We start from the raw sequence: 71632 nt of genomic DNA, 5'->3' as shown, positions 1-71632 counted from the left end.
TTGGAGTTGAAAGGACACTTGCCTATTCCAGAAGAAACAGAGACTCAAGGCTGCGTAAAAGCCTCAAGTGGGGCTTCCTGTGCTCACCCCCAAGCTCCTCCTCCCACTTTTGCTTGGGGCTGTCTGTTCCCACCCGCCGCGATCGTTGTCCCAAGGCCGGCCGCACACGCTGCAGCCGGCTCCGGACCGCTCCTGCCTTGGGTCTCCCCACAAGGCGTTCCTTGTGCAGGAAAAGTTCTCTCCTTGCGCAGCCACTTCGCCCGCAGAGTCCTCTCCGGGGCCAGCTTGGGGCCTCGCCCCGTCGGGCACACGTGACCGCCCCGCCCCCGTCCTGGCTGGTTTCCTCCACCCCCCCCAACTCCACCCCCCACCCGGTGTCTCTTGCCTTCTCGAGCCCGGTCCGCCGGGCAGCGCAGTTGTTTCGCCACAGCTTGCGGGATGCATTCCTCCCCCACGCCCCGGGCGCCATGGAAACCGCCCGGTTAACCCCCACCCCTTGCACTGTCCCTCAAATTCATTTGCCACCCGCTGTCAGTGGACCCTGCAAGAATATCCGCCTTTCCGAGGTAATCCCCAAAATAGAGTGTGCCCAGTGCCTGTCCGCATGCCCTGCGCGCGTGCACCAAAGCCCGGGGCCACTTAAGTGTCCTGGGAAATTCCAGAGAGATTCCCCAACTTTCTTCCCCTTGGCTTAGGCTCCCAGTCCCTTGCTGAACTAAAGAGAGATTTGTAGATTCCCGGGCTGGTTGCGCTTCTGGGTTAAAGGGGAGTTGCAGAAAACTCACTTTACTCGCTTCTTTCCCTGCGGACGTGGTTTTGTCTTGGGGAGGTTACATTTGAACCTGTTACGTGGGGCTATTATTTCCTGATGGATTCTGGGCGAAGACCCTAGGGGCGGGGAGGGAAAGGGGAGTTTGAAGAAGCTATCCGCAGTTGTGTGATGGAACGCGTAGCGCAGAGCTGGCTCCGGGCTTGGTCCTGGAAGCGGTCTTTGACCTCAAGCAGCGCTAGTCTGCCACCTGCCGGTCCCAGCCCATTTCAAAGGGCAAACCCTCGACTCGCTGCACTGATCCTATTCTTGGCGAGGGATCCTGGTAAGGAGCCCAAATTCTCCCTGAATTCAAACAGCAGCTTAGCTACAACAAGGTGTCACTGTAGATCAACGAACTCCACCTCTCTGTGCTTCAGTTTCTTCATCTGTAAATGGGAATGATGAAATAATAGTACCGACCTCACCGTGTTGTTTTGAGACTTGAATGAGTTAATACATGAACGCACTTAGAAAATTCCTGCCACATAGTAAGCATTCCGTGAGTGCTGGCTATCCTAGCAAAAAGCTAACATTTGTTTTACAGTGCTAAACAAATTGAATGCACTATCTCATTTATGCATCACAAGAATTCTGTGATAAAGTTGCTATTGCTGGCCTGCATTTTATAGATAAGAAAAGCGAGACTCCAAGAAGTGAAATAACTTCTTCCTGAAGGTCCCAGCTGGTGAGAAGAGCCATAATTCTCATTCAAGTCTGTAATCATTCAAGCTGTAGCCTAGCTATTCAGGCACAGTCTGTGGATAGCAGTGTGGGCACCCTGTGGGAGCTTTTTAGAAGGGCAGAATCCCCTCCAGTGCTAAGGTCTTAAAAAACAAAACAACAACAACAAAAGAACCAAGAAGGATGCCAGGCCCAACCTAGACCCACTGAATTGAAAGCTGCATTTTAACAAGACGCCCAGGAGATTCATTTGTTTGCACATTGAATTTTGAGGGCTACTGGGCATCACTGCTTCCTTTTTCTTTTTTTCTTTATTAAACTTCAGACCAGAAAATGAATAACTTGAAGCTCTGGGAGGTGGCTGTGCATTTTGTCTGCACATTAGAATCACATGAAGAAACTCTTAATATTCCAAGTGTTCAGGCAACACCCCTGATAGAGATCTCCGAGGGTGGACCTGAACATCTGCATGTCCCAAGCGCCACTGACCCGAACATCTGCATGTCCCAAGCGCCACTGACCCGAACATCTGCGTGTCCCAAGTGCCACTGACCTGAACATCTGCGTGTCTCAAGCTCCACTGACCTGAACATCTGCGTGTCCCAAGCTCCACTGACCTGAACATCTGCGTGTCCCAAGCGCCACTGACCTGAACATCTGCATGTCCCAAGCGCCACTGACCTGAACATCTGCATGTCTCAAGCGCCACTGACCTGAACATCTGCATGTCCCAAGCGCCACTGACCTGAACATCTGCATGACTCAAGCGCCACTGACCCGAACATCTGCATGTCTCAAGCTCCACTGACCCGAACATCTGCATGTCTCAAGCTCCACTGACCTGAACATCTGCATGTCTCAAGCTCCACTGACCTGAACATCTGCATGTCCCAAGCGCCACTGACCCGAACATCTGCATGTCTGAAGCTCCACTGACCCGAACATCTGCATGTCTGAAGCTCCACTGACCCGAACATCTGCATGTCTCAAGCGCCACTGACCCGAACATCTGCATGTCTCAAGCTCCACTGACCCGAACATCTGCATGTCTCAAGCTCCACTGACCCGAACATCTGCATGTCTCAAGCTCCACTGACCCGAACATCTGCATGTCTCAAGCTCCACTGACCCGAACATCTGCATGTCTCAAGCTCCACTGACCCGAACATCTGCATGTCTCAAGCTCCACTGACCCGAACATCTGCATGTCTCAAGCGCCACTGACCTGAACATCTGCATGTCTCAAGCGCCACTGACCTGAACATCTGCATGTCTCAAGCGCCACTGACCTGAACATTTGCATGTCTCAAGCGCCACTGACCTGAACATCTGCATGTCTCAAGCTCTGCTGGTCATCCCAACGTGCAGCCAAGTTAGAACCACTGATTCCCAGGAGAGAACTAGATTCAAACGATCACTCCCTGCTTGAAGGCACCTACTTTTTGGTAGAAACTATATAGTCTTGGATTATAATGGAATATTTGAAGAGGAGTTCAGACTCATCTAAGAATTTCTACAGTAATTTAACATCTCGTGTTGTCACTATTCCTCCTGTGTTTCCCATCATTCTCTAGGGAGCACAGAACTCTGTTCTCTTAGAAGGCCTTCTGAGACCTCTCACTGCTTCTTTTCCCTCGGTCATCATGGGCCTCTGCCAAAACTCTTCAGAATATATTCTTAATTTCATTTTACAGATAAGGAAACTGAGGCCTGGAGAGGCAGGTGTGTTACTCAGCGTCCTATAGCGAAATAGCATCAGAACAAGCAGCAATAAAATGGGTGCTCCTTCCACATGGCCTTTCCCATGAGCTCTTCTGGGGCAGCCCTTCGGCTTAGTGAGAGATTTGAAGGGGTCTAACCTGGAATTCAAGTGAGATTTGGAACTGCTTTTGTGGTGGAACGAGCTGGACCTGTTGTGAGCTCTGGGTTGGGTCTGCTTAGACTTGAAGCTCTGTTTTGTCATTCTTACCTTTGGGATCTTGAGCAAGTCACTTGACCTCTCTATTCTTCAGTTTCTGAATCTAACAAATAAGGATTAAAAATACCTGCCTCCAGTCAGGCACGGTGGCTCACACTTGTAATCCCAGCACTTTGGGATGCCGAGGTGGGTGGATCACTTGAGGTCAGGAGTTCAAGACCACCCTGGCCAACATGGTGAAACCCTGTCTCTACTAAAAATGCAAAAATTAACCAGGCGTGGTGGCATACGCCTGTAATCTCAGCTACTTGGGAGGCTGAGGCAGGAGAATCGCTTGAACCTAGGAGGCAGAGGTTGCAGTGAGCCTAGATGGCACCACTGCATTTCAGCCTGAAAGACAGAGCGAAACTCTGTCTCAAAAACAGAACAAAACAAAACAAATCTGCCTCAGAATTGCTATGAGAATTAAACAAGCTAATATGCATAAACTGTTTTCAATAGTAATAATGATACACTGAGAGCCACCAGTTGAGGGATGACTCTTGGCTGATTCCTAATGTGGGGGATGGGGTGTTGGGGTCAGCTCTATTGAGTAGATACTACATAGAAATATTCCGTATTCTTTCCATTGAAAAAACATGTATTGAGCAGCTTACCATGTAGCATATCTATCTTTTTGATGTTCTATCTATCAGTACATATAGGTACACCTTGAAGGGTAAGGAGAAATACATTTTAGGGATTGCTTCCTGAAAGGGGGATCTGGTTTCTGGTTCCTGGCTCTATTCCAACTGACACCTTAGGAAGCTTGAGGGAACGAACCTCAGGTATTGAACTCAAGCTTGTGCGGCCTCCTGCAGAATGGTGGTTAAGTCAACCCACTGGAGGCTATCAGCAACTCCTGGATTCAGAGTCAAAACATCACCCTCTTATTGATAGCTTACTACTAGCCAAACAGAGCTATAGACGTAAGAGGCAAGGAGTTTGTTGAGTGCATGGGAAGGCCAAATTTCTAACAGAATGAATCAGGTTAGGAGCCTGCATTATTCTTTCTTAAAAATATCAACACTTGGAATCTGTGAAAACGTTGCCCTTGCAAGTCTTATATGCATAATTTATATGTGTAATACTACATGCTCATCAATATTCTGTTTGCCTTATCTCCCACACTTCCCTCAGATTTCTAGCTGTCTCAGGACTTGTGGATATCTTTGTATATCTTGGAGTGTATAGTGAGATAAACTATGTAACACACGCTCTCAATACATGTCTATAGAGTTGTACTGCACATCACCATGGAATTTTACAAAACTGGAGACAAAGAGGAGATCCAATAGGATTTTAGAGATTTTTAAAAAGCAGAAAAAGTTAAAAAAAGAAAAAAAAACCAAGTGCAAATTGTCAACACATTTGTCTCAAGCCTGGAAACTGGAAATCGATGGAACAATGCCTTCTGAAGGAAAACCATTTCTTACCCAGAATGCTATATCCAAACTACCAAAAAATCAGTCTGAGAAAAGAATGAAACAAAAAATGATACTGCCTTATCTTCTGTCTCAGGAAGCTGCTGAAGGATGTGCTCCACCAAAACAAGGAAGGAAACCTAGAGAGGGTGAGATGTTAAGGCTGAGGAAACCAGGAACCCACCATGAGAGGCAAGCAATGGGAATCACCCAGCTAAAGGAAACTCCTGGGTAGACAGCTATCTACCAGGCATAGAAAGCAGTGTACTCAGCCGGGTGCAGTGGCTCACACCTGTAATCCCAGCACTTTGGGATGCCGAGGCAGGTGGAACACCTGAGGGCAGGAGTTCTAGATGGGCCTGGCCAACATGGTGAAACCCCATCTCTACTAAAAATACAAAAATGTGCCAGGCATGGTGGCAGGCACCTGTAATCCCAGCTACTCGGTGGGCTGAGGCAGGAGAATCGCTTGAACCTGGGAGGCAGAGGTTGCAGTGAGCCAAGATCGCACCATTGCACTCCAGCCTGGGGGACAAGAGCGAGACTTTGTCCCCCCACCCCCCAAAAAAGAAGAAAGCAGCATACTCAGGTTGAAGCTGCTTCGAAGACTCCAAGAAAGAGTTCTTCAAGAAGGTCACACTGAAAGAATCATGTTTGAAAATACTGAGAAGTTTACACAATTGGGGCAAGATTAGGGGTTGGGCTAATGATAAGTACCATAAATATAACTAATTAAATGGGGGAAAGGAAGCATTATTAACTCCAGTGGAATAAACAAAACTATGGAGGAACAGGAAAAAATAATCATGATATACCGATATACCTTAAGTGATTTGATTTGCATAGCATGAACACAATCCTAATAAAGTGAACACTGGAGGTCAATGTATCCAAAGCTATGATATAACTCTGTTAGCAGGATGGGGGAGTGGGAAGTGGGCACCTGTGCAGGGTTGAGATGTGGGTGGGGTAAACAGTCAAACAAGGAGAATGGGGCCGGGCACGGTGGCTCACACCTGTAATCCCAGCCCTTTGGGATGCCGAGGCTGGTGGATTGCTTGAGCTCAGGAGTTCGAGACCAGGCTGGGGAACATAGCTAGACCCTGTCTCTATCAAAAGTGGAAACAAAAACCAAAAACTGAAAACAAGGAGAGCTGGTCTTCTTCCCTGGGGTTTTGGCAGAAGCGCATTCCCGGGAGCACTTTCCCTTCAAGGACAAACTTGGAAAATCTCTAAGCAGACCCCGGAAGGGAGGGAATCCAGACTCCCATAGTGTGATACTTGTCTGCCATGTTGAAAAGCCATGGCATGTAAATGCTTATCACAGAAAAAGTCTGGAAGTGTCAATATACCCATTGCACTTACAGCTATGGTGGTAAGTACCAAAAGAATTGAGAAGAGTTGGAAGTAGTTGCCTTCAGAGCCAGGAAAGTGGGGTAGACAACTGATTTGTTTTATACGTGGTTACGTTATTGTTTGAAGTCTGTATAACTAATTTTTTTTCTTTTCTTTTTTTTTTTTTTTTGAGACGGAGTCTTGCTCTGTCGCCTAGGCTGGAGTGCAGTGGCGCGATCTCGGCTCATTGCAACCTCCGCCTCCCAGGTTCAAGCGATTCTCCTGCCTCAGCCTCCCGAGTAACTGAGACTACAGGACTACAGGTGTGTGCTACCATGCCCGGCTAATATTTTTGTATTTCGTTGTAAAGACGGGATTTCACTGTATTAGCCAGGATGGTCTCCACCTCCTGACCTTTTGGGAGCCTGCCTCAGCCTCCCAAAGTGCTGGGATTACAGGCGTGAGCCACAGCGCCCGGCCAACTATTTTTTTGAACTTAAAAAAAATCCTAAAATTAAACAATGGAATCAAATTTAACAGAGCTCCAGCTGCTTCACAGGGGCCCATAGACAATGTCTCAAAGTGTGGTCAACTTGTCCTAGAGTTTATACTGTTGGTGCTATGATGGACACCCAAGACTTCAACCCTGGAACCTCAGGGATGCCTCTTCAGCCGAGCTATGTCCTCCAAAGTCCATTAGGGTGTCACCTCAGAGAAATTGTGTGTGTGGTCAGAGGACCTATTCCCCACACCCTAGTCTTGTTCGACCATTCCCTGGCCGCCTTTTTGTGCCTAACATCTCTCATACTTGTAGAGTCTGTGGGGTCTTATCCCTACAACTTACAACTCAACTTCCGTCCCATCATCCAAAGACCTGTGCCAAGGTCTACTTCTCTGGAGTTCTGTCGATGAAGCACACCACTAGCTCCCAGGGAGCCAAGCCTGAAGACTGAGGATTCCCCAGGTCTCCCTTCACTCACTCGCAGTGTCACAGATGCTTCTTTCCTTACAGTCTTCCCTCCTGTCCTTTCTCACTGCCACCACCCTGCTGTAGTCTCTCCTGGCTTCTCCCTTCCATCCCACAGCTGCCTCCTCATTGTTCTCGCTCCTTCCAGTTCAGCTGGATGTTGCCTCACAGGGTTTTCCAGTTCTCTTCAGGTCACTCTCTGCCTTGAACCCTCCAGTGGTCACCAAAACAAGGAAGGAAACCTAGAGAGGGTAAGAGGTTAAGGCTGAGGAAACCGGGGATCTGCCATGAGAGGCAAGCACCCTTGGAAGGCTCACACTCCTCAGCTCTGCGCATGAGGTCTTTGTGACGTCCTTCTGGCCACATCTCCCACCACTGTCCACTCCCCACCTTTTGCTCCAGACAGGTGGAGCCACCTGCAGCTCCCCACAAGCATGCTTCACAATGCAGGGCAAGCGTCCCCTCTTCCAGGAAGCCTTCCCCCATGCCCGAAGTGTGATTCAGAGGTTTCTTTCCTTCCCTGAGTGTGCAGCTTTGTGGTAGCTCCTGTCACACAGCTTCATACATGTTTGTTTAGCTCTTCAAGTTAACCACTCAGTGTGCGCTCCTCAAGCTTAGGAATGATGGCCTGTTCATCTTCAAATCCCAACCTCCAGTGTTGCATCTGGCCCACAGAAGGAAAATGAAGGCCTGACTGCATTGACTTTTTGGTTGCATTTCCTAGATGAGTCCTACTCTTAGGTGGCCTCACAAGAAATAAAAACATGTCCAGCTTGTTCCGGATGCTCGTGTCTCCTTGGTTGATCGTGTCTTCCTTTCTCTTTTCTGGAATGTGTCCCCTGTGGTGTTTGGACCCCACTGCCACACCTCCGAGCCCGTGGGTGGGAAAGTTGGGAGGGCGTTCCTGTGCCATGGGGGAGTCTAGAGTTCTTCCCCTCCAGGGCCTTCCCAGCTCAGAGTCTCCAAGTCTGTCCTAGAACGGAATGTGCTCAGGGGCTGCTGACGATTCAAAGAAGAAGATCCATTTTTCTCAGGCGAGAGTCTAGAAGAAAGGCCTCCTCGCTGGACATGTAGATGCTGGGTTGTGTCTGGGACACACGGTTTGAAATAGACTTTTCAGTTCGCTGGAAGTACGTGAGTACATCTGGAAAGGTCTCAGATGGTATCAGTCCTCCTCTAAAGACAAGGTCCCTGTACGTGGGTCACCTTTTGTATCCTCAGCTGCACGTCCTTGGGTGTGATCATGGGTGACCACTGTGTTGTTCTTCATACCTGTTCTATATTTTACATGCTTCTTAATAATTAGAAAACCAAAAAAAAAAGTTGCCCCATAAATATGAGAAAGAGCTAACTAAAAAACATGAGTCAAAGAGGAAGGAGACATTAAAATGGCTTTGCTTTTTGCATAATCTATAGAAAGCCCAGAGGTGTGAGGCTCCCTTTGCATAATGGAATAGAGAAACGGTGGTAGCAGCAAGATTTGTTGATTGCCACCGCAACAGTTAAAGGCACATGGCATGACAAAGCAGAGGGGTGCTGGCTGGGCAGGGTTATGCAATGCTGGAGCCGCAATGTCAGAGAAAGGAAACACAAAGTCATCTCAGCCAGCTCCTTGAGGTACAGGGTATAAAACCCAGGCCCAGGGGACTGTCTGTTTAACAGAGTCATTCATTTACCCACCATTGATCTCCTGCAGGCCAAGCACTGTGCTGGGTGTAAAGGAAACAAATGCAACAAAGATGAGGTTCTTGCCCTCCAAGAATCCACAAAATCGTGGTGAAACAGTTATGTGAGCAGATTATTGCCAGGTGGTACGATAACTGTGTGGTCCACAAAACTTAGAGTCACGGGGGCTTCTCAGAGAGATGTTAGGTCGGGATATTGAGGGATAGGTAAGACTTAGCCAGGCCCTGTGGCAGGTGCTGAGGATCCTAGGGGTGAGCAAAACAAACGTGGTCCCTCCCTACCTTCATGGAGCTCACAGTGTCCTTGAGAGGACAAACGTCAATCAAACACATACACACATAAGTAAAATTGTAAGTGTTGTGAGGGGGCTATTTGTAAGAATTTATAAAGATGGAACAGATTAGTGGGATCTTAAGCAATATATATTCTTTAAAAGTTAGAATTACGGCTCATGCTTGTAATCCCAGGACTTTGGGAGGCCGAGGGGGTGGATCACCTGAGGCTGGGAGTTCGAGACCAGCCTGGTCAACAAGGTGAAACTCTGTCACTACTACAAATAACAAAAAAAAAAAATTAGCTGTGCATGGTGACAGGTGCCTGTAGCCCCAGCGACTTGGGAGGCTGAGGCAGGAGGATCACTTGAACCTGGGAGGCAGAGGTTGCAGTGAGCCAAGAGCGTGCCACTGCACTCCAGCCTGGGTGACAGAGTGAGACTCCATCTCAAAAAATAAAAATAAAATAAAAGTGAGACTCAACTTGGTGAAAGAGAGGGGAAGGGCTTTCCAGGAAGAAGGAACAGAATGTGCAAAGGCCCTGAACCAGGAGGGAGCAAGGCCCTTTTAAGCCACAAAGCCAGTGTGGCTGGAGCAGAGCGAGGGTGAGAAGCAAAGCCAACATGGTTGGAGAGAGGCAGCAGCCAGATTGCGTGGGCCTTATTGAGGGCTTTCCTGTTTTTGTTTGTTAACTTTATCCTGGGAGCAAAGGGGAGCCACTGGGAGGTTTTAAGCAGATGAGGGTCACTGTCAGATTTGTGTTCTGGAGAGACTGCTCCAGCTGGGCTTGTGGCAAATCCAGTCTGGGTGGGGATGGACCTCTTAGGAGGCTGCTATGGTCACTCAGGTGAGAATGGAATTTGTGAACTGAATGAGGGCAATGGCAAGACAATGGAGAGAAGTGGGCAGGGATAGATGGGGGTGGACTAGACTGGAATTGCAGGAGGATGGAGAGGGAGGGGTCAGGAGAATGCCCTGCCTGGGTTTTAGATGCGACTAGCTGGGCAGATGGAGCTGCCATCTGGAGGGAGAATCCCAGCTTCCTCCTTGAGATCTTCCACAGAGGGAAGTGAGGCTGTCAAGGACAGGTGACTGTGTACCCACACCTCCTGCTCTTCTCTTTCTCTCCATTCCTTTATTCTTCCTTCCACCCCTTCCCTACAGTGACCTCTGCCACTGCAAGAGCAAGAGGCCAGAGAACCTACTTCCAATTCAGAGTGTGAATTCCCATGAAAATCAAATCATCAAATTCTATGGAAAGTAAGGTGTCCCGAGTTCCTCACCTCATCTTTCACTCCTTGGCATGGTGCCTCCTCAAGGCTACAGGCAGGACACTTGGCTCGGGTTCCCCTGAATTCTGTGAACAGAAGAATTAGAAATAAACAAACAATTCCAAAATAAAACCCAGCTAGTTATGGGTTCCCTTTAAGCTTAAGTCAGTAGTGGTGTGAAGTCCCCCTGAGGCCATCAGCCTCCCTGGGCCCCAAGTAGTCCCTGAAAGTGTGTTCTAGTGTCTCAGATGAGAAAACCGAAAGTGCTGACGGTACCCCCAGGTTTTTTTTTTCAATAACCTTTCTTTTTCACTGCTGAGTTGATTGCAAATGACAGACGCCCAACTTTCACCAGCCTAAGCTCAGAGACAGTGTGTTTGAAGACCACCGGCGGCTAGGGGAGGTGGGGTTCTCAGAGACCTCAAGAGGAGTTGGCGGCCAAGCAGCAGAAGAGCAGAGAGAACCAAGCACTGGAACATGTTCAGGTTGCTTGGCTTCTCCGACGTTCCCTGCAGGCCAGCTTGCATTTTCTCTCTTCCTCAAGGCTAGTTTCTCCACTTGTCAGAAAACACGGCAGCCAGCAGCCCTGGCATTACACTTCCCGACAGCTTCAGCTGCCCGAGAGAAGCTGCCCTTTGTGTCTTAAATACAAACTCCCAGTTGCCCATTCCCAGCCTCATCAACCATGACCGTGGAGGCAAAGGCCGCATAAAAACAGGGCAGCTCCCCAAGGGGAACCATACTGGAGTGAAGGAGAGGCAGTTCCCGGAAGGAGAGGGGCAACTAACCAGGCAGATAAACAATCAATGCCTTCCTCTGCCCCACGTGCCTTTAGAAACAAAGAACCTAACTCCTAACCTCTCAGTGCCTGAAAGCTCCATCCACCTGAATAAGGCCCACCTGAATAAGGCCCACCTGAATAAAGCCCACCTGAATAAAGCCCCATCCACCTCAATAAGGCCCATCCCGTCGGCCAGAGCCGTGACTCAGGAGCACCACCACCTTCGAGGGCTTCCTGTGTCCATTCAATTTCTTGTGCACAATAATCTATGTGATTTTGTAGATGACTCTAAAATCCAAAACCCAGCATTGTGTCTTCACTGTTATTTCTTGCTTTAACAGATCTCTGTATGACAGTTTACCTTTCTGGTCTTCCTTGAGTTTTTTTCATTCCTTAACATGCTTCTTAGTTACCACGGCTCCTAGGAATGCTATCTCCCCAGTAGGATAGTATAATATGTTTTTGTCTTTCTGACCCCCGAAGTCCTGGGTGCACTGATGTTCCTTGCTTTAGAGCAGGAATGTATACATAGATGGCTTCAGGTGGCATATGAATGACAGAGATGCTGCTCAGCAGAGACCAATATACTCACTGTCCAGTCCCCAGCCAGCCCTGCCTGGGGTGGTGGGAACCCAACTGGCACCCACTCTCTGCCTCACTCCCTTTCCCTCCAAGCCTGTTTCTGGCTCACACAGTGCGGTCCCTCCTCGACGCCCTCACCAGAGTCTTCATTTTGTCACGGGCCTGCCCCCAGCCCTGCTTCCCTTCACTCTTTTTTTTTTTCTCTTGTTGAGACAGAATCTTGCTCTGCCTCCCAGGCTGGTAGTTAGTCATCCAGGCTCACTGTAGCCTCGGCCTCTCAGACTCAAGCAATCCTCCCAGCTCAGCATCCCAAGTAGTTGGGATGACAGGCGCCTGTCAACACACCAGGCTAATTTTTGTAATATTTTTTGTAGAGATGGGGTGTCACTCTGCTCCCCAGGCTGGTCTTGAACTCCTGGGCTCAAGGGATCTTCCCGCCTTGGCCTCCCAAAGTGCTTCACTCTTTAGGGCCCTCTTCTGTGCTGTGGCTCTCGCTGTACTCAACTCCTCAGTGCTCCTTCCCTAAACTGCATCCCACTTTTGTTCCCTCACACCTCCTCTGGTTCCCCTGGCTCTGCCCTGAGGCTCTGCCCTCTGTCTCAGTCACATCCTCGCCTCACCTGAACCCCACACGCACCAAAAGCACGTCACGATTAGCTCCCTCACCCCACTCTCCACTCCCACTCTCCCCAGGCCTGGAAGTCCCATGAGATTCCCAGGGTCCCAGGACCTCACCTACTCCCCCTTCCTCCTTCCCTCTGCTCAGCCCCTTGGGACCTGGACTCCCTCACCCAGAGGGTGGCTCCTGCCTTCCTCTCCCTTCAGGCCTCTGCCTTCGACCTCTGCATGCAGCCCTTTGTTGGGGGCCAGGTTTGTCCTGCTTGTCACATCTGTCTGTTGGTCTTCCTTAGCTCCTAGTTTCCTTTTAAAATGCAGGTATTCAAGTCATAAAAATGAGTCCATTTTCAAAGCTGAGTAAAGAACAGTACAGATCGTTTATGGATGCAGCAGAAGCAGTGGTGGTAGCCTGCGGGTGGTGAGCTGAGCTGGAGGAGTGGGTATAACCTCAGACAGAAAACAGCCACGGAGCTCACGCGATGGCAACGGCTGTGTGTCACCTAATTTCATCTGTTGGTATGGCTCAGCTCTGCCTGTGAATCAGATAACCACAACACACACAAAAGTACTCACATAACCTGTTTCCATCTCTCCACAGTCTTGGTAGCACACAAGCCGGGACTCAGCGTCACCTCTGTGCCTGGGTCCCAGTACCAAGCAAGGTGTTTCCTTGTGTGTCCCAGACACACACATCCTTTGGAAGCTGACATGTTCCCACCATCTCTATGGCTATTAAAAGGCTGCTTCCTACTGCAGGAAAAATATAGGCAGAAGGAAGGAAGGAAGGAAGAAAGAGAAAGAGAGAGAGAAAGGAAGGGAAGAAGGAAGGAAGGAAGGAAGGAAGGAAGGAAGGAAGGAAGGAAGGAAGGAAGGAAGGAAGGAAGGAAGGGAAGGGAAAGAAGGAAGGAAAATCTGCTCCTGACCAGTGTGTTGGGAAAGTTTGGGGGCACCAGAAAGAATTATGGGGTCTTGACATCATGCATTCCCTCTGTCCCCTTTGCTAAAGTTAGTGAGGGATGAGGAGGAGGCAGAGATGGGGGTGGGGTGGTGCTGGGGGTGATGACACCCATTCATTAATTGATTCACTAAACAGGTTGTTTATTAGCCAGGCATGGTGGCGCGTGCCTGTGGTCCTGGCTACTTGGGAGCCTGAGATAGGAGGATCACTTGAGCCTGGAAAGTCGAGGCTGCAGTGAGCCATGATCACATCATTGCACTCCAGCCTAAGCAAAAGAGCAAGACCCTGTCTCAAAAATAAACACATAAATGTTAATAAAAACATATTGTTGAGCCCTGTGTGAAAGTGCTGCTCTAAGCACAGGGGATATAACGGTGAAATTTGGCAAGGTCCTGAACCTCTTGAAGTTTATAATCCTGTGGAGAAGATAGTCTATGGAAAAACAAGTGTCATAATACCATGTAAGGTAGCACAATGAAGAGTGAGACGGTGGTTAGGGAAGAAACATTTGAGCAGAAGGGAGGAAATGGCTCTCTGGGGCAAGAGTGTCCCAGACACAGGGAATGGCACGTGCAAAGGCCCTGAGGTAGGAATGTGCTTGGTGTGGTCAGACACAGCAGGGAGGCCAGTGTGGTTGGAGTGGAGAGACAGGGCCAGGGGCTGGTGGGAGGAGGGGTCAGACAGGTAAGTGGGGGTCAGATCTTGTAGGGTCTTGTGGGCTCTGGTGAGGATGTGGACACTGAGTGAATCCAGAAGTCCTGCAGGAGTTTTAAGCAGAGGAGTGATGTGGTGGACTTGCGCTAGAAAGGAATCTCTCTGGCTGCTGTGTGGAGTAGACAAGGAGGCAGTTAGGAGGCTGCTGTGGTTTCCTGGCAAAGGCTGGAGGAAAGGCCTGGGGGTGCTGGCAAGTAGGTGGGTAGGGCTGTGCCAGATGATTGCAGTGTGACCAGTTGTGAAAAATGGGGGATCACTCCGTGAAGTAGGACACAGCACCGGAACTTTTGGAGGTGGTGACGTTAAGAAGAGGTAGGACCACCTTTCTAGTTACTTGGGGACCTCACTAGGCTCCTCAGGCCAGGAGATAGAACCTCCATGCTTCATGCGGGCCACCCGGGCACATGCTTTTCCCTCTGCCTGGAATGCTCTTCCCCACCTTCCTCATCTGCTTCACTCCACTCCTCCTCCAGGCTCAGTTGAAATGTCACTTTCTTCCTGAAATCAGTCAGGTGCTCTGGGTGTATGCGCTCCTGATGCTTCTTTTTCATGGCACTTACCACAACTGTCATTACTTCATTAGAATAATTAGCCAGGGCGCAGTGGTTCACACCTGTAATCCCAGCACTTTGGGAGGCAAAGGCGGGTGGATCACTTGAGGTCAGGAGTTCAAGACCAGCCTGGCTAAAATGGTGAAACCCTGTCTTTACTAAAAATACAACAATTAGCCGAACATGGTGGTGCGCGTCTGTAATACTAGCTACTCGGGAGGCTGAGGCAGGAGAATTGCTTTAACCCAAGAGGCGGAGGTTGCAGTGAGCCAAGATGGCACCACTGCACTTCAGCCTGGTGACGGAGTGAGACTCTGTTACAACAAATTAAAAAACAAAAATAGAATAATTCGTTCTTTGGTGTTTGTTTCCCCTGGTAGACTGTAGGCTCCATGAGGGCAGGTGCTGGGTCTGCTTTCCTCTTCCCCGCTTGGTTACTCCCTAGCACAGTGTCTCACACAAGTGAGTGCTCAATACATTTTGTTGAATGAATGAATCAATAAGCAAATGGAATGGACAGCAGGTGCCAGAGAAGCGTCAGGGCAGGCAAGCTGATTCCTAAGAGCTGCAAAGGAATAGGGCTCATTTCAACTTAGAATCCAAACCAAGGCACTCACAAGCACCTGGTGGGTGATAAATACCTTACATCATAGGAACAAAGTTCTAAGAATAGGATTTCAGTCATCAGTCAAAGTATAAAAGAGGTTATTTGTTTTGGGAAAGCAGGCAGAAGGGTTCATATGCCCTGGGATCATATTCCCTGGCCGCCAGTCATCTCACACAGGTTTGCCTAATCCTGCATTTGCAGCCCTCAGAGAGCGCTTGACATGGCTACTGTAGCATGAGAGCATTTATTAAAGAGACATTTTTGTTTATTTGTTTGTTGTTGAAGTGTTTAAAGCATTTATTAAAGAGGCAGGATCTTGCTGTCACCTGTGCTGGGGTGCAGTGGTATCATCGTAGCTCACTGCAGCCTCGAACTCCTGGGCTCAAGCGATCCTCCCAACTTATCCTCCTGAGTAGCTAGGACTATAGGAATGCACCACATACAGCTAATTTTTTTAACTTTCTTTTTGTAAAGACGGAGCCTCGCTATGTTGCCCAGGCTGGTTTTCAATTCCTGGACTGAAGCGATCCACCCACCTTGGCTTCCCAAAGTGTTAGGATTATAGGTGTGAGCAACTGCACCCAGCCCAAAGGGACATCTTTAGAGTATATCATTTAGAAAAATCTATTAAGCTTTCAACCTTTTAAAAAATGTTATCAAGTAACGTACATAACATAAATCATTGTCCGGTTCCTGAACCTCATTGTATCCTTCATCTCCACTCCTTCCTGCTCACACTGATGACACATTGTGTCAGAGTGGATGGATGGAAATGGCCCCTGAGTCAAAGATTCTGCCTCTCGTGTAGGAGGCTTTCTCCTGGGAGTGTGAGGCCCTCTTGGCTCACCACACTCTGGCGACCCAGGAGCTTCTGCGCGCCAATCCAATGCTGATGTCCTGGGCCATGCTTGCTACCAGCAGCTCTGTTTCTTGAGTCTTGGGTGACTGCTGTGTTGACTGATGAAGAGTTTTTATCTAAGGGTCTGTGAATGGGTTTCAGGATCCTGTAGACCCCTGAAATCATGTCATCCAAATTGACTAATACACATGTGTTTTGGCTGGGCGTGGTGGCTCACGCCTGTAATCCCAGCACTTTGGGAGGCCGAAGGGGGTGGATCACCTGAGGTCAAGAGTTTGAGACCAGCCTGACCAACGTGGGGAAACCCTGTTTCTACTAAAAATACAAATTAAATTAGCCAGGCGTGGTGGCACACGCCTGTAATCCCAGCTACTTGGGAAGCTGAAGCAGGAGAATCACTTGAACCTAGGAGGCGGAGGTTGCAGTGGGCTGAGATCATGCTATTGTGCTCCAGCCTGGGCAATAAGAGTGAAAGTCTGTCTAAAAATAATAATAATAATAATAATAATAATAAACAAACGTGTTTTATAAAGGCTGGGGAGTCCTGTTTCATCAGATTGTCAAAGCAGTCCGATGACCCCCCAAATGAAAGAAATCATGGTTTAGATGGATAAGCTACACATTTCAGATTTTAAAATTTACTTCGAGCTTGTCACCTAGTATCTGCCTTGATTATATATGCCGTGCTAGGTGCAGAGCAGACTGTTGTGTTTATTTCATCACTATGAGTAACTAAAGTGGATTTCCTGACAAATTATGCAGCACTAGACAGAGATGTTACCAGGTTAATTGTGGGCACAGTGAGGCACGTATTTGGTGAGACCACCTTGCCTTCTAGAGGTGACCCTTTATTTTCCATTTGCAACAAGATTCTGAGAGCCGGGTCTGAATGAAAAAATGTAACCCCTGGCTTCCATACTCCAGGTGATCCTGGGCTTAGGAGAAGAGAGAAGTTGCTGAAGGAGGCGTGGAAAGCTCAGGGAGTGGGAATGGCTTTGCTTATCTGCCCATCGATCATGTCTGTGCTTCGGCTGAGACTGAAATCACTTGGCAGTCACACGTTTAGGCTGAGGTAACTCCCTACTGCCATAAAGGTCAAGAAAGCCACTGTGCTAACACAGGCCCTCCCCTGACAGCCTGTTCCACAGCGACCCTTGAGTCATCACGTCTGGATGACTAGGCTGACAAAAACAAGGTTTCACAGGGTGAGTTTAATTGTGGGGGAGCGGGGCACAGCACAGGGCAGCGGAGTAGGAAGGGCACTGCACTTGGAGTCTGAAGATCAGGGCTGAGGGCCCTGCTCAGTGAGCTTGGGTCACGTGTGTTGGTGTTTGGGCTTCAGATGAAATTAGACACTATTCACAATAGCAAAGAGATGGAATCCATCTAAGTGCCCATCAGCTATAGACTGAGTAAAGAAAATGTGGTATATATATACCATGAAATACTATGCTGCCATAAAAAAGAACAAGATCATATTCTTTGCAGCAACATGGATGGAGCTGGAGACCATTACCCTGAGCAAACTAACACAGAAATGGAAAAACAAATACTGCATGTTCTCACTTGTAAGTGGGAGCTAAGGACACAAAGACAAGACAGCAGACCACTGGAGCCTACTTGAGGGTGGAGGGCGGGAGGAGGGTGAAGACTGAAAAACTACCTATCAGGTACTAGGTACTACGTGTATTACCGTGGTGATGAAATGATCTGTACACCAAACCCCTGTGACATGTAATTTAACTATGTGACAAGCCTGTGCATGTACCCCTGAACCTAAGATAAAAGGAAAAAAGATAGGGCAAAAAGGAAATTAGAGGCTGCTGTTTAACATGTTACCGGGGAGCTAGTAGGCATTCAGTGATTGGGACTGTGCAGGTACAACGTAGTTCTCGCCCTAAAACAGGATGTAGTCAACATCCTGTTCACTGCTACCTGGAGCTTCACAGTAAAATATCTACAGAGCTTGTGTTTGGAAACCAGGTCGATGCCCAAATCTGTGCAGATTTGCATTCCTGGTCACTAATCCAAACATCTCTTCAGAGCTATGCCCTGGGGTACAGCGAGGAAGCTGGATGAGGCGCCAGCTTGAATCTAGAGGTCAGTTCTCTGTATTCAAGCTTCTGCCCAAACAAGTGATGGTTGCCTGCCAGGGGTAGATCTCACATGGTTCTGGACTCTCTCAAGCTGGGAAGGGAGGATGCAGGAAGGAGGGGGAACGGAGGAGAGGGAGGAAAGTTGATCTCTGCAGTTCTCTGTCACTAGGTGGCAGCACCAACCCGGGACTGCTGTCCCGATGGTCCTGGCCGTAATCCTGGAATCTGGGGAGTTTCCCAGGTGCACTTGAGCTTGCTATATATAGCTCCAGCTTTGCAAGCAGCCAAAGAGAGATTGAGTCCCATCTCCACGTTTAGCTGTGTGACCTTGGGCAAACCATTTAGCCTCTTCGGAGTCTTTCTTTATCTGTAAAATGGGGATAATAATCGTTCCTAAAATAATAGAGTGAACAGAAAATGAGATAATAAATGGCAGCCACTATCATCCCTGCTCCAGCAAGATGATCCCTCACTCTTTCATACATCACCTTTATTTTGCACTTTTTTTTCTTTCAAGGTTGCCCCTAATGCTTATGTTAAATGAGCATGTAGGTGAACACTTTGGGGTGGGGGGAGTGAGGAGGCAGGAGGAATGGTCCATGGTGTGATCTTTTTTAGAACAGACCTAACTTTTTAATCTTCCTTCCCCTCCTTGCACCCATTCTCTTCTTCTTCATTTTCTTTATTCTATCTTGGGATTTTTATTTACAAATATATGTTAACCATCTGCTCTGTGCAAACCCCTGGCGAGGCAGAAACAGGTGGGGAAGAAGAGGGAGAGGCGAGCCGAGTTACAAGGACACGCTGGAGAGTACCTCCTTCTAAGGCCCCCACAGTCCTGTAGGTGCTAAGCTGATAACCAGATGGTGTGCATCAGTGCAGTTGAACAGGCTGCTGAAATATTAAAATATGTCCATCTGGCTGATTGATAGCCCCTGCCCTAGTGTCCCTCCGTGCAACGACACAGCCCCATGCCTTCACCCTGCTCCAGCTCCCACCCCATTCTGACTGCCAGTGCCTGGATTTTGAATACTGCCCTTTAGCTGGCTGAGGTCTGCATAGAATGGACTGAAGAGGATGGGGTGTGAAGCCTGGAGGCTGAGTTGCAACTCCCAGTGATGGTTTTCAAATTAGAGCCTGGGGTTCCTGCCAGAAGCAGTAATGGGTATATCCAGGTTGGGCAATCCAGAGGCTTGTGTGGCTCTGGCTGCATGCCCAGTTTCTGGTGGAGCACAGGACATCCTCGAACCCTCTGAAAGCAGTCTACTCCTGTTAGCCCCTGAGAATTAGGATGCAGTGCCCTGTCCCCAGCCCCCTCTCTGGGAAACCCAGGTACAATGAGTCACCATTTTTGGTTTCACAATAGAAGCTTACTCTGGTTGACATCAGCAGTAAACGAATGTGTTGGAAGGATGTGTGTGGCTCATAGAATTCAAAAGAAGCCCAGAGAACAAGGCCCAGAACGAGGTAGGAGCCAGGACAATTCTCCACCACAGGAATTCTCTCTCTGGTCATGGCTTCACAGTTAGAGTAGAGGGGCTTCAAACATCTTCTGGGTCTTTTCTTTTCTCTGCTCTAAAGCCAGATTCCCAGGAGTCTGATTGGCCCAGTCTGGGTCGTATGGTTGTACCTTGGCCAGATAAGGCAGAGAAGGCACCTTGATTGACAGCTCTACACATGGAAAGGAAATGCAGATGCTTTGTCAGAAGAAGGAGTAATAGAGCCCGAGCGCAGTGGCTCACACCTGTAATCCCAGCAATTTGAGAGGCCTAGGCAGGTGGATCTCTTGAGGTCAGGAGTTCAAGACCAGCCTGGCCAACATGGTGAAACCCCGTCTCTACTAAAAATATAAAAATTAGCCAGGCGTGGTGGCACGTGCCTGTAATCCCAGCTACTCAGGAGGCTGAGGCAGAAGAATCACTTGAACCCGGTAGGTGGAGGTTTCAGTGAGCCGAGATTGCTCCACTGCATTCCAGCCTGGGTGACAGAGCGAGACTCTATCTCAAAGAAGAAGGAGGAAGAGGAGGAGGAAGAGGAGGAGGAGGAGGAGAAGGACAAGAAATGGATTCTGGGTGGCAAAAAAAAAGTGTGTGTGGGTCACTCTAATCAGGTGCATCTCAGCTCTAGGTCACAATTCAGTGGCATTTTGCCTTCAGCCCCAGGTTTTAGACCCAAACAGAACTAGATCCCCATTCTAGTAGTGCAGTGACCTTCCTGAGGCCACCAGATCATCCCAGTCAGTCCTCCTTCCTGGGCAATAAGGGCTCTTATGGCCTTGTTCCCCCACCCCCTGGAGATAAACAATGAGACACAAACCTTTGAGGGAGCCACAGGTAACTTTAGTCACAGTCCAGACTCAAAATTCTCAACCTGAAGTAGACAAGGCTTGAGAATATATGAATGAATGAATTCTTTATATTTATGATTAATTAATTCATTCATCAAACCTATAAAGATTACATATCTGCTCTGCTGGGCACCAGGAATATAGCAGTAAATAAGACACAGACAGTCTCTGCCCACACTCACGGGTTAGTGAATGGCCTATCTGGACAGCCATTTAACTGTCCACCATGAGTCACCACTGGGGGTTTTGGGCATGATGTAAGCAGACATCTCGTCTCTGTCATCTTCTCTCAATGATTGCTGTGGTTTAAATGTCTCCTCCAAAACTCATGCTGAAATTTAACTGCCATTGTAACAGAGTTGAGAAGCAGAGCCTTTAAGAAGTGATTCAGTCATGAGGACAGAGCCCTCACAGATTAATGGGTCCCTAGATTAATGTCATTATCACAGAAGTGAGTTTGTTATCTTAGGAGTGGGTTTCCAATAAAAAAGATGAGTTTGGCTCACTTCCCTCTCTGTCTCTATGTGCTTGCTTCCACCTTCCACCCTTCTGCCATGGAATAACACTTGCCAGATGCTGGTGCCATGCTCTTGGATTTCTCAGCCTTCAGAACTATGAGAAATAAATTTTTTATCCTTATAAATTACCCAAGCTGGGCATGGTGATTCATGCCTGTAATCCCAGCAACTCAGGAGGCTGAGGCAGGAGGATCACTTGAGGTTAGGAGTTCCACACTAGCCTGGGCAATGTAGTGAAACTTCATCTCTAAAAAAAATTTTTAAAAATATTTGTTAATATATATATAGACATATGTAGAGAGAGATATATATACACACACATATATATGTAGAGACAGTATACACACACATATGTATGTAGAGAGAGAGAGGGAGAGAGATATATATATACTCATATACATATATACTTATATACATATATACTCAGTACATGTACTGAGTATGTATACATATATACATACACATATACATATATACTCAGTAATGAGTATACTCATATATGAGTGTATATATGATTTAATGAGTATATACGTATATATGAGCATATACGCGTATATGAGCATATATGAGTATATATGTGTATATGAGTATATATACATATATGAGTATATATGTACTTATGAGTATATATACATATATGAGTATATATGTACATATGAGTATATATACATATATGAGTGTATATATATTCTTATACTTATATGCTCATATATAGATATATATACATAAATGTGTATGAGTACATATACATACTCATATACATATATACTCAGTACATAGTACATGAGTGCATATATACTCATATACATATATGAGTAAATATGTATGCTCATATACATATATATGAGTATATATGTATGCTCATATACATATATGTATATTCCCTTCTGTCTCTAAGTATGTATATATTTCCCAGTGTCAGGTATTGTTATAGCAGCAGGAAATGAACTGAGACAGAAAATTGGTACTGAGAGCTGGGGCAGTATTTACAACAAATACCTGAAAGCGGCTTTGAGTAGAGACTGGAAGAGTTGGGAGGAGCAGACTAGAAAAAAGCCTGCCATGGACCACAAAAACCCATAATGCCATGAAAGAGGCATTAAAGATACTTTCTGTTGAGGACTCAGAAGAAGACTCCAGAACTACGGAAAGTTAGAATCTTCTTACAGATTACTTAAGTGCTCGTGACTAGATTGTTTGTGGAAATCTGGACTCTAAAGGCCATTCTGATGAGGTCTCAGATGGAAATGACAAACAAGGTATTGGAAACTGGAGTAAAGGCCATCCTTGTTATAAAATAGCAAAGACTGTGGCAGAATTGTGTCCAAGCCTGAGGGCTTTGTGGAATGTAGGACTTAAAACAATTAACTAGGATATCTGGTAGAAGAGATATTTAAGCAGCAAAATATTTAGGCTGCTGCACGGCTACTGTTAACAGCATATAGTGACATGGGAGATGAATGAATGACTTAAAGTTGCAATTTAGAATTAAAAGGGAAACAAAGCAGAAAGATTTGGAAAATTTGCAGCTTGGCCATATAAAGAGTGAGAAAATGTGTTCAGGAGAATACTAAGGGTGTGGCCAAGCCACTGTTGGCTAAGGATATTAATTATGGGTAGAAAAGAGCCAGGAGCTATTCATCAAAACAATGAAAGAGTAACCCCAAAGACATTTTAGAGATATCTCTTCAAGGCTGCCTCCATATCACAGGCCCAGAACTCTAAGAGGACAGAATGGTTTAGATGGATGGGTCTGAGGTTCCCTCCAGAGGCTCACTGCCCAGAGCCACCTCAGGTCTCTGCTCCTTGAATTTCAGCATAGTGCCCCTCAGCCCTTCCCGCTGTGGCTCAAGCAGCCTGGGTGCTCCAGAAAGAATAGGTGGTAAGCCTTGATGGCAAACATTTGGTGTTAAGTCTGCAAGGATACAAAATGCAAGAGCATGACTTCCTCTGCTTAGATTTCAAGGGATGTCGTGGATCACCTGGAAGCTCAAGTAGAAATCTGCTTCAGGGGCACAGTCACCTCAGAGAGTGCCCACTAGGGCAATGCCAAGTGAAAATGTGGGGTTGGAGCCACTTCAGTTTGAATGTGTCCTCCAAAACTCATATTGAAATTTAATTGCCATTGTAACAGTGTTGAGAGGCAGGACCTTTAAGAGGTGATTAGCTCATGAGGGTTCCACTCTCATGAATAGATTAACGCCAGTATCACAGGAATGAGTTGGTTGTTGCAGGAGTGGGTTCTTGATAAAAAGGTCGAGTCTCGTCTACTTCCCTCTCTGTCTCATGTGCTCACTTCTGCCTTCCACCCTTCTGCCATGGGATGACCCTGGCCAGATACTGGTGCCATGCTCTTGGACTGTCCAGCCTCCAGAGTTGTGATAAATACATTTCCTTTCTTTATAAATTACTCAGTCTGTGGTATTCAGTTATAGCAGCACATAGGTTGTGTTCATGTTTGTAGGGTGTGGAGGCATGAACCACCAGCAAGGCAGGCCAACCAGCTTTCATTACCATGGAAGCAGGACTTGGAGTAATAGAAAATAGGTTCATGAGGGTTGACCGAGGCAAATCTATTTCTACAGGGCCTTGTGCAGGATTCCAGCTTGCTTTTATTTTGATCCTGGTCTTTCCCTCTGTCTAATAGGTGACAGCTAGACACAGAATAAAAGTTAGATAACATTGTGACTGAGGAGACACAGTTCACTGCCCTAACCTCCTCCAGCCCCACCTGGGACTCTATCCCCAATCTCTACCATCTTCACAAGAATACATCCCTTCCCTTGATTCCTGTTCTTAAAATATCTGATCAATTCCTACTTTTTATATGTTGACCAAATATTTATTTTGTCACTTGTATTCCATTGTCAGAATAATAATTGGCTTGGATTTTACATTTCTAGAAAGTAGGCACTGTGTTCCATCGATCCATCCATTTATTCATTCAGCCAATGAATATTTATTGAATTTCTACTCTTTGGTAGGCTCTTAGCTACTGTGCAAGGGGCTGAGAATCAAAGGTGAGCAAAATAGAGGCAATCTCTGACATTATAGAACGGACGGTCCAGTCACAGAGACAAATGTTAACCAAATAACCACATAGATAAATGTAAATTTTCAGTCTGTGTTAATGGGTATAAAGGAAGGGCATGTGGTGCTATGAAACTGTTTGAAATTGGGGTTCTGATCTGGCCTGGGAATCAAGCAAAATTTCTCCAAGCTGATATTTGAAGAAAAGGTAGGAATGAATAGAAGGGTAAGAGCATTTTGGTTAGGGCTGAACAGAATGAGCAAGGCTCTTGGACTGTAGGGAGCACACAGAGATTTGGGAAAGGGACAGATACCAGTGCAAAGGAAAAGAGGGTGATATGAAGTAAGCTGGAGGGCAGAGGGTGCAAGGTCTCCAGTGCCCCCACTAAGGATTGAGTCTTCATCATATAATCACCCTGAGTAACTCATAAACCCCAATCACACTGTGCACCAGTAGTCAATGGATAACATTTTATGTGAATAATGCTGACTTCACTTAGAGAAGATGTGCTAATAGAGGTTGGGGTGGAGAGGATTGACGTGGTGCTAATGTGACTCACAATCTAATTTCACTGCTCCCATGGCCCAGATATGAAGAGCTGATCTCTAGGAATGGGTACCTATGTGTATGGCTGCAAGTTGCGAGATGATTGGCAAAGTTTAGTATCAGTATCTTCACATGCCACAAGATAGAGAAATAAGATAAGATGCTTTTGGCTGGGTGACTCACACCTGTAATCCCAGCACTTTGCGAGGCTGAGGCAGGCGGATCATTTGAGTCCAGGAGTTCAAGACCAGACTGAGCAACATGGTGAAACCCTGTCTCTATTTTAAACACACACACACACACACACACACACACACACACACACACACAAAATTAGCCGGGCATGGTGGCACTCACTGATAGTCCCAGCTACCAGGAGGTTGAGGTGGGAGGATTGCTTGAGCCCAGGAGGTTGAGACTGCAGTGAGCCACGCACTCTAGCTTGGGTGACAGAATAAGACCATGTCTCAAAAAAAAAAAAAAAAAAAAAGGAAGGATGCTCTTAACTTTCCACACATGGATGCTGGTATAGCTTGGATGTTTGCCCTACCAAACCTCATGTTGAAGTTTGATCCGAAAGTCAGAGGTGGGGTGCTAATGGGAGGAGTTTGGGTCATGGGGTAGACCCCTCATGAATAGATTAATGTTCTCCCTGGGGTGGGGGTTGAGTGAGTTCTCACTCTATTAGTTCCCACAAGAGCTGGTTGTTAAAAAGATCCCAGCCCCTCCCATCTTGCTCTTTCTTGCTTCCTCTCTCACTGTGTGATCTCTGTACACACATGCTCCCCTTCACCTCCACCACAAGTGGAAGCACCCTGAGGCCCTCACCAGATGCCCGATCTTTTCCAGCCGGCAGAACCGTACAGCCAAATAAACCTTTTTTATGTATAAATTACCCAATCTCAGGTATTTTTTTGTAACAACCCAAATGGATTGAAAGAGATGCTTTACTGAGAAAATGAAAAGATGAAATTTCATGAATGCTTGTAGGCCTCCAAACTTCAGTATCTATACTCTATATTTGCCAAGCCTTATTAATTTAAATATATATTTTCTTAAGCAAAAGAAGAGTACAGCCAATCTTGGATTTGGATAACGCAGAGGTCTTATTTATCTCTGTGATATAACACCTTGTTACAGTCTTTTTTTTTTTTTTTTTTTTTTTTCCAATAATGTCAGGCACTTTAGTCCTCAGAGGCAGGCCTTAGAAAACAAAATTTATCTCTTTGACTTTTCCCTTCTTTCCCTAGTGCAAAGCAGAACTCTAATCTTCCTCCACTTTTCTGATTGTGGTCATAAGACCCTCATTTCAGAAGCAGTCCTGCTGCATATCCTGAAGGAAGGAATGCTACACAGAGAGGCCGAAAAGAATCTGCACAGACAGGTCTTGCTGGGTTTCTCCACTTAGCCTGTTAGTATTACATCATGTGATGTAATACTAGATCATGTAATTGGATCCTTTTTGTCCAATCGCATTTCTACATGATTGTCAATCATGGCTTTCCAATGAAGTCTCTGTAAAAGTCTCAAGAGGACATGGTTTGGGGAGTTTCTGAATAGCCGAACACATGAAGATTCCTGGAGGATGACACACCCAAGGAGGGCATGGAAGCTCTGCACCCCTCCCCCATACCTCACCCTATGCATCTCATCTGTATCCTTTGCAATATCGTTTATAAGCCAGTACATGTAAGTGTTTCTCTGAGTTCTTTGAGTCACTCCAGCACATTTATCCAATCCAAAGAGTGAGTCGTGGGAATCTAACTTGAAGCCAGTGGCCAGAAGTTCTGGATGCCTGGACTTGTGACTGGCATCTGAAGTTGGTTGGAGTCTTGTGGGATTGAGCCCTCAACTGGTGGGAGCTGATGTTATCTCCAGGCAGACGGTGTCAGAACTGAATTGGAGGATACCCGGCTGGTGTCTGCTGCAGAACTGATTGCTTGCTTAGTGTATGGGGAAAACTCTCCACATTTGGTTACAGAGGTCATATGTGTTGATTGCAAGGTGGTGTGAGAGCAGAGGAAAAACACAGTCTGAACTTTTGCCTCCAAACTCTTTCACTCCTATATTCCTTACTTTCCATGCACATTAAAAAGCAACAATGCAAAGCACTATTCATAATAGCCAAGATATGGAATCAACCCAAGCATCCACCAGCAGATGAGCAGATAAAATGTGGTGCATATACGCAATGCGAGATTATTTAGCCATAAAAAAGAATGAAATCCTGTCTTTTGCAGCAACATAGATGAGCCTGGAGGACATTATGTTAAGTGAAATAAGCCAGACACAGAAAGGTAAACACCACATGTTCTCACTCGTATGCAGAAGTTGAAGAAATTGATCTCATAGAAGTAGAGTGTGGAATAGTGGTTACTAGAGGCTGGAAAGGCAGGGTAGAGAGGAGGGCGAAGTAATGAGAGGATGGTTAAAGAACACCAAATTACAGCTAAATGAGAGGAGTAAGTCCTAGTGTCTTAGCACTGATGGGTGACTACAGTTAACAATAACTTATTGTATTTTTTCAAATAGCTAGAAGAGTGGATTTTGGGGCCGGGCACAGTGGCTCAAGCCTGTAATCCCAGCACTTTGGGAGGCCGAGACGGGCGGATCACGAGATCAGCCGATCGAGACCATCCTGGTTAACACGGTGAAACCCCGTCTCTACTAAAAAATACAAAAAACTAGCCAGGCGAGGTGGCGGGCGCCTGTAGTCCCAGCTACTCGGGAGGCTGAGGCAGGAGAATGGCGTAAACCCAGGAGGCGGAGCTTGCAGTGAGCTGAGATCCGGCCACTGCACTCCAGCCTGGGCGACAGAGCGAGACTCCATCTCAAAAAAAAAAAAAAAAAAAAAAAAAAAAAGAGTGGATTTTGGATGTTCCCAACACAAAGCAATGATAAAGTTTTAAGATGATGGATATGCTAATTACCCTGATTTGATCTTTACACATTTTATATATGGAAATAATGCTCTGTACCCCATGTATATGTACCATTATGCGTCAGTTTTTAAAAAGCACCAATGTGGGAAACAAGCAAATATTTACATACTGTTTATATTAACTAGAATGTTGTTTGTTAAACTACTACAGTTTTTAGCATATTTTTAAAAAAATCAATTCACCTCTTTGTGGAACTAAATTTATTTGTAAAAGAATATGTTTATCATTATAATAAACAGAAAACCATTAAACTTATTAAAACAAAGATGAACCAACTAAGGTAAAATCTGTTTTATCTAAGTCTCATCTAAAGTCATCTTATATTCCAGCTGGATTTTGAAAAATGGGTAGGATTTCAAGAAACTAATGTGGCATAATAAAGTCATACTTCTCATGCTACTTATATTAAGATCACTAGGAAGGCTGATTAAAATTGAAGAGTCGACTGGGTGTGGTGGCTCACGCCTGTAATCCCAGCATTTTGGGAGGCCGAGGCAGCTGGATCACCTGAGTTCAGGAGTTCAAGACCAACCTGGCCAACATGGTGAAACCCTATCTCTACTAAAAATACAAAAATTAGCTGGGTGTGGTGGTGGGCGCCTGTAGTCCCAGCTACTCAGGAGGCTGAGGCAGGAGAATTACTTGAACCCGGGAGGTGGAGGTTGCAGTAAGCCGAGAGCCGAGATTGCATCACTGCACTCCAGCCTGGGTGACAAGAGCAAGACTCCATCTCAAACAAAAAAAAAAAAAAAAGAAGAGTCATGGTCCCCACCTGAAAAGATGAGAGGGAGATTCTAGGCAGAGGAAATGATGCATGAGCAAAGAGGAAAGGAAGGTGCAAGATACGGTGAAAGGCGTGGCTTTTTCAGCCTAGTCAATACACAGGGTTTGTTTCTGAGAGAGGGATGGACAAGCATGTCAGGGTAGGTTGGTGGGCTGATGGGCTGGTGCCCTAGAAGCACCAGGGCCAGCTGCAGGGGTGCTCCACTTCCGGACTACTGATGTTTTGGGCTGGATTATTCTTTGTGGGGGCTGCCCTGTGCATTGCAGCATGCTTAGCAACAGCATTTCTGGCCTCTTCCCACTAGCTGTTACTAGCACCTCTCTCCCAAGCTGTAACAACTAAAAACATCTCCAGACATTGTCAAATATCTTGGGGAATGGGGAGGATCACCCCCAGTTAGGAACCACTGAGCTAGGGGAATTGTTTAAATTCCTTATTTGGTTGTTTATCCCACCGGCTCCTGCATTAGACAGAATTGAGTTAAGCTGCACTTAGAAAACCCAACTCATGGTGATGAACCAAATAAACCCTTTTCCACTTTCACTTAGAGGAAGTCTAGAGGTGGGCCAGTCGGAGCTCTATCGTCTTCACACGTCTGCAGGATTACCAGGGATCCAGAATCTCTTTCTCCTTTGTGTATGAGGTTGTTTCACCTCTAACATCACATCTGCCTTGCAGACAGAAAGGAGGAGAAAGGTATGTGCCAACTGAAACAGCCATACCTTTTAAAGAGTTTTCCATAGAAGTCTTACCTAGCAAATTCTTGCATATCTCTTTGGCCAGAACTGTGCCATATGGCCATCCCAAACATCAAAGGAATCTGGGAAATGCAATCTTTTCTCTAGGCACATTGCCATCTTAGACAAAACAAGAGTTCTGTAGTAAGGAAAAAGGGAAGAATAGCTTTGGGAGGGCAATTATCAGTCTCAGCTACCCCTCCCAGCCTTGGTTTCTAGGTACAATGACAAACTCAGCAATCTGTGTACAGGAATCTTCCAGAGGAAGCCAAAGAAACCTCCTGGATAGCAAAGGTGTTTGTGCAAATTTTCCTATTGAAGTCCTCTAAGTGGGGGCTCTTCATCTCTACCTACCAGTTGATTGTTCAAACCAGGGTCAGGTTTTTATTTTATCTTCTTGGAAGTGATTAAATTAAATCACATATCGGGTGGTTAAAAAACAAGATTTTTGAAGACCAGTCTAACCAATATGGTGAAACTCCATCTCTTCAAAAAAAAAAAAAAAAAAAAATTATCCGGACATGGTGGCACATGCCTATAATCCCAGCAACCCAGGAGGCCGAGACAGGAGAATTGCTTGAATCCGGGAGGCAGAGGTTGCAGTGAGCCGAGATCGCACCACTGCACTCCAGCTTGGGCAACAGAGCAGGACTCAGTCAAAAAAAAAAAAAAAACAAACAAAAACCCCACAAACCCACAAGAGTTTTAGAAGGACTACATCTCTCTTTCCCTCCCATCCCCATCTCCCACACTCCTCTGGTACCTACACAAGGCAGTCACATGTCATTCTCATGGCAAGAATTCCATTAAGTGTCTCCTCTGCACACTTGCTACAAAGCCTAAAATGCTACCACAAAAACTCTTTCCTTTGGGTCGAGTGTTACTTCCCCTAGGCGTCTCTCTTTTTTGTTTTAGAGACAGACAGTGTTTTGTGTTTCGCTTTGTCATCCAGGTAGGAGTGCAGTGATGGAATCATAGCTCACTACAGCCTTGAGCTCCCAGGTGTCTCTTAAAATGCCAGTCCCCTCCGACAGAAACAAAAGAGTATTAAATCTTTACTACGTTGGTGTTGATCTTAGTTCACTAGCCCTTTTTCCCCCTTGGAATTCCCAAGCAGCTTTGGGGCTTTGAACCCGTGGGGAAGAAGGAAGAGAAATAGAGATAGCCTATCTGTCCCCAAGAGAAGTGGGGCTTCCAGTGGTCTCACCTCCTTTCCCGTAAAGCCACAACTGTAACATCGGCTGGAGGTATTAATAAACTGCTGGTAAGTTTTGGTCCAGCAGACGGCAACTTCGTGACCTTTGAGTTGACTTTCCCTCCCTTTCTCTCCCCACCCACACTTCTCATCCTGAGGACTGAAGATCTGGCTTTCTCGTAATTCGCTCTGACACTCACTCAGGGAATGACACTGCTAGTAAGAGAGAAATGCAGAGGATGGCAGGTGGGGAAGCTAACATTCTCCAGGAACCCTCATTTCAATGTGACAGATGTTGACAATGCTGTCTTGTGTCCATTTCTTGCTACACAGGGCCTTCCTGTAGCCTGGGCTTTTCCAGGAGACATTGCTGACCTAGATCAGAGTTGCAAATGGGCAGGTCTCTGCAGTGCCACCCTCAGACCTGGACAAAAGAGGTCTCTGCTCTGAACTCCCCACAATACAGGGACCAGCACTGGCATTCCTCCTTTTGATGGGGCAAAAAGTCCTTAGAACTAAGGATACACCTATCTAGAACCCTGTGCCCCCCTTTAGACTGTGCTCCACATTTCAAGGTCACCAGAATCTCCTGAGTAACTGGCCCTGGGCTGGCTTCCAGGAGCTGAAGACTTTCCTGGATACTTCTTCCCAAGTGTGGACCAGACCACTGGTATGTGCATCTCTGTACTCAAGGGATGGGTCCTGTGGGAGTGAATGTGGACGGAATCTGGTCTTCTAGGCTGGTATGTCCGCCGGCACGAACTGGAGGCTGCTGTAGTACAGGAAGAACCAGGGGAGGGCAAGAAAGCAGCAAGCTGCAGTCTGGGTGCTACTTCTTTCTCACTACCTTGTACTCATATAAAATTTTGAAGTGTCTAAGAATTCTGAGTTAAAACCTGGCCTTTTAGGTTGTGATGAAAGTATCCTTGTCAAGGAAGAAGAAGAGAATGTGTTTTGTTAACAACTCGTAAGCTTGATTTATAACGTTTAAGTATTTGTATTTAGACACATAGGCTGGATGTGGTGGCTCATGCCTGTAATTCCAACATTTTGGGAGGCTGAAATGGGAGGATGACTTGAGGCCAAGAGTTCAAGATCAGTCTGGGCAATATAATGAGACCCTATGGCTCCAAAAAAAAAAGAAAGAAAAAACAAAAATAATAATTAAAAAAAAATAGGGAGAGAGGGATGAAGAAAGGGAAAGGAAGAAAAAAAGAATTAAGAGGTTTCATGTAGAAATTCTGATTTTGGCTTTTCTTGACAAACTGGAAGATATGGCAACCCTAGGCCTAAATTCTCGCATGGCAGCATGAGAGAGAACTGCACACTCACTCCTTAGTTTGCCACATTCTCCACCACTCCCAACTGCCCTACATCCAGTGGATTCCATGCTTTCACAGTGCCTGCCTGGGTAGAAGGCATTTGAGTATGGGTCAACTGGCCCACCAACCTGAGGGAGCCATCCCTGTCATGAGTAGAAGGCTGGGACACAGCCTGGTTGGTGAAACGTCCAAGGTTAAAGCTACAGACGTTCAAATTTGTATTCATGGCTGCCTCTCCAATTTCCCTGAATGGACATGAAGTCAGCTTTGGCACTAGCCCCAGGTTCAACTGTCTGCTACCTCTACCAGGCTGACTAGAAAGGAGAAGTGGAACTGCCTGGGGTCAGTAGAAAGTAAAGAATGAAAGGGGAAGAGAAGTCCTTGCTGAGAGATGGGAACCAAGTACGTGAACTCTGCTTTTCTAGTTCTGGCCCCGAATGTAATTCAGAAGATGCCGGCACAGGTCATGTGCCTTCTGTGGGGGTTTCTGAGGGAAAATCACAGTGCTAGAGCATGGGTGGAAAGAAAACTCTCTGATCAGAAGAAAGCCTGCCCACGAGAGGCCAGGCCCTGGCAAAGATAGTGGCAAAGAAAGCTGGACTCAAAGTTCTGTGTCTTTAGATGGCGAAAGAAGGCCAGGCGCAATGGCTCATGCCTGTAATCCCAACGCCTTGGGAATATGAGGTGGGAGGATCGCCTGAGTCTGGGTAGTGAAGGCTGCAGTGAGCCATGATTGCATCACTGCACTCCAGCCTAGGCGACAGAGTGAGACCGTGCCTCAAAAAATAATAATTATTATTATTATTATTATGAAAGAAAAATGAATCCTATTTAGCGACTGCAATGTCTGAGGTGAAGATTGACTTCTTTGCTCCTCTCGTTAACAGAGGGGTGGGAAAGAGCTAGACAGAGCATTAGCTACCAAAACCTGGTTTCTGAAGGAAATTGAGAAAGCTCCTCCTCATGGCACATCTGCCCAGTCCACATGGAGGCTCTGCACTGAAAGGGGAGCCCGTTTTGCCATGTTTTGTTGGGAGACCAAAGGTGACAATGCAAGATTCTGCCCTGGGAGAAATGCCAGCACTCAGGGAAGGTCTTCTGGCCTGTCTTCCCAGGCTCTGCATTATGGCGCTCAGCCCAGTGTCCACACCCTAGGCATCCATGGGCACCAGTTTCCCTGGTAAGAACCCCAAAGATTGCAATGTGCCGTCAGAGGCTGTTGGGTTGGGCTCCTCCCGAGGGGCTGTGACTCCACCACCTGCTGGGATGCAGCTCTTCCAAACTTCTATGGCGTTTAATAGTCACAATAGCCCAACATTGGCATCATCTGAGAGGGACAGGAGAGACACGCACAGGGGACGTCTAGAGTTGAAACTTGGCCTCAAACGGGCCAGAGTGGTTGGCCAGTGGGTTCAGGGGGCACTGACACAGGGAAGCAGGCCTTCTCCTCCCTTCTCCTGTCACCCCATGAGGGCTGCCACTGGGGAGGCAGCAGGCAGAGGCTGTCCCTCTAAAGGACAAATGATTGAGACTGAGGGTGGCTACGGAAGGGGCTCAATCAGGTGGGTGCCTGGCACAGGGATCTCTGTTGCTTTTGTCTCCAGCTGGCTCAGCAGGGGCTGTGTGTGGCCAGGCCCTGCTGCAGCCATTGCTCATGGGCAGTGGTGTGGGTAAGGCTGTGTCAGGCAGGCCAGCGGGCACTTGGCCTGGGGATCTCTGAAGAGCAGGTGGGTGGAGCATGCTGGTTTCAGGCTCTGCCAAACTGAAGATGACCCTGTGTTCCCTGAGCCTTGTGTTGCCCTCAAAGTGCTCAAATGGCAGCCTGAGGAGCCCTGCAGGGACAGGACAAGTCCTGTGCTTTGTGTCACCGCCTTCTAAGGGAGGTGGAGTCTTCAGCAGGACACGTAGACTACTGTCAGAGAAGTCCCTGTGGACCCAAGCTGCATGTTGCCCCTTGAAAGCATTAGGAAGGCATCACCTTTCATGTGAAGGGCGGCCCAGCACAGGGCCTGGTTGCAGTACGCAGAGACTTGGCTGTCCGGGCAGAGCCAGCTGGCTGGGTGAGTGGAGTCATGAGCGGGAGATGAGAAGGTCAACCTGACTTACCACTTCACCAGGTGAGCCCATCCTGCACTGGGCCTTCTCCCGGACTAGGGGACAACCCGCTCATGGGCTAGAAAGCAGTGAAGAATGGAAGGTAGGAAGTCACAGTGAGGGGAGCACGGAAGGAAAATCCAGAACACACCTGGGCTAGGCACGGTGGCTCACGCCTGTAATCCCAGCACTTTGGAGACCCAGGCGGGTGGATCACTTCAGGTCAAGAGTTTGAGACCAGCCTGGCCAACATGGTGAAACCTTGTCTTTACTAAAAATACAAAAATTAGCTGGGCGCCATGGTGCGTGCCTGTAGTCTCAGCTGCTAGGGAGGCTGAAGCAAGACGGTCTCTTGAACCTGGGAGTCGGAGGTTGCAGTGAGCGGAGATCGCGCCACTGCACTGCAACCTGAGCCAAGAGCTGAGAAATTCTGTCAAGAAGAAGAAGGAGGAGGAGGAGGAGAAGGAGAAGGGAAGAGGAGGAAGAGGAGGAAGAGGGGAAGAAGGAGAAGGAGGAGGAGGAGGAGGAGGAGGAGGAGGAGGAGGAGGAGGAGGAGGAGAAGGAGAAGGAGACATTTAAAGGAAGGAATTGAAAGCTTCTCAAGTACTTCAACAAACTATGGAAAAGAGGAGCTATTAGTGGAGTCCCTAGAGCTCTTTGAGGGTACTAGAGTCCAAAAAACAAAGAAGGTCCCAACATTGCAGAATTTAGAGTGTCAAGGGTGCAGAATTTAGAGTGTCAAGGGACAGGGTGAAAGAGAGAAACTGCCTTGCCAGACTGGTTTCTTTTAAAGCATTTATTTAGAAAAATAACCCTTCCCTGCCCGCCTTGCTCTGTGCCATGGGACTTGAGCATCTTGCTTGATACTCTTCTGCATTGGGCCTGCAACCCACAGTGGTGGGGTCCAGCACACGCCCCCCGAAACGCTGCGGCACTGCTGGGAGGCTTTACGCCCTTCCAGTCGTGACAGTTTCCGTGTTCACTCCTTGTCCAGGCCTCTGTCTCCGGGTCTCCAGGTCGACAGGGTCCTCTGCGGGATGGGCGCAGCGCTGCCACAGTCTGTGTGCCCCTCCTGAGGCTCTGTTCTCCCCGCATCGGAAGCTCAGGGCTGGAAGCGCGGGGAGCTGACATGAGGCTGGTGGAAGGCGTGGGCGCTGTACACCACCTCTGGGGGCGAGGGCGTGCTGGCAGCTAGCACGGAGCACAGGGGCTCGTGGCTGTTCAGCACCGACGTGAAGTACTTCAGTTCCTCCGTGAGCTGCTTGATCTCCTTGCGCAGAGCCGCGTTCTGTTTCTCCAGGTCTTCGCTCTCCTGTAGGGGTGGGGATCAGCACCGGAGGTTAATGTTGGGGAAGGTGGCAAGGTGGGTGGGGTGCGGAGGGACGCAGGAGGGGCCAGATTAGTTGTTCACTAGCACAGCCATGGAGAAGGGCACCAGAGAATTTTCCTGCACGTGTGACTGTGTGCACAAGTGTATACATGTTTGTAGGTGAGTATGGGCGCATTTACGTAAGCACATGGGTGGGTGTGCATGTGTACACATAGATATGAGGCTGAACCATGTGAAGCTGCTGCTATTTGTCTGTTGTGACCTATAGGAATAGCAATTTCAGGCCGGGGGCGGTGGCTCACGCCTGTAATCCTAGCACTTTGGGAGGCCGAGGAGGGCGGATTGCCTGAGCTCAGGAGTTAGAGACCAGCCTCGGCAACATGGTGAAATCCTATCTCTACTAAAACACAAAAACAGAAATTAGCTGGGTGTGGCGGTGCGCCTGTAGTCTCAGCTACTTGGGAGGCTAAAGCAGGAGAACTGCTTGAACTGGAGAGGCGGAGGTTGCAGTGAGCCAAGATCCAGCCACTTCACTCCAGCCTAGGCAACACAGCGAGACTCCATCTCTCCCCGCCCCCAAAAAAGCAAGTTCACTTGGTTCAACCTGATAGAGGGGTGTGTGAGTGTGCTCCTCTGCGTGCATGCATGCAAGGGTCTCTGTGAGGGTGTCTGTGGGTGGGAGGTGGCGGGAATATAGCAAGGGAAAGCAACTGGCAGGCCAGAGTCTAAGGAAATGGAAAGTCGTTCGTGAGAACGTCTTACACCAGTTTCACTCTTTTCCACTCTGTTATGCCACGTGTTCTCCAAAAGCTCCCAGTGTCTGCATTTCATCTTACAAATAAAGTCACTGGATACTTGTCTACTGCACCCAGATTCTAGAATGCTCAGGGTCTTCATAAATACTAAATGGGGCCAGGTGTGGTGGCTCACGCCTGTAATCCTAGCATTTTGGGAGGCGGGGGCGGGTGGATCACCTGAAATCAGGAGTTCAAGGCCAGCCTGGCCAACATGGTGAAACCCTGTCTCTAAAAATACAAAAAAAAAAAAAAAAAAAAAAATCAGCCGGGTGTGGTGGCGCACACCTGTAATCCCAGCTACCTGGGAGGCTGAGGCAAGAGAATTGCTGGAACCCGGGAGTCAGAGGCTGCAGTGAGCCGAGATCATGCCACTACACTCCAGCCTGGGTGACAGAGCAAGACTCCATCTCCAAAATAAAAATAAAAATAAAAATAAAATAAATAAATACCAAATGGTCAAAGTCTGTCACAAGGTTCTGTTCCACCCTATCCGGCCTACCAGAGAGCAGCCCGACAGTACTCTGGGGGTGTCCCAAGCCTGTGAGCTTCTCTTTTTCCGGACACTCTTTTCCCTGTTGCTTGGGGGAACCATCAAATACATGCTAATCAGAAAAATGCCTGTTAAGAAGTGCTGATTTCTGATCACATCATTAATTAATCAACAATTGCAATCTGGCAATTAGCATTTACTGAAAAGGAATCCCATCTTCAGAAAGCCCAGGAGATTGCAATTCCGGTATAATTTTAAGATTTATATTATTCGACTCAACCAAACAGACTTTCTCTGCTAAGTATTGGTAACCACAGAGGAAAGGCAAATGTCATTGGAGATGCAAATAAAAAAACATTTCAGTTCAAAAGGCAACCTGATATTTGGAGACCAGGTCTTACCTTTCTGGATCTATTTGGGTTAGGTCAGTATTTCCCAAACTTGCCATATCATGAGAATTAATTTGAAGGCTTGTTAAGAATAGAATTTCAGGCCCAACCTAAAATCTAGGAATGTGAATCAGTGGTTTTGGGATTCGGGGAGTGAAGTCTGCAGATCTGATTTTGTGTGTGTGTGTGTGTGAGACAGAGTCTCACTCTGTCATCCAGGTTGGAGTGCAGTAGTGCGATCTTGGCTCACTGCAACCTCTGCCTCCCAGGTTCAAGCAATTCTCCTGCCTCAGTCTCCCGAGTTGCTGGGATTGCAGGCAGGTGCCACCATGCCTGGCTAGTTTTTGTATTTTTAGTATAGACGGAGTTTCACCATGTTGGCCAGGCTGGTCTGGAACTCCTGACCTCAGGGGATCTGCCCACCTTGGCCTCCCAAAGTGCTGGGATTACAGGCACGAGCCACCATGCCTGGCCACAGATCTGAATTTAAAAAATAATAATAATTTTATTTTTTAAATCCTAGCCACTAAACTACTAGAGAGCGAAATTTGGATTTTTAACTAGTGCCACAGGTCATTCTAATGATCAAGCAAGTTGGAAAGCACTAGTTAAATGTTATTTTAAATTTCTTTTAATTATTCAAGCACTTATTAAATGCCTATTTGTTAATGCCTGGCTCGATGCCTGACACATAGTATGAACTCAGATGTTTGTTGACTGACAGACTTATGACATCATCTGCTGGCACGAAGAAGGTAACTCAAAAATAGGGTGGGTGGTGAGCAGATGTAAGATAACTTGACATTTAAAATTTGCCCTAAATAGGTTGGGTGCAGTGGCTCACACCTATAATCCCAGCACTTTGGGAGGCCGAGGTGAGAGGATCGCTTGAGCCCAGCAGTTTTTTGTTTTTTTATTTTTATTTTTTGAGACAGTCTCACTCTGTCTCCCAGGCTGGAGTGCAATGGTGCGATCTCAGCTCACTGCAACCTCTACTTCCTGAGAGCCCGGGAGTTTAAGACCAGCCTGTGCAACATTATTGAGACCCAGTATCTACAAAAATAAAAAGACAAGAAAATTAGCTATGGAGCACCAGGGGTTGGAGGCTGCAGTGAGCCATGATCGTGCTACTGTACTCCAGCCTCAGTGATGGAGTGAGGTCCTCTCCCAAAAAATAAAATAATAAAATCAAATTTGCCCTAATGAATCCATCAGGGGCATGAGCTGTAGGCTAACGAGGTTAATCGGTTATATTGTCAATCATCTCAAACCCCACATCCTGGCCGGGGGGGGGGTGGTCTTTTTTAAATGTCAGAGAAGCATATACCATCCACAGCCTTGCTCATCAAGCCAGGTTCCAGCATCTGTGAAGGACAGACACACGCATGCTCAGCCTCAACCTGGCATTTCTTGAATGGGACTCTGAGCTAGAAAGTGTGCCAAGGTCAGTACAAAGGAAGCCCCTCTAAAACGGGGCAGAGGAGTTACCAAGAGACACGATGATGGACTCACAGCCCTGCCTTCTGCAAGGTGTGGCTGGCTCATTCATTTTACCATTTGGGTATTTCCTGGCACATCCCAGAAGGAGGGCATCCCCTCTTTACCGAAAGGTAAGATAAAGCAACGTGATGAGACTAGGGGGTGTTGGTAAGACGGGAACTGGGGGCCGGGAGTCCTGGCTCCTTCCTCTAGCCCTTTTCTTCGCCCCCTCTGAGAGTTTCCACTGGTGACAACATTTACTGTAAATTCTGTGCTCTGAAGAGCCTGGGCAAACCCCGAGGTAGAAGGGAGGGCCGCTCTGACCTTCTCCCCGCCTAGAGGCTGGCCCAGCTTTCGGGAAGTGACAGCGGGTCCTTCCTCCCTAAGCAAGCTCTGCTGAGCTCACTCTAGCTCTCTCATCTGCCTCCCCCTCCCTGGCTTGCAGATCCCTGGCTTGCTCTAGGCAAAGTCTGTAACCGCTGCCTGCTGCCTCTAACCAAAAAACCACCGCCAGTGATAAGAAACTCGTCTTTACCTTGGGAAGCAAGACTGCTTCCTGCTAGGGCCCCCAAGAAACCCGCCCTGCCAGCCCAGGGACCATGCAGCCAGCCTGACACTTGTGAGAGAAAGAGTTTGACTTCCCTTGCAGGAGGAAGTGGCTGATCTGGGGCCTTGTCCCTCCATGTCCCCGCTTTTGCCCAGTCCACTCTGGCCCTCCTTGGGGCATCATGCCCTGGAAAGGGCTCACCCAACTGAAGGGACAACTGGCAAAGGTGGCGTGGGAGCAGCTGTTTATCCAGAGGTACAACAGTGACATCCCCTAACAAGGAGGGCTGGACACCTACAGCACAGTGAGGTGGGGAGGAAATGCAGCCTCTCCCATATGCATGTCTTCTGCTACAGAGAGGGGCGGGGGTGAGCCTGCATTTGGGCATCCACGTACCCATCTTTCTCCTATTCAGAATTCATCCAGGTCCATCAGACTCCTCACAATAACGCTCTGTGTGGGATAGGGAAGGTCAGCTGTTATTATCCCCACTCTACAGATGAGGACAACTGAGACCCTGGGACAAACCTACACCACATACCCTCCAAAATGACCACAGACTGCTGGCAGCTGTGCTGTAGGATTCGCCTCAAGACACTTGTTTTCTCAGAAGTTCAGAAACTTTGAGTGTTTGATGCAAAGACTCATTGCTGGCCAGGGAGGGGCAGAGCAGGGCTTGGCTCGGGGCCCTGTGTTCCTTCTGTCACAGACTGCTTCCCCCGAGAGACTGGAGACGTGAGTGGGCAAAGGTCTCCTGAGAACACTAGAAAGCTGGCCAGGTGCAGTGGCTCATGCCTGCAATCCCAGCACTGTGGGAGGCTGAGGTGGGCGGATCTCTTGAGGTCAGGAGTTCAAGACCAGCCTGACCAGCATGGTGAAACCCTGTCTCTACAAAAAATACAAAAATTAGCCGGGCGTGGTGGCACATGCCTGTAATCCCACCAACTGGGGAGGCTGAAGCAGGAGAATCACTTGAACCTGGGAGGTGGAAGTTGCAGTGAGCCAGGATCGCACCATTGCAGTTCAGCCTGGGCAACCGAGCAAGACTCTATCTCAAAAAAAAAAAAAAAAAAAAAAAAAAAGGCCTTGGCTGCTCTGTGGTCTTCCAGGAGAAAGCTGGGTCTCAGTTTTGGTGACCCACACACAACACAACACAAGATCCCTGAGTCGCTCACATTCTTCCAATCATAGAACTGACCGTCTGCCTCCTGGGCTGAATGGAGAGGGGGCCACCTGGCCAGATACCCTGGACAAGGGCTGACTCGAGGGCAGACCTTCCTCCAGATGCAGAGCCAGGTCCTGAACTCTTGACCATGGTGAGCTCCATCAGCAGCAAATAGGAATAGGGAGCTTGGGCCCGGGTCCTGGGCTGGGTGGCCCTCAGTGACTCAATTTCCCTATTCAGCTCCAGTTGCCTCACTTTAAAACAGAAAGACTGGACCAAAATAATGATTCTCCACCCCATCCACACACTGGGGTCCCCTGGGGAGCTTTAGCAATCCTGATGCCTGATTCTGATCTAATAGGTCTAAGGTGTAACCTGGCTCAATTTATATGAGAAAGGTGGATAGAAACCAATTTAAAAAAAAAAAAAAAAAATAGCCCAGCTTAACTTAACTAACATTTATTTGTTTATTTATTTTTTAGAGACAGAATCTCTCTCTGTTGCCCCAATTGGGAGTGCAGTGGTGCAATCTCAGCTCACTGCAACCTCTGCCTCCCTGGTTCAAGCAATTCTCACTACCTCAGTCTTCTGAGTAGCTGGGGTTACAGGTACCTGCCAACACACCCAGCTAATTTTTTGTATTTCTAGTAGAGACAGGGTTTCACCATGTTGGCCAGGCTGGTTTTGAACTTCTGACCTCAAGTGATATGCCCGCCTCAGCCTCCCAAAGTTCTGGGATTACAGGCGTGAACCACCTATGCCCGGCCAATAACTTTTATTGAATACTTCCGTGTACAAATCACTCTTTTAAGTATTTTACGGTTATCATTACATTTGATATTTTCAACAAACTTGTGTGGTAGATAATATTATCTCCATTTTACAGAAGATGAAAAACTGAGGAACAGAGAAGTTAAGTAACTGGCTCAAGGTCATGCAGCTTGGAAGTTGCAGCACTGGTGCTTGAATTGAGGCACTCTGGCTTCAGAGTCTGTGCCCTCCATCCCGTCTTGCCTTTAAAGTCTGTTTAAATGTTATACTGTTTGACAGTTCTCTCCTGTGAGATAACTCCTCAGCCCAGTTGGCTTTCCAGTTTTCTCTTTCCTCTTTTCCCACCTCAGGCAAATCCCTCACCTGTGGGGTCACTTGATGCCACCTACCTCTATCATGAACCACAAGCAGCTTGGGGGTGGCTAAGGAAGAGACTTCCCGGGGGTGTGGGAACATTCTGGGAAATCCCCTGCTGGAGGGGCTTAGGTGGGGGTCACTCAAAGAGTGCTTCAACAATGGGGAATCCCCAGGCAGTTCCCTCACCCACAGGGAGCCATTAGGAGCGAAGACCAAGGACAACGCTAGCATTTCCTAGCTGGGCTCTGGCCGGGACTCTCCAGACACTCTGAGCAGGGCGGAGGCTTCCTCCCTGCCAGCTCCAGTTTAGTGTCTTGACCTTCTCCTTGCATTTTCTAATCACTATTTCCAGAAGGGTGAAAATAGTCCCTGTGTATTTTCTCCTCAACAGGACATGGAGTCATTTATTGGCAGAGTGACCTTTTGGCTCCCACCCACACTTAAGTGGCGTTCGAAGTTTATCCCTCACACCCAGATATATGTTCAGGCTCCCTCAGTTACCAGCCCCTGTTCGTCACATGCAGAGGGTGGAGCCTGCCATTCCTGGAGCAGGCTTCCGACTGAAAAGTATGACTCTTCCCAAGCCGGGGGAGGATCTAGGCCCACGTCTCCCACCATTCCTGGGGAAATCCACCCCAACTGCTGTCTCTCACCTTATGAAAGGAGAAGAGGAATCACCAAACCACAGATCTTTGCGCTGAATAATGCACGTGTGTGATTCTGGAGGAAACTTCACTTTCATATCTTAGAGCTGAAACTCTAGGGCCATAAGCAACTTTGTCATTAACAGATGTTTGGCCACATCAGCCATGCCCTCAGGGGCCTGTCTAGTCACAGGGTTAAAAGGCTATTGCCTGGTCCTTGGTTTTCAAGACTATGATTTCATTGCCCTCAAATGCGAAATAACTATAGGTTGGTTCATTCAGCGTCCATCCCAAACCCCTTCTCCCTTGCCTTCCTCTAGGAAAACTGGGAACAGAATTGCTAAAAACAAAAAACAAAAGAAATCCAGCTGACCTTGTAGCTAGGGGTAGCTGTGTGACAGAACTCTGACCAAAGATACGTAAGCAGAAGTACCTGATGGGAGGGAAGGAGGTGGAGGCAGAGCTTCCCTTCCTACTAAAAAGGCACAGCCTGCTCATAAGGACAAAGGCCTCCTTCCCTTAACATAGACTGATACCCAGAGGCTGGGCACCCATCTCACAGTCCAGACAGTGAAAGCCTCATACTGAGGATGGCTGCTCAGAGAGAAGGAGCTTGGTTCTTCCTTGCTCTAGCCTGGTCTCTCCACTTTTGAACTTCTTGTTACACGAAAAGTAGGCCATGATTTGTTGATTCCGGTATTTGATGGCTGGTCTATCACTTGTCTCTGAATGCATGCAATCTTGGCTGATACTGATGCTTCAGGTTCCAAAGGTTACCACTAGCAAGGTTATCAATGTTCAAAACCAAACAACAAAACAAATAATAACTGCCATCGAAGCAAGGGTTTGAATAGTTTGTTTTGTTTTAAGCCATCAGGCCACCGTATCCGACAGAGTATCTGGGTACTTACCCACATAATTGCCCCACACTCACTCCACACATTCTGCTCACTCCACACATTCTACTCACTCCACACATTCAGGTACAGACCTGATAGGCTGCAAATGCACTGCTTCTGATTCTCAGCCCTGGCTGTGCACACTGCCAGCACCCAGAGAGTCTTAAACAGCCTGGATTCCTGGATGCCAGACCCCCAGAGGTTCCAATTTAATTGTTCTGGAGTGGTTGCAAGCATCAAGACTTTAAAAATACTTCCTAAGTGAGCCTAATGTGCAGCAAATCATGTTCATAGTGGATTCCTTTTAAAAATAACGTAAGGCCAGGTGCAGTTGCTGTAATCCTAGCACTTTGGGAGGCTTCTTTGGCAGGAGGGTCATTTGAGCCCAGAAGTTTGAGACCAGCCTGGGCAACATAGTGATACCCAATCTTTACAAAAAATTTAAAAGTTAGCTAGGCACAGTGGCACACACCTGTAGTCCCAGCTCTTTGGGAGGCCAAGGTGGGAGGATCATTTGTGCCTGGGAGGTGGAGGCTGCGGTGAGCCATGATTGCACCACTGCACTCCAGCCTGGGGAAAGAGTGAAACTTTGTCTCAAAATAATAATAATATGACATAACTATGTAGCGTTTGATTTTATTACATTTGTGTTGTATTTTTACATATTTTAATTTATTTTATCATTGATAGTATAATATTTAAAAATTTAAAGACTTGGGACACTATTTCTAGTTTAAAAAATTTTCTAAAACACAATGTCCATTTAAGCACACTACTATTATATTCTTAAATTGATGAAAACAATTCTAAATAGTCCAGCACGTTCATTCATATAATGGAAAGGCAAGAGCTCAGGGATCTATTCATGTTTCACTAATTATAACTTTAACTGTTTCCTTACCCTTTACATTGCTGAGCTCTGTGAGGGCAGGAGCTATTACTGTCTTCACTGTTTTGTCCTCAGTGACAAGGACAGTGCCTGCCACAGAGTAAGTGTTCGATCAAATCATGTTGCTTGACTGCCAATTTATAATCTGGAATAATTTTCCAAAATCTGAGATGTGCCTATGAAGAAGGGTCAACTGAGTAAATTTGTGACGTCCATGGGAACTCCTAGAGAGTGATTAACATACCACTCAAACACTTTAACAGGTTCTACTTTGTAACTCTGGGATGCTTCCAAATGAATCCAAAAGATTCATTTTTTTCAAAAGGCCTAAGTCAAACCTCCGTTTATTCCCCAAACTGAACCAATAGGGTGGGAGTGGCAGAATTACAACCATTTTAAGAACTTCGTCATGTCATTTCCGTAGTTCAAATTTTACCCTCCCCATTCATACCCAACAAAGGAGACTTGACCAGTTGTGAAAGGCCAACCCCCTGAAACTATTGATATCCTTAAAGAGTTTATAAGCAACCAGAAAGAAGAACGTCTGTGTTCATGTAGGATAACATATCCGATTGTTTCTAGGAAAAGGCCGGACTCTCTGCATTAAACAAAGGAACAGTGTAAAACAAAAAATGACAATATTGCTTTGTTCTTACATTTGCCCTCTCAATTAAACTGTCAAACAGCCCAGTGAGGTGCTATTGTTTCTCACCTTATGATCAGAGTTTAGGTTCAGAGAAATCCCCCCAGGCAGGGTTTGAATTAGTTGGGTCCCCACCACATGCCCCATCCAGTTCCTGCTCCTAGCAGCACAATTGCCTTTTTTATTTTATTTTATTTTATTTTATTTTATTTTATTTTATTTTACAGACAGGATCTTGCCCTGTTGCCCATGCTGGAGTGCAGTGGTGCTATCACAGCTCGCTGCAACCTCGACCTCTTGGACTCAAGCAAACCTCCTGCCTCAGCCTCCCTAAGTAGCTGGGACCAACAGGTGCATGCCTGGATATTAAAAAAAATTTTTTTTTTTGTAGAGATGGAGTTTCGCTATGTTGCTCAGGCTGGTCTCGAGCTCCTGGCCTCAAACAATCCACCCAACTTGGCCTGCCAAAGTGCTGGGATTACGGGTGTGAGCCACTGTGCTCAGCCCCACAATTGCCGTTATTACTGAGCTCCTTCTCACTCCCTTGTGGTCTTGAACTTGGTCTCCGCCCTACCAGGCACTTTTCTGACCTTTGCCTGGCCTCGCAGCTTGGTCTCAAGGCTCTTTAGGCTGAGATCACCCTCTCCCCAGATCTTTCCAATCTCCTCTTTGATTCACCTTTGATCTCAAACGCCAGGGCTTCAGGAAGGCCTCCCCTGATTGCTGCCCCAATCTCCTCCCTTAGACACTTTCCACATTGCATGATTTCGTCTTCTTTGAAGCACTTTACATGTCATGTGATTAGTGTGTTTATTTGTTTGTTTTCCAGCCTGACTTCCAACTGACTATAAGGTTCGTGAAATCAGAGACTCAATCTGTCCCATCCCTGCAATATTCTCAGTGCCTAGAACAAACTGTACCTGGCTGATAAATATTTGTTGAGTAGATGAATCACTTCTGCTGATCTCAGCTCTAGTACTGATAATATGGCCTTTGCTTTTTATAATTTTCTGTGTCACACTACTATCTTAATGATAAGACATATTCTTATGCCAGCTGAGTACCCTATTTTAGTTACAGGGTCCTCAGTTGCAGGAAATCACATTTTGGTCATAGGAACCCAGTCGCCTCTGTTTGACTCTGAACTTTCTCACTTCTTCTGAGTTTTCATGAGAGCTCCATGTCATGTTTCTTGGTTTCCCTGTCTAGGGTGACCAGACATTTACTGGTACACCTGTTGTCTTGGTGTAATATTTACAAGTTCCATCTTCCACTCTCAAAGTATTGCTTTTTGGGGCATAAATTATAAGGTCTCCTAACAAAACCTGATCCCCAAATTCGAGCTCAGTAATATCCTCCCTGTCCTTGTACTTGATGTCCTCCAGAGTTCCTTCAGCTCTCTGGCCATTTTCTTCTGTTTCTTTAAAAATAAAAAAATACAGTATAACTACATTAAAGATATTTTTTAAAAGTTAAAAACACCCACGATCCTAGTCCCTTAACACAGCTGTTTTCATGTACACACATTGCGATCTCATCCTTTTTTTTTTTGAGATGGGGTCTCACTCTATCACCCAGTCCAGAGTGCAGCGCTCACTGCAGCCTCAACTTCCTGGGCTCAAATGATCCTCCCACCTCAGCCTCCAGAGTAGCTGGGTGCAAGCTACTACGCCCTGCTAATTATTTTTATTTTTTTATAGAGACAGGATCTCACTATGTTGCCCAGCTTGGTCTCAAGTCATCCTCCTGCCTTGGCCTCCCTATATGTTGGGATTACAGGCATGAACCATCCCACTTGGCTGTCTCATCTTTTTGAACAAACATGCATACTTATTTTTACAAAATTCCATTCACAGTACACATACAATTTGTATTTTGCTTTCTGTCATAACTTTATCACATCCACATAGTCAACATAAATTTTAATGACTACATCATCAAATTGATGATCCACAATTTACTTAAAGTGGTCTTCTAATGTTGGACATCTTGGTTGCTATCAAATTGTCACTATTAAAAATAATGCTGAGATGAACATCTTGATGCACACTGGGTTTTGTCTCTGTTCAATGATTTCCTTGGATAAATTCCTAGGAACGAGATGAATGAGGCAAAGGAGGCATTCAATCTTCCCAATCCTGAGAAGTGTTACTGAAAAAGGGTCATGTCAAATATACAATGTCACCAGTAGCATATGCTTCTATCCATTTTGCTACAGCCTCATTGGCATTTAGGTGTTATAATTTTAAATAATTTACTTGTAGCCAGTTGGCTTTATGAAGGCTTCTTAATTTCATGTTAATGTTACAAGTTGTCAGGTATTAAGGAGAAAGAACAACCTTCCATGTGTCTGTCTCCTTAGTGTAGCATTCTTAACTAGGACTGATTTTGCCTTTTCAGGGACATTTAGCAAGTTCTGGAAATATTTTTGGTTGTCAAACTAAGCAGGATGAGGGGGCGTTCTACTGGCATCTTGTGGGTAAATTTTATATTTTACAAGGCACAGGACAACCCCCAACAACAAAGAATTATCAAACTCGAAGTGTCAATTCCACTGGGGTTGAGAAACCTTGCCTTAGTGTGTATTGTTTTCATAATCAGAATCGGAAATTAGGGTATTTTCATTTTGGTAGGAAAAATATTATGTAAGCTTTCTGTTCATAGCCTCTGCCCACTTGTCTGTTGGAGTCCTGATGTTTTGCTTTATAAGATTTTCTTTCTGTAGCATAAATATTAAACCTTCATTTATTTAATTTGATGCAAATGTTTTCCCCAATATGCTACTGCCCTTTTAAATTTTGGATTGCAACTTTAAAATCTCTTTTAAACAAAGAAACATTTCCACTTCGGCCACTGTCAAGCTTAGACTCACTCTTTTTCTGGTCTCTTGTTGTGTAGCCGTATGTTTTGGAGCTGATGAGTGCCTAGACAGTTCAAGTGTTCTGGTTAATCGCCTGCTTCTTGGCCCACCTTAGCAAAAGGCCTTATGTAAACACCTGCCTAGTAAAGCTCTGTTCAGCAAAGTGGCATGAAACAAAAGCAGACTGGTGGGAAGGCAAGAGGTTTGGGCTCTTGGGTGTCATCCGTTTCCTCATTGGAAACATGGCAGGTCACCCTAGAAGATCTCTGAGTTCCCACTTAATTCTGAAATTTTATCAACAAGGTAGTATGACTATTAGGATTGTTATTCACTCCACAAGCCATCATGTGAACCCATGGTGGAACCCTCTGCAGATATCTCACAGTCTGAAGGAGATTTTGTACTGTGGACCCAACCCACCCCTCCTAGGAAGCAGAGGACTAGACTAAGTTCAACAGAGGAGACTAAGAAAACCTCTGAGAAACTTGCGCAGGGGCACTCTGGGGAGACTCTCCCATTCTGCTCAAGAGAAGGAAGTCTGGGTGCTGCTGAGAATAGCTCCATCAAGATGTCTGCTGAACAGGCAGCTGTCAGTTTGTGACCTAGGACCATCATTCTATGTAGACAGTTATTCTTTTTTTTTTTTTTTTTGAGATGGAGTCTTACTCTGTCGCCCAGGCTGGAGTGCAATGGCGGGATCTCAGCTCACTGCAAGCTCCGCCTTCCAGGTTCGTGCCCTTTTCCTGCCTCAGCCTCCCGCATAGCTGGGACTACAGGCGCTGCCACCACGCCCAGCTAATTTTTTGCATTTTAATAGAGACGGGTTTCACCGTGTTGGCCAGCATGGTCTTGATCTCCTGACCTCGTGATCCACCCACCTCGGCCTCCCAAATAGTCATTCTTTACAGCATTAAGACCAGCATGGCGCTGGACTCCCAATTTCCAATATGCCTCCCAAAAGTAGCCACACTGACCTGTCATCAGTAAGACAAGCAGTTAGGGGTGGTGGATTCCTTGACATGTTTTCTCTACCTAAAATAGCCTAATTTTTAAAATTCTGATTTTTAAAATGGCACCCATTCGTTATAATAAAAAAGAGAGAAAAGTACCAAGAATAAGATGAACTACCCAAACTCAACTACTCATAACTGCTATTAGCATTTTGGAGACTATCTTTCCAGACACCTCTTTATGCATGCAACCATGCCCAAAACCCACACATTTTACATGAAAGGGTTATACTTTGCATGCTCTTTGTAATTTGCCTTTTTCACTTAATGCTATGTCACTGACATCTCTCTATGTTGATAAATACAGATCTACCTAATCATTTTTAGTGCCAGCATAATTTTTTTAATTGTATGAATATATCATAATATGCTTCATCTTCTGTTGTAAGCCACCCGTCAAGTTTTATAGCATTGAAAAAGTATTTACTATTCACAGATGATGAACTAAACATCTTTGTAAATTATTTTTTCTTCAAACTCTGTTGTGTCAAAGGTAATTCCTGTGAAAGATGTTAGAAAAGGTTTCAGTTGATATATTGTATCATTTGATATGCCAATTATACCTATCTATATATAGTACCTATCTATATCGATATCATGATATATATGACATATATGCTATCAATTGTACAATTGATATACTGTATTGAAAGTAAACATGTCCTTACTTTCTTGACCAGGCCTGATGATGGCTGGGGGATAGTGTAGATTTTGGAGGCTGCTGCTTAAAAAACAAAAAAATAAATTCATGAAGAGATTCAAGGAAAATATAGGTTAGGGAAGATGAATACATCTGCATCAGAGTTTGAATAAAGAGGCAATAAAAGTTAATGGTTAGGAAAATGGGTTCTGAAGTCAGACAGACCTAGTCACAAGCTGTGTCATCTCTGTCAAGTTACTTAGTACAAGGAATTATAAAATATGGCTTTTATGCAGATTAAATGAGATGCTGCAGGGAGAGCACTTAAAGCACAGTCGTTAACACATAGTCATTCGTTCAATTAACATGGTTTTTTCTTAAAAGAATTTCATAGCAATGGAGACAGAAGGGTCGCATCTCTTTCCATAAATAGTTCACTGATTCTGCATTGAACTTTTTAAGGGTGGAACTAGCCTGAACATTCCTGACCTGTGACTTATCTGTGCCAGCAAACTTCATGGCATGGTCTCCCAGAGAGAGCAAAAGAATTCCAGGAGTGATATAGGACCGTAAGCATCCTTCTCTGCCTCCTCAGAAGGCCAAGAACAATAGTGCTACCCTAATATCTTTTCCTCCATTACTTGATATTCCTCCAATTGTAAATACTGTATTTCTCACCGTGTTAGCTCAAAGTTTCATTTAATGCATAATTTTTACTCATTACTTTTCTGTCACGTATGACAAAGCACAGCCCTGGAACCTGTAAACCTCTCTTTTTTCTTAAACAGGTGTGAGACTCCTTCAGGAGGCAGCCCCAGGGAAGCACCTGGCCCACTTCATTCTAAAAGAGTACCTAAATCTCGAGCTTTCAAACTTGGCTGTTACTCTCACTTGCTTTCAGCTCCATCCACCAGGCCAGATTTGACTTGTCAAGAGCTCTGCTCAGGGCTAACACTGCTATTTGCCACTGCTCCCGGCAACTCTGCTAATTTTAGCCTTTTCATGAACAAAGCTTCGTAATTAACCTCAGCTGTCTTTTCCATTGATCCTGGTCTTTGACTTGAAATCCTTCCAGCTGTACAGCACCAGATAGCCACTACCAACCAACCAGGATGGCTACACAAAGGAAACGGATTCACCATCTTTTATCACATAGTATGTGGACCTTAGAATCACTCAAATCCCAACCTACAGTTGGTTCTCCCAAGGGCTGAGATATTTATGTATGATGTTCAAAAGATAATGTCAAGATTGAATACTCTTCCATGTCATGATGGAAGATTATTAAATATTTGATGTCAGAATTAGAAAAGAAATCATCCTAATGCATGTGTGGTAATGATCAATGTTGAGAATTTTGATATCTATATTACAAAGATAAAAGCACATGATAAAAAATCCCACACTGTGTAAAAGGTAAAGAATGCAAAGTATCTCCCTCTTCCTTTAGATCTTTAGTCCTACTTTTCAGAAATAAATATCATTAACAATGTTTTATAATCTATTTGAAAATGTTTGCATTTATACTTATGCATATATGTACCTTTTTCTTTTTATTAAAAACACAGAAGGGGCTGGGCGCTGTGGCTCACACCTGTAATCCCAACACTTTGGGAGGCCAATGTGGGCAGATCGCTTGAGCTCAGGAGTTTGAGATCAGCCTGGGCAACATAGCGAGACCCTGCCTCTAAAAACAAACAAACAAACAAATAAATAAATAACATTAAATTAAAAAACTAATGGGAGTAAACAATTAACTATATTTATACCTTTTTAACTTAAAAGTACAGAAACTTGATAATCTTTCCAGATTAGCACATTCAGATGTAACTCATTATTTTCACATCTCTACGATATTCCACAGAAAGGGCAATGACTTCTTGAATCCCTTATTGATGAATTTTTTTTTAGCTTGTATTCAGTCTTTCCTATAAGAAACAATGCAGCAATGATTATCTTTACATGTACAGAACGGTATGATCTATGGATTTGTTTGTGAATACACCCCTGGATGTCAAATTGCTGAGTCACAGGGTATGTGCACCTATAATTTAGATGGACGTGGGCAAATTGCCCCCTGCCGGGGTTATGCAGGCTCTACTACTAGCCGTGTGTGATGCTGCCTGCTTCTCCATTGCCTTGGCAACACTGTGTATCAACAACACGTTTCACCTTTGCCAGCCTCACTGCTGCTTTAATTGGCATTTTCCTAACTAAATAAGGTCTACCATCTTTTCACACATTTATTTGCCACTTAGTTCTCTTTTCTGTAAATTACCTATTCATAGTCATTGTTCATTTTTCTTTTGGGTTGTTAATCATTTCCTATTCATAAGAGCTCTCTCATATAGTAAGTAAACATACCTTTTTTGGTCATATGTGTTAGACAGATATTTTTCTTCAGTTTGTCATTTGCCTTCGATTTTGCATACAGTATTTTGATCTATATAGCAACTTTTACTTTTTATGAATAAAATTAATGCATATCAATCTTTTCCTTTACGGCTTCAGGGTTTTAAGTTTTATTTAGAAAATAATTATTCATTCCAAGATAGATTGTTAATGGTTAATTGTCTTTTCAGGTTTGTTTAGCTTCCTTTTTAAAAAAAATTTAACATTTAATCTGTGTGTATGTGTGTTGTATAAGAAATGAAGGATTCAGCTTCCCCTCCCGCCCCCCCAAGTGACTAGCCAATTGTCTCAACTCTGTTGAATAATTCAGCTTTCTCTTATTAGTTTGAAATGCCACCCTGGTCATTTTGTATTAATTAATTAATTTATTTTGAAATGGAGTCTCGCTCTGTCACTCAGGCTGGAGTGCAGTGGTGCTATCTCGGCTCACGGCAACCTCTGCCTCCTAAATTCAAGTGATTCTCCTGTCTCAGCCTCCTGAGCAGATGGGATTACAGGCATCTGCCACTATACCCAGCTAATTTTTGTAAATTTTTTAGTAGAGACAGGGTTTCACCATGTTGACCAAGCTGGCCTCGAACTCCTGACTTCAAGTGATCCACCAGTCTCAGCCTCCCAAAGTGCTGGGATTACAGGCGTGAGCCACCGTGCCCAGCCCATTTTGTATTTATACTTGTGTCTTAGGAGTTGAAATATGTATTTGGGTCTTAAAATCCGGATTTGTTTTTGGGTCTGTTTCCATATTCTATCCTGTTCAATGTTCTGTCTTTTCCACATTGTTTTGATTTCTGTATTTGTGTTTCACTTTAATATGTTGATCAGTTAATCTTTTTTTTTCATTACTCTTATTCTTCAGAATTTTCCTGGCAATTGTCATATGATTTTTTTTCACTGGAAACTTAGAATAGCTAATCCAGTTCTTGCCCAACTCCCAGAAAACCCTATTGGGTTTTTATTGGAATCACATTAAATTTATCAATTAATTTAAAGAAAATTGCTAACTTTACATAGGTATATCTTTACAATTATTTGAATCTTTTAAAAGTCATTTAGGATACTCTTCATAATTTTTGTTAAATTATTCCTTCCTTCCATTTGTTGCTGTCATTGGCATTATAAACGGGACCTTTCCTTCCATTAATTTCCTAATTGGTTATGCTTTGCATATAGGAACGTTATTACATTTGTTTTAATTTTAGAAGCTGACTGCATTCTCTTATTATTTTAAATAATTTTTCAGCTGATTATCTTAGATCCATTTATTAGCTATTGATATCTTTTAGAAACTAACTGGTCAAGTTATGCCTTTCTCATTTTTAATCAACGTCTGTACTATATGTAATGAACCCTATAGTTGTCTGCAGGAGAAAAGGAACTAAGTGCAATGGGTGCTTGCGTGAGATGCTCAACGAAAGGAGAATTAAAACAGAATTAGATTGTTCGTTGATGTCACAATTACGAAAGGCATCACCTGATCCATTTTAGGTCAGAGATATTCAAGGCCAGGGATTTATAACACAATCATAAAAAGAGGCTCTGTCTCTACTCTGTCAATTTTTAAAGCAATCAGTGTACAATGTCTTGGTGCCAGCTATTTATAGGACAGACACTGAAATGTTGAATAGTAAGCATCCCACAATCTCACTAGAGGAACGAGATAATTGTTTCAGTATTTTAAGGTTGATAATAGTGACAGCAGGTGAAACTAAGATAACATCCCAGTGTATATGAAGCTAGAACCCTAATAGGAATGTGGTCCTTGTTTGATATGGTACTCTCAGTAGTTCCCAAACCCTCATCTGTAAAGCACTGGTAGGCGAGTCCTATGACCATGTCTGAGGGCCAGAGAACAATCCCAGCACGTGGAACCAAGCATGGATAGGAGTCAAGGGCAAACCACACACTGAACCCTGACACTGGTGGTAAACCAGAAGACTTTTCACCTGAATCTGAGACATAATTAAGAGGATAATGGATGGAGAAGATGGGTGATTGCCATCTCAGAGGAAAGGAAGATTTCAAACCACAGCTAAACCTCCTATTTGATGGTGGCAGATTGAACACGTTGCTGCCAAAAGCTTCTACCTGAAGCCAAGAAACATAAGTTGCATTGGCGGCAGTCTGCAGGCTTGCTGCGAAAACTCTGCTGTGACCCACTCGTCAGGCAAAAGGTAAAGACGATGCTGTGGTGCTCAAAAGAAAGCAGTGGGGGAGGAATCTGTGTTCAGATGTGGGGAAGATGGGAACATTCTAGAGACTGAGGCTGGGGTGTGGCTATGGATATGCTGATTATATGACTTGGGGCTCTGTGAACTCTCAAGCTCTAGAGAGTATCCTAATGTCACATGACTTGTATAATTAGATGAGCTGACTCTCTGGGCTCTGACCTTTGTCTTGGAGAGGGAGAGAGCTGAGTCAGTGTTGAAAGCCTTGCCACAGCAAAGACACATCTGTGTCACCCCATTAATATGTCCACAAGGGGTTGGATTAAGACCAGTAAGTTGAATTTACAGGGAGGCAGGGGTGCAGCTTAACATAGGGAAGACTCTTCTGTTCATAAATTAGGAGACAGGAAGATCTCTAACCCTAGAAGTGACCAGACATACAAGGGGACCATTGGCTGGAGGTATAGCAGAGAAGTCTGAAGCGTCAAGCTTATGTCTGAACTTTAAAGCCTTTCAACCTTTAGCTTCTGTGATTAAATATACATAAAATGGATATATGTTTATATATGTAACGTGTATGTGTGTATGATTTGTGATTATTTATCTTGCTTCTTATAATAATTATTATTACCTTTATTATACTTAAATGTTTGCGTATTTATGAATGACAGGCATTGTGTTGGGCTCTTTAAATGCACGACCTGTGTAGGGTAGTTACTGTCATTTTCTACTTTCTGGATATGGAAACCAAGCCCAAGGGAGGCCAAGAATATCTCTGTCACACAGATAGGCAGCAGGGCTGGGATTCAATCCCTGTTCTGACTGCCAAGCTGCTGAACTATACTCACTCTCCACTTAAGAAAACAAGTACACACTTACAAAACTTACAGCAGTTTGCCAGTCTCAGGACACTGTCTACTTGTACACAAGGAAGATTTTATCCTTTTAAATTTTGATTGTCTGTTTGCTTGCTCTAAAGAATACTGAATCAGAATTAGACTCTGATAGAGAAAGAGGTAAGGATCATAGTTGTTCAAGCTTAAGATGGTAAACCAGAATGTGGGGACACAATGAAATCACGGAGAACATACAAGCAACAGGGCCACCAACAACTTGACGTTCGGACTGTTGAGCACAGTTAGTACAGACTTTCTGTTCATTCTTTCTTTCCAAAAAGTTAACAAATAGTTGTGAATTTGATGTTAGTGTGCAATGGAGGGTATGCTGAATACATTTCAAATAAAACGCAAGCACCCAATCAGAGCTGTTGGTGCAGTCTGCTCTGTTTCTTACAAAGCTAAAAGATGCATTCTTTCCCCTAAAACTACATCTTACTTACTTATTCTTGATATGGTTAACACAGTTATTCTAACTGGCTGATTATCATGCTAATCTTCCAAATAAATACAAGCTTATTCATTTTTGGTGCCAATTGCACTTTTTCCATGGAAAGGAATTGCTAGGCTCTTAGAGGTAAGGGAATGTTTCTGGAGGAAGGGCAGGAAGGTAGAATTGCTAGGGAAGGGGATGAGGGGATGGAGAGAAAGGAACTAGTGAAGAGTTGGTTGAACAAGAACCATACTGGGGGCAGAGTGAAGAGAGGTAAGGTGGTAAGGTATGAGCAATGAGGAGAAAGCAGTACGTTATGAGGGGCACAGCCAGAACCTAGAAACACCATCTAGGGCCCTAGTCACTGGTGGAACTGCAGTCCAGCACCGCTCAAGGCCCCGGACTGCTCAAGCCAGACGTCAACGCTTTCTCTAGAAAAATTTGGAACCAGAGGCAACTCAACTAGGATGGTGATCATCCCAGATAAGTGCACTTGAAATAGAATGTTTCATAGACCCCTTGGGGTAGCATTAAAGACAGAAATTTCAAAATAAGACTTTAATAATGCTCTGAAAAGAGGAATCCAGTGCAGTGCCCTGTGGACCTCCCTGTGTCAAATGCAGGGGCATTTGGGTGTATGCCAAGGGATGCGACTACATGTGGTCCTTGCACTGCGAGATAATGGGCCACCCCCAAAGCACTTGATACCTTCTAAATTGTTTCCCAGTACAGCTCTGCCTTCTCCTTTCTTCATCCTTCTCATGAAGAATGGAGCACCATGGAGCACTCTCTGGCTGCCCCATCCCTGAGCAAGTGGTTCTGCCTTCAGCTCAGCCTCTGGGCTTCCCACACTCAACTCACCTACCCCTTGAGCCCTCCTAGGGTAGAAAGGCCCATTTCTCTGTTCAGCCTCCTGGCCCATTCCCTGCTACAGAGCCTTCTATTTTTTTTTTGAGACGAAGTTTCAGTCTTGTCACCCAGGCTTGAGTGTAATGGTGCCATCTCGGCTCACTGCAACCTCTGCCTGTTCAAGTGATTTTCCTGCCTCAGCCTCCCGAGTAGCTGGGATTACAGGCACGCACCACCGCACCTGGCTAATTTTTTGTATTTTTAGTAGAGACATGCTTTCACCATGTTGGCCAGGCTGGTCTCAAACTCCTGACCTTAGGTGATCCACCCACCTTGGCCTCCCAAAGTGGATTACAGGTGTCAACCACCATGCCCGGCCTACAGAGCCTTCTTAAAGCACTCGCAGGAGCGCTTCCCTTCCCCACCTCATCCCACAGCCCTCACCCTCCACTAACCTGCCCCACATACACAACCCCATGCAAGCAGAATCAAAACTATGGTCCAAGGGTTCCCAGATGGTGGAGGGCAAAGCCTAAAGCTCATGAGGATGAAGACTGATCTGAACACTTACCAGATGCAGGGTGTCGGCCTTCTGTGTCTGCCTCTGTCGGCTCTTCTGGGCAGCGATACGATTTTTCTCCCTCCTCTGAACTCTTCTCACATCATCAGATGAGTCCTGGGAAGCAGAGACGGGAAGGATTACACAGGTCTGCTCCTCCCTTCTGAGCGAAAGCAGGCTCTGGTGGTGTATGGTATCCGTCCAGCCATCCTTCCATGCCTTCGTCTCTGCACAAACCCTCCATCCCCCTATTCACCAAAAGCCTGCACCCGAAGGAGAGCTCTTCTCCATGCCTGGTTACACATCCCCAGGTCTCTGACTTTTTGGATCAAAAGCTACAGGAAAAAGGCAAGAGAACTTGAGGCCTTAATAGAGCTGTATTTGGCAAAAAAAAAAAAAAAAAGGTTAAGGCGATGAAGTGTGTTTTGTCACCTCTCCTCTGTAGGGCTGCTCCACCCCTGCCCTCTCACTTTTTGGCCTTTAGCCTCTTCTTGCTGCTCTTTTAGCTGTTTTCTTTTTCTCAAACTTTGTTGAGCGCCTACTGTATGCCAACCTCTGTGCAAGTGTTCTTTCAGAGGTGCCCTTGTTTAATTCCCTAATGCTGTGAAGTTGATATCATCATTTCCATTTTATATGTGAGGAAACTGAGGCTCTAAGAGTGTGCCCAAGGACTGCCGGTCATCTGAGAGTGCCACATCTTCTGGTGCTGAGCCTGATGCCTTTCCAAGACCCTTCCCCCACTGCACCCCATGTGGTCTTCTGCTGCATTCCTGAGCTGAGGCGCATCCGAGATCTGCCTCCTCTTTCCCTCCGTTGTGCTCAGCCACTGTGACATTCCCCATGGCCCCAACACAATGCCTGGCACATCAACGCCAAAAAGAACGTTAAAGGTGGAGGTGACCTGGCTGTGATGGGTAGTAGATGGGTGCTTGGTAGGATAAGGGGATCTTTGGGTGTTCTCTGATTACACCCAGAGATGGGCATGTCCTGTGCCTGGGCAGAGAGGTTAGCTCCAGTTCTCCCCCAGATGCTGCAGCATAGGTGTAGGAGTCTTGGCAACTCATGCCCTGTTCCCTCCCACATCCCCCACAGGCTAGAGGGGCACAGATCCAAGGGCAAAGCTCTGGGCTTACTGAGTACTGGGCTCACCAACATATCCAATACTTTCAGGCCATTGTGGTAGGAGGTCATTGGCATAGATAGGAAGGAAGTGCTCTTCCTCTAAGGGGGATGGGGCACCAAGTTGCCATGGAAGCCATGAGTAATTTCCTTCCTAAGAAGAGTACAAACTTCCAGCCAGTCAGAGCCACTCTGATACCATCTTGAGCAGAGGACTGGATTCTGTGCCTTCTAGAGGTCTCCATCCAGACTCATCCCAGCTTGCTGCTCCATTACTAGAGGCTTAGGATAGATGCCCTATGCAATATTTATATACTTTTATTTTGGCTTCAGCATTTTGAAAACCCTCCTGGATACCTGTGCTAAGGAAAGAATGCAGTTTTTAAAAGATGAAGGTGGAGAAAAATTTAACCCACGGATATGTGTTGGAGGAGAAAGAGGAGGACTTCCTACAGCAAGGGATGTCAAGAGTGTAGTGCAAAACAAAACCCTAGAAGCTGTGAGATGGGCAGGGCACTCCTTTTCTGGTAATCCTCAGGCTAAAACCTTTGGACTTGGAAGTCACAATCTAGACTCCAAATGCTCCCATCATCCCTATCTCAGTCTCTCTGGTTTCCCCAGAGCTAAGATGAACTACCAGCAAATGTCTTCCGATAAATTTCCAGAGCCACCTCCTCATTCATTTCCTTGCTCCTGTCCAGAAGCCACAGGGAAAGAGGTATTGGCTGGACCTCTAGCATCCCCCCTTGCTGGCTGTGCTAGCAACAGAGGCAGTGCCCCAGTAGAGAGACCCTTCTATGCTAGCCTGGGTTTCTCCTCCTCCTCCTTCTTCTTCCTCTTATTCTTTTTTTTTTTTTTTTTTTTTTTACTTTTCCCTGACCCGTTTTCTCTCTTTCCCTATTGGCTGTCTCCTGGGAAACTACATATCTAGGATTTGAGCTGTGTATGCCAGCAGCCCACTTGAAAACTCCTCTCACTTTTCTACAGCCTTGGAGAACAGTAGACTCTTTTCTCTGTGTTCTTTGATGTTCATCCCCCTCTTTGCTTCCTAGAAAGCTTTTTAGGGTGGCAACCTCAGTGAGGCAGAGGTGATAGGCAGCCTTGGAAAATGGAGAGAAAAACGGACTTTGGCAGAATAGGTGGAAGGAGGAGGATCTCTGCCAATATGCACAGCTTAGTAGCAAATTCCATGTCTTAAGTCTAACAGAGTGCCCGTGCCACGAGCCACTTCCTCCATCCCCAGCTCCCTGGGCAGGACAAGGAAGCCTGGGTCTCTTTCTATCCCCCAGGAGAATCAGAAGGTAGGAGAGAGGAAAAGGAGGACTCTACCTGTTTGCCAGGGGGAGGAGAGCGGCTGAAGCTGGAGTCACTGCTGTCGGAGCTGTGAGGCATGGCTGAAATCTTCCGGGCTCTCACACTCAGCCCCAGGCACCTCTGGGCTCTCTTGTCACCAGCTGGGCTCCCTTCCTGACTTCTCCTGGGCCACCAGCCCACCACCCCCTACAGGTGCCTCCTCTGCCTGCCCTGCAGCCACCTCCGACCCCTGCGTCCTCCTCACTCTGGGGTGCAGAGGGACTGCTCCCCAAAGGGACATGTCGCTCGCTTTGGGGCTTGCACGCTCTCTCTCTCTCTTGTGGTTTCTGGTAACTCACGCTGGAAGTCACATGGGCGGAAATTTCAGCAAGTTAGAAGTTAGAGAGAAAAATACATATCTGGGAAAAGACCTACAGAATTATGTGAAAGAAAAAAAAATATACAGATACCTTCCGACAGTTTGAAAGACACAGCAGCCCTCTTCAATTGATGAAGATAAAAGAGAAAAACAGCCCAGGCAGGGAAAAACCCCAGCCAGAATTAGCAAGTCCGTCTTCTGTCAACATGGGCAGAGAGGAGAGGACAACCAGGAAAATGTTTCCATTGTCACACGACTTGATTTTTAAACCAAAATAAAGCAACAAGACTGGGATTTCTTTCTGGTTTTCAGCTGAAAGCAGCTGCTCACCCATCTTGTCTTTCCTCACCTCTTAGAGTCCAGCCAGCCTCAGGGTGGTCAGGAGATAAAACAATCCAAGGGTATTCTCCTTTCCTGACCCTCAAACACAGGGCTGTGGGAGATCAGAAAGCAATGAAGGAGGCTCTAGAATGGCTGCTCTGAAAGTCCATGAAGCGCCTCTGCTGTTTGGCAGGGAGCTCACACTCTTTAGAGAAAAGATGCCTTCCATATAGAGCAGCTCGAGACAGGCCCTGCATCTTTATGATTCAAGGTCACCAGGTCAGAACCCAGAATGGAGAAACAGTAAAAAAAAAAAAAAAAAAAAAAAAGTTAAACAAATACTACACTTGGAGTCAGACCAACCAAGATTTAAATTCTAGTTCTACCACTTCATATGTCTATGCCCCTGGGTGGCCCAGTTGAGCTCCGTGACCTTTATTATCTTCATCTGTAAACAGAGGATGGTAAAACCTGCCCTGCCTACCTCTGAGGAATGTGACACAAAGCAAATGACAATATGGATTAGAATGCCCCGGCAGACTTTGAAGTATATGACGGAGAGGGTAAGTGTAGGTAGGTATTCCCAGCTTTGCCATGAGCGTATCTGTAGAGTTCTCAGTGAGCAATTCAACCGTCACCTGGGCATCGTGGCTTTTTCAAAAGGCCTTACCTTATTCCCAGTATGGCTCGAAGCCAAACATTTGCCTTATTAAATTTTAGGATTGACAGGAAGTTATGGCTCCTAGAGGATTTTTGTATCCACGAGCTGAATTTCTAGGCTAAGACAATATTGTCCTAAGGTTAAATTAAGCAACACAAAATTCCTTTCCTATGGAGGAAAATAAAGCAGGGTTGGAGGTTAGGGAATTCTGGGTGGTCAGAGGGGCCTTGCCCAAAGAGGGGATACCTGAGCAGAGATTCGAAGGAAGAAAGGGAGTGAATGGTGTGAGTGTCTCAGGGAAGAACATTCCAGGACCTGAGGTAGAAGTGTGCTTGGAGTAGTGGGAAAACAGCAGGGGGGCCAGGTAGTTGGATCCCAGAGGCAGCAAAAGTGGCAGCAGATGAGGTCAGTGAGGTAATGGCCCGGTCAGGGAGGGCCTTAGAGATTACCATCAGGATTTTAGCTTTCATTCTGAAAGACACGGTGAGCCCATGGAGGGTCTCCCTTCTACCTTCATTCTTGCCCTCTACCTCAGCTACTGTTCATTTCTCCCATAGTACTTACCCAATTTTATACTTATTTTATTAGTTTACTGATTTATCTTTTTCCTATTTCCCTCAATAGAATGTTAAAACCACTTATACCTTTATTAATGCATTCAACAAATGTTCATGGTGCATCTACGATGTGCCAGGCACTAAGTACTGGGGATACAGTTAATAAAAAGAAGTTTGACTTTTTGTCTAAATGCGATAGTGTATCGTGTTCACTACCCAACAAACTACCAGAAACTTCGATGACTCAAGCCATTTATTTAGCTTTTGAGTCTGTGGGTCATCTGAAAGGTTCTTTGGGGATAGGCTGGGCTAGGCTGATCTCAGCTAGGCGCTAGGCTCTGTCATGTGTCCTCAGACAGCTGGTAGGTTGGCTGATAATTGACTGGTCTGGCTTGGTCTTGCCTTGGGCATTTCTCCTCCACATAGTCTCTCATCCCCCAACAGGCTGGTTGGAGCATGTTTATTTGACAGTAGCAGGATTCCAAGAGTAGGAGCAGAAACATTCGAAGCCCCATGGAACCCAGGCTCAGAGCTAGCACAGAACTCAGAATCTGCCACATCCTATTGGCCAAGGAAAGTCACAAGGCCAGCTCAGACTCAATGAGCTGAGAAACAGACTTCATTTCTTGACACGAAAAATTTAAAGAATTGTGGCAATTTCTGCAATCTCCTACAGATGAGAAGCCATTGGAGTTGGAAAAGCAGAGGAGTGACATGCTCTGATTTAGGTTTCAAGAGCATCTCTCCGGACACAGTTGAGATTTTACTATAGGGGAGCAAAGTGGAAGTAGGGAGATGAGTTAGGATTTCAGTATTGGATTATTGCAACCATCCAAACAAAAGATGCTGGCAGCGTAGGCCACTTAGACAGTGATGAAAGTGGTGAGAAGTGGGCCACGTAAAAAGCAAAGTCTGTGTTTCTCTTGTTTATAGTCATATGCTCAGTGCCTAATAGATGCCTAGTAAATGGTTTTCAAATGAATAGATGCACAAGTGAATTCCTTTTTTTCTTCATTTGTGGCACTTATAACCTGCATTATCTTATTTCATCTCTCACCCCTAGTGTATTAAAAGCTCTTTCAGGACAATAATAGTCATATTTATGTTTCATTCCGTTTAAATTACATTTATTTATCACCTATTATGGAGCAGAAATCATAAATATGAATAAGACAGAGACTCTGCCTTCACAGAAAGAAAAAAACATAGTCAAATAACCAAACAGGTTATTATAAATTCTACAAGTGGTCTAAGTAAACACTTGTTGAATGAATGATTGCTTGGTTCCCCATCAATGTACTGATTTAATATTTAACAGAGACTAATGAGGAGAGAAATGCAAAATTAGTTCTTACCTAGAAAGATGGGTCTTACTTAGTAGTACTAATTATACATTATTTTTAAATATTTAAGATTAAAAAATAATAAACACTTATGTAGCCACCATTAAGCTTAAGAAATAAATTATGAACAGAGCCGAAGCTTCCTTCATTCCTTCCTAATTCCGCTTCCTCCCCAACCCAGGTAACCCATTATCCAGATGTGGGGTTTATCATTCTAATGCATTTTTCTATACTTGAACCACATCTATATCTATGCCTAAGCAATATATAATACTGTCCTGCAGGATTTTAAACTTTTTACCTTGCTAATATTTTTTATTTGATTTTCAGCATAGTATCTGAATGGTAAAGGCAAGGTTTGGGATATAGGCATCCCACTGAAGTTATCCTGGAGAACTCCAGGAAGCTACGAAGTAATAGTTATAATAAAACCGGCATGTGCTCAGTGAACGTCAGCCTAAAGCCTAAAGATAGTGCTAAGGTAGTGGCTGCTGGATACTACAAACCCTTATGCTGACAGCTGGCTCACATAGGGCCTGGTACAAATTAGAAAACAGTGCCACCTCTAGGTAGGCAACCTCATACCAAAGTGTATGGCCTGGCAAGGCTTGGGCCAAGGGCACTTGACCTCTCAGGTCAGAGCCCTTGAACAGTGAACAACCTGCACAACTATACCTAGCATCCTTGCCATATGTTACTTACTGTGTACCAGGAAGAGTATATGAATTGGGTCCATTTAATTCTCATGACAGTCATAGGAGGTAGGCACCATTTCCCCACCTCACCTCATTTTATGTATGTGGAATATTGAGGCACAAGGAGATTAGGTAACATTCCCAAGATTATACAGCTAGAAAAGTCACTGGAGCTAGGACTCCAGGCAATTTGGTTCAATGCTCATAAGCACCATGCTCTACCACCTCTCATTTTAGTCTTCCCCAGGATTCCACAGAGCAGGTATTATAATTAGATTCTAAAATTTATATGCAGTTAAGGCACAGAGAGTTTGATTATTTGCCCAAGGTCACCCAGCTAGCAAGTGACAGAGTCGGGAGCAGTCTAACGTATTCAAACAGTAAACAGCTGCCAAGATGCTACTCAGCTCCAGGCTCTCATTAGAAGAACGCCAAGAAATAACCATACCTCCAAACATCCTGCCCTTAGATTACTTTATTATGCTTGGAACTCTTGTAATTGCTGCAATAATTACTAGGAACTTGGATATAGCTGTTTTACTTGGTATAAACTTTCTAGAAACATGTTCAGGAAAAAATTCAAAAGACCTCTCCAGTTTGAAATAATGAAGGGTGGGGGAATGTGGGAGGGGTAGGGTCACACGCATTAAAATGCCTGAATTGCCCTAAATTTTTAAAAGAAATATAGTTGGATTACTTTGGGATAAAAGACTCCTCAAAAGACTCTGTGCATTTATGATGTTTTAAGAGTAAAGGTAGGCTGGGTGCGTCGGCTCACGCCTGTAATCCTAGGGTTTTGGGAAGCCGAGGCAAGCAGATCACTTGAGGTCAGGACTTTGAGACCAGCCTGGCCAACAAGGTGAAACCCTGTCTCTACTAAAAGTACAAAATAATTAGCTGGGCCTGGTGGCGCACTCCTGTAGTCCCAGCTACTTGGGAAGCTGAGGCATGAGAATTGCTTGAACCAGGGAGGCGGAGGTTGCAATGAGCCGAAATTGCCCCACTGCACTCCAGCCTGGGTGACAGAGCAAGACTCTGTCTCCAAGAAAAAAAAAAGAGTAAATGTAGAGCCTCCTGTTTTAGTTATCTATCGCTACACAATGAATTACCTTAAACAACTTTAAACAATAAGCATCTATTTATCTCACACAGTTTTTGAGAGGCAGGAATCTAGGAACACCTTGGCTGAGTGGTTCTGGCTCAGGGCCTCTCATGAGGCTGCAGCCAAGTTATCAGCTGAGGCTCTGGTCATCTGAAGACTTGATTGAGGCTGGAAGATTCATTTCTAAGGTGGCTCCCTCATATGGCTGTTGGTGAGACATCTCAGTTCCTCCCCACACGCGTCTCCCCACGGGGCTGCCTGAGTGTCCTCCCCGTAACATGGCAACTGGCTTCCTGGAGAGTGAACAACAAGAGACAGAGAAAGAAAGAAAGAAAGAGAAAGAGAGAGAGAGAGAGAGAGAGAGAGAGGAGTTGCAGTGCCTTTTATGACCTAGTCCTCCATCTTCGTTCTACTCATTAAAAAGGAGGCAGGGGCGGGTGGCATGGCTCATGCCTGTAATTCTAGCACCGTGGGAGGCTGGAGGCAGGAGGATTGCTTGAGTCCAGGAGTTCGAGACCAGCCTGGGCAACATGGTGAGACCTTGTCTCTGCAAACAATTAGCTGGGCAGAGCTGAGGTGGAAGAATCGCTTTAGCCCAGGAGGTGGAGGTTGCAGTGATTTGACACTGAGCCACTGCACTCCAGTCTGGGCGACAGAGCGAGTCCCTGACTTAAAAACAAATTAAAAAAAAAAAGTAGAAGGGAGGCACTGAGTACAGCCCACACTTGAGGGGAGGCAAATGAGTCTCTACCTTTTGGAGGGAGGAGTATTAAATAAAGAATGTATGGACTTAAAATCATCATATTCCCCAACTGATTTCTGGGGAGACATTTAGCTGGATGTAAGCAATCTGATATGAGGTCGAGGGGGAGTTGAGAGGCAGCATTCTGGTCCTGGCTTTGCCCCCAACTGACTCTCAGATTGTAGGAAGGTCTTTCCTCTCTGAGCCACTGTTTCCCCAGGTGTAAATTTGGTGGCAGGGAATGGCAGAGAGGAAGAACGCTAGAGTCCACTTTGTGAATCTCAGTTCGGCAGAAGGAAGAAAACCCTACCTTGTTCTTTCATGGTTCTATTTCCTCTGCTTGGGAGCAACAGACCCTGCAGCCAGCGCGGTCCAGAAGATATCAGCAAGAGACTTCACTTCTCTGTGCCTCTTTCCAAACCTAGAAAACGGGAGGATATCACCAATATCATAGGGCCGTTACAAGGATCAAATGAGTTAAGGTTTGTAAAGTTCTTAGAATAGTCTCTGGTACACAGGCAACACAACATGAGTTTTTAACTTAAAAAAAAACAAAAACAAAAACCTTATACTGCTTTAACTAAATATGGCCAGCAGAGTCCTGCCGCAAGCTGCTTTCACGAGTAGACTGAAGTGATTTCTAATTAGGGGTGACCCAGCTGACAACCCATGTGGCATGGGTTCCCACCATTCAGCACAGCCCCTACCCCTTGCTGTGCCAAGGAAATAACCTTTTAGTTGCTGGATCCTGGGGAGGTGGGAAGAGGGGTGGTGCCCAAGGAGGAAACTCCAAGGATTTAGGGAAGCAGCTACTTGTCAACCTCTATTTCAGCGTTTTAATACCACCGCCTATTGGATCATCCTTGTTCAAAATCAGTAGCAGGACATACTGCACATAAATGGGTTCTTAAGGTAATTGAAAACACGTTTTTTAAAAGTGCAACAAACCTGCTATAGTCTTACCAGTTCAGTCCCCCTGTTCCTTTGCTATTCCCAGTGCCAGGACAAAGAGAAACTTCAGCCCAACGCCTGGTGAATCTGCCCACTTCAAAGACTTCGAAATCTAATTGCCTGATATTTCACAAGAGCAGAGATGCTCTGGCCCAATCGTTAAGGAAACGAGAGCAGAAGAGCCATGCAGAGCAGAAGCCTCCTGGGAGTCAGTGGTGTGGCCCCCCTGGTCTGGCTCACTGCAGAACGGAGCACTTCTCTTTCGTGAGAATCATTTCAGAAGTCAGGCTTCCTTCCCTGGAAGGAGGTGCAAAATCTCCCAAGGCCAGAAAGAAGGAAGGAAATTCTAGCTTGGGACTTAGCCTCAGATATTTCAATGTAGGTGACCTGGTGGGGGCCTGAGCATGGGTGTCTTTTAAAAGCCCCCAACTGGCTCTGACACAGCGATTTGATGGAGGAGAAATCCTGCAGCGATTTCTCCAGTAGGGGGCAGTTTGTGGCCTCAGGGTCGAGCTGGGCTTCCGGGCCAAGAGGGGCAGACACAGCGGGCCCTCTTTCGTCTCCGTTCTTTCTTTCTCACCTGCCTGGGGGCAGAAAGGAGCCGGGCTCCCTTGGCCTCATTAGCACCAACGGACTCCAGCTTTCTGAGGTTAACCAGCCCGGAATCTGTTCTCATCATCCGCCTTGAGCTCGCACTTGATCTTTTTGGGTTAACCCCCAGTTCAAGTCACCAATGCATGCCAAGCAAGAGCTTGTGAGAGGCAGGAAGTGTGAGCCGGTGCCCTCGGCGGCTGCCCGGGCCGCTGGCGGTCTGGGTCTTTCGGGGCCACAGTGCGTTGCTTTCCCTCTGCAAGGCAGTTTCACTTTCCTAGAGCGCTGGCCCTGCATTCCCCAACAGCCCATCATCTAGTTATTAAAGATGAAACCCAGGGAGAAGAAAGGAGAATCTCCTGAGAGTACATGCAAATGTCCCCAGGCCCCCAGGGGCCCCACGCAGAGGGGGCTCCAGGCTGGGGGTGGGGGGAGGCCTTCAGTCTGTGTCGCCTGCCCCACCAGACCAGAATTCCCAGGTTATCCCCACTTCCCTGATCCACTGATACTAAACTCACTCTCTTTTTTTTCTGAGTTCCATCTGAGCACCCCGCTGACAGTCGCCTTTAAAGGAGTTGGCCGCCACTATTTTGTTATTTGAGCTAAAATAATAAAAATCCCCTAGCCGCTTTAATGTTTTTTTGGTGGAAAAAGCACATATGGTACATCTTCACTGCTCAGAAGATGGCTAAAGGGGATTTTTCTCAAAGTTTCCCAAACAAGTAGGGAAAACATTTACCTGAGGGCGGAGCCCTCCAGTAAGGGGGCCAGAGTGGGTGGCCAGGTGATGAAGGGGAAATCCCGTGATGGAGTGGCCTACAGTCCATCACCCTCCGGCTTTACAGCCTTGGAGGAAGCGTCTTAGGAGGGGTGTGGCTGCCCTTCATAAGGCCAGCCCCAGAGGGTTAGAACCCGTTTCCTCAACTGTGGCACTCTTGATATTTTGGGCGGATAATTCTTTGTTGCGGCGGGCCATCCTGTGCATTTTAAGATGTTTAGCAGCTTCTCTGGTCTCCACCCACTAGATGCTGGTAGAACCCCCAGTTGTGAAAATTAAAAAAAAGTCTCTAGAATTACCAGATGTCCTACGGGAGGAGACGCTCAGTCACCCCAGGTGAGAACCACTGGGTTAAAAAAACATGCTGCATCCAAAGCTCCTGTTCTCTTGGTCAGTCTGGACCTGGTGGCTTCCTTATAAACTCCCTTGAAGCTCAGAAATTTCCGGATAGATGCACTTTGCTCCATGCAGCTTCTGAGTCCCCCGATTGTTGACCTACTTCAACCTGTGGGTATGGCCATGCTGATAGCACATCCAGCCAGCCACTGGCAGCAGCCAGAGTGGGCATCAGAGCTGCTTCCTGCAGGGCCTCCTCCTCCTGCACCTTTCAGACAGTAGGAAAGGGAGTGAGGCCTCTCAAAGGTTGAAAGAGAGGCCACTCCATTTTTCAGTTTCCCATCAGGTTAAAGATGAAGATATATCAAAATAAGATTAACAAGAAATATGGTATGTTTTAAAAGTAATGTGCTTATACTACAACCAGAAAATGATGGAATTTATATGAGTATTTAATTCCTGGGTCTCTGGAGGTGGTAGCATCCAGAAATGGGAAGTAACTCAAAAGCTGGGTAAATCGCCTCATCTCTCAGGCCCGGCTAAATATCTCAGTCTGGATATATGGCCTCACTGGAGTTAAGTGCTTTGAAAATGTGAGGCCTGAACCAAATTACTTTTCAGCATCCTTCCCTTACTTACCCAACCCTGACAGCATACAGAGAGAGGCATGGTCAAGGAAGAAAGCAGGAACAGGAAAACAGCTTCTTAGCTTTGGGTTTCAATATGAAATCAAATGTTCTGGCTCTGTCGCTTCATAACCATGTGATCTTGGACAATCACTTAAAACTCTGTGCCTCAGTTTCCTCATCTATATAATGGTGCCACCTCATACCATTGAATATATTTAAATTGCTTAGTGCAATGATTAGTGCCTAGTAAGCATATTAGCTATTAGCTATTACTGCCGTTATATTTATTTTATGTAACCCATATAAAACTGGACTTATCCAAGTATAGAGTCTCATCCAATAGAAACACTGAAAAAGGAGAATAAGGCCGGTTGGGGTGGTGCACACCTATGATCCCAGCACTTTGTGAGGCTGAGTCAGGAGGATCACTTGAGCTTAGGCGTTCAAGACCACCTCTAAAAATTTTTTTAAAAAATAGCTGGATGTGGTGGTGCACCACCACCACTCCAGTTACTCTGGAGGCAGAGGTGGAAGGATTGCTTGAGCCTGGGAGATGAAGGCTGCAGTGAGTTGTTATTATGCTGCTGCACTCTCTCTTATCTGGGTAACAAGAGAGACCCTGTCTCAAAAAAAAAAAAAAAAAAAAAAAAAAAAAAGAAAGAAAGAAAGAAAGAAAGAAAAGGAAAAAAGAGAATAACATCACATACCAACTTTCTATAAAAATTCTTTTTCTGGACAGGTGCCTTGGCTCATGCCTGTAATCCCAGCACTTCAGGAAGCTGAGGTGGGTGGATCACCTGATTGGTCAGGAGTTCAAGCCCAACCTGGCCAACATGGTGAAACCCCATCTCTATTAAAAATACAAAATTTAGCCGGGCATGGCAGCTGGCACCTGTAATCCCAGCTGCTAGGGAGACTGAGGCAGGGGAATCACTTGAACCTGGGAGGCAGAGGTTTCAGTGAGCTGAGACGGCGCCATTATACTCCAGCCTGGACAACAAGAGTGAAACTCTGTCTCAAAAAAAAAAACAAAAAAAATCCTCTTTCTACAGTTTTCCCTCGAAAGTCACCCTTCTCATGGCTTCTGTGCCTCTCTACCCCTTCCCTTCTGAGGCTTTCTCTGTTACTGCTCCCAAATCTCACAGCCCTGTTACCTTTATTCCTCCTTTGCTGAGCAACTCAAGTCTCTACCTCCCGATCAAGTGTTCTCTGTTCTTCAGCTGGACATCTCCAGGCCAGAGTTAGTATCTCCTACCTTTCCCACACCTGCATCTTCATCCTCTCCTGCTCCACAGGGTAAAGATTCTACAGCTACAAGGCCCAAAGATACCTCCTCCAAGGGCAATTTGTTATCTGTTCACCTGTTGCTGGACAACGGCATTGTTTCCGGGTTTTGATTGTTCTGAATAAAATGACTGTGAATATTCATGTCAAGTCTCTTGGGGGACATACACTTTCACTTTTGGGGGGACTTCTTGCAACCTTGCAATATTTATGTTAGTTTGAGTTGCTTTTATGTAGATTCCTTAGGATTTTCTTAGATGATTATGTTGTTTGTGAGTAAAGACAGTTTTTCTTTTTCCTTTCCAACCTATCTGCCTCTTTTTTTGGTGTGTATGACAGGTTCTCACTGTGTTCCCCGGGCACTGGAGCACAGTGGTGGAATTATAGCTCACTGCAGCCTCAAGCTCCCAGGCTCAAGTGATCCTCTTACCTCAGCCTCCAGAGTAGCTAGGACTACAGGTGCCTGCCACTATGCCCAGCTAATTTTTTAAATAATGTTTTGTAAAGATGTAGTCTCTCTGTGTTGCCCAGGCTGGTGTTGAACCCCTGGCTTCAAGTGACCCTCCACCTTGGCCTCCCAAAGTGCTGAGATTACAGGTATAAGCTACTGCACCCAGACATACTTGCCCTTTTGCAGAGTTTAATGTTGAATGAAGGTTTTTGAGAATACACATCCTTGCCTTGTTCCTGATCTTAAGAGATAAGCATTCAGTCTCTTATCACTAAATATAATGTAAGCTGTAGGGTTTTTTTGTAGGTGCTCTTTCGTCAGGTTAAGGAAATTCCATTTTATTTCTAATGTGTTGGGAGCCTTAATCCTGAATATGTACTGAATTTTGTCATTTACCAAAATAACAAAGGCCTTTTCTGAGTGTACTGATATAATTTTATAGTTTTTCTTCTTTATTCCATTATTATGATGAATTACAGTAACTGATTTTTGATCGTTAAACCAACCTTGCATTCCTGGGATACACTCTACTTGCTCATACTTCTTCAGTGTATTTTAAAATTGAGATATAATTCACAAACCATGAAATTTAACTTTTTAAAGTACACAATTCAGTGTACAGAGTTTCACAGAGTTGGAAAACCTGTACCACTATCTAATTTCAGAATATTTTTATCACCCTAAAAAAAACCCCTCTGTTCCTGTTAGCAATCATTCCCCATTCCTCTCCTCCTCAGCTCTTGAAAAGCAGTAATAAACTTTCTGTCTCTGAATTTGCCCATTCTGGCTATTTTATATAAATAGAATAATATGGTCAGGCACGGTGGCTCACGCCTGTAATCCCAGTACTTTGGGAGGCCGAGGCGGGTGGATCATGAGGTCAGGAGATCGAGACCTCCCTGGCTAACATGCTGAAACCCTGTATTTACTAAAAATACAAAAAATTAGCCAGGCGTGGTGGCAGGTGCCTGTAGTCCCAGTTACTCAGGAGGCTGAGGCCAGAGAATGGCGTGAACCTGGGAGGCGGAGCTTGCAGTGAACTGAGATCATGCCATTGTACTCCAGCCTGGGTGACAGAGTGAGACTCTGTCTCAAAAAAATATATATATATATAATATGTGTCCTTTTGTGACTGGCTTCTTTTATTTAACATGATGCTTTCAAGGCTCATCATGTTGTAGCATGTATCAGTACTCCCTTCCTTTCTATGGTCCAATAACATTCCATTGTATAGATATACTACACTGTGTCCAGTCACCAGTTGATAAACATCTGGTTTATTTCCATATTTTGACTTTTACAAATGAGGCTACTACAAAGTTTGTGTACAAGTTTTTATGTGGACATATGTTTTCAACTCTTTTAGGTCATATGTCACTCTATGTTTAACTGCTGAGGAACTACCAGACTGTTTTCCACAGCAGTTGCCCTGTTTTACATTTCCACTAGCAATATCTGAGGGTTTCAATTTCTCCACATTCTCACTAATGCTTGTTATTCATCTTTTTTATTATAATCACCTAGTGGTTGTGAAGTTGTATCTCAGTGTGGTTTTGATTTGCATTTGCCTAATGACTAATGATATTGAAACTCTTTCCATATCCTTATTGCCCATAATATATATTCAAGTATATGTAGAGAAAGGTCTATTCAAATCCTTTGCACATTTTAAAAATGGATTTTTTTAAATGTTGAGTTTTAAGAGTTGTTTATATATTCTTGATACTAGAACTTTGCTAGGTATACGATTTGCAAATATTTTCTGTGGTTATCTTTCACTTTCTTTCTTGATAATATCATTTGTAAAACATTTTAAATTTTGATGAAGCCCAAGTTATCTATTTTTATTCTTTAGTTGCTTATTCTTTTGGGGTCATATCTAAGGAACCAAGGTTACAAAGATTTACATCGACATTTTCTTCTAAGAGTTTTATAGTTTTAAGCTATACATTTAAGTCTTTGATCTATTTTGAGTTAATTTTTGTATGGTGTGAGGTAGGGGTCCAAATTCATTCTTTTGCATGTAGATATCCAGTTGTCCCAGCACCACTTATTGAAAGGACTATTTTTTCCTCATTAGTAATTTTGTCACCCTTGTCAAAAATCAATGGATTATAAATATGAAGATTTATTGTTGGGCTCTGAAATCTCTCTCATTGATATATATGTCTCTACCTCTGCTGGTTCCACACTGTCTTATAGTAATTTTTAAAATTGGGAAGTGTGAGTCCTTTGACTTTATTCTTTTTTTTTTTTTTTTTTTTTTTTTTTTGAGACGGAGTCTCACTCTGTCGTCCAGGCTGGAGTGCAGTGGCTGGATCTCAGCTCACTACAAGCTCTGCCTCCCGGGTTTACGCCATTCTCCTGCCTCAGCCTCCCAAGTAGCTGGGACTACAGGCACCTGCCACCTTGCCCGGCTAGTTTTTTGTATTTTTTAGTAGAGACGGGGTTTCACTGGGTTAGCTAGGATGGTCTCGATCTCCTGACCTC

At 45.6% G+C, this 71632-nt stretch overlaps 2 protein-coding genes across 2 annotated transcripts in view; both read right to left on the bottom strand.

The window, feature by feature from the left end:
• The window catches only part of FLVCR2 (FLVCR choline and putative heme transporter 2), a 69990-nt gene extending 69714 nt beyond the window's left edge, over positions 1-276 (bottom strand). Inside the window, exon 1 of the mRNA XM_007987327.3 lies at positions 1-276. This exon is cut by the window's left edge and continues 730 nt beyond it. The gene's annotated coding sequence lies outside the window, so the exon portion shown is untranslated.
• A 34191-nt stretch (positions 277-34467) lies between these two features.
• Positions 34468-58635, bottom strand: BATF (basic leucine zipper ATF-like transcription factor). Its single transcript, XM_007987325.3, has 3 exons — positions 58359-58635; positions 55923-56027; positions 34468-34998 (listed from the first exon to the last, which is right to left on the bottom strand). The coding sequence occupies exons 1-3, from the start codon at positions 58419-58421 to the stop codon at positions 34789-34791; spliced, it is 378 nt and encodes a 125-aa protein (XP_007985516.1). The 5' UTR covers positions 58422-58635; the 3' UTR covers positions 34468-34788.
• Between the last annotated feature and the right edge of the window lie 12997 nt (positions 58636-71632).

This window comes from Chlorocebus sabaeus, chromosome 24 (genome assembly GCF_047675955.1).
Source record: "Chlorocebus sabaeus isolate Y175 chromosome 24, mChlSab1.0.hap1, whole genome shotgun sequence".
Classification (NCBI taxonomy): Eukaryota; Metazoa; Chordata; class Mammalia; order Primates; family Cercopithecidae; genus Chlorocebus; species Chlorocebus sabaeus.
Note: the sequence above shows the minus strand (reverse complement) of the source record. Positions and strands in the feature narration are given on the sequence as shown.

Bases quoted from the DNA above. Each gene is read 5' to 3' on its own strand.
- BATF (XM_007987325.3), bottom strand. From the start codon at position 58,421: ATGCCTCACAGCTCCGACAGCAGTGACTCCAGCTTCAGCCGCTCTCCT. The intron at 56,028-58,358 runs GTAGAGTCCTCC...TCTGCTTCCCAG, and splicing joins CTCCTCCCCCTGGCAAACAG to GACTCATCTGATGATGTGAG. The intron at 34,999-55,922 runs GTAAGTGTTCAG...CCACCCCTACAG, and splicing joins AGGCCGACACCCTGCATCTG to GAGAGCGAAGACCTGGAGAA.